Source organism: Nelumbo lutea, chromosome 3 (genome assembly GCF_056320005.1).
Source record: "Nelumbo lutea isolate HS-2025 chromosome 3, American lotus-T2T, whole genome shotgun sequence".
In the NCBI taxonomy this organism is placed as follows: Eukaryota; Viridiplantae; Streptophyta; class Magnoliopsida; order Proteales; family Nelumbonaceae; genus Nelumbo; species Nelumbo lutea.
The window spans coordinates 83,518,883-83,590,971 of NC_142686.1; the positions used below are offsets into that span (position 1 = coordinate 83,518,883).

Here is a 72,089-nt window from a genome sequence, read left to right on the forward strand (position 1 = left end):
AGAAATTAATTTATTTCATTTTATGTGCAACCAAATGCAGCCCAAATTTAAATTGTATTTGCCAATTGTTTATTCCTAAATAAGATCTATATAAGAAATGCTCTCATCTGTCATCAACCACTATCAAACACTATTTTAATACATTCAGTTTGACTACATATCATATTATCATACAATTCAATGGGCCAAGTAAGAATTGCTAGGTAGACCTCTAGGCAACAGAGAACTCAAACAAGAGGTCTTCTCTTTCAAGCAAACAAGTGGTAAGGCCTCATCTCAGAAATAGGAACCATTGAAGTGTGTTGGTCGCCATATAGTGTGTTGATTGTTGAATGAAGTTAGCCTATGGCTTTTCATAAAAAATGTAGACAAAAAGGCTTTAAAGACTTATCATATGGATAGTAGGTCCACTAATTTAGTTTCCAAGTCAAATTAAAAAAAAAAAAATCCTAGACATTAAGGGAGCCGTTGATAAATGATAATGGTTGAAGTGGCTGAACAAAATATCTTATCACTTTGTTTTTTTAGTGAAAGATTTTATTAAATAATAAAATATTTAAGGATATAATACTCAACCCAACTTCAATTTCGGCCATTAAGGAACATACAACTTCCTGAATAACTTAGGTTGTGTTTGGTACTACTGCTGTTTCTTCTTGACACATTTTGGGCTGAACAATATAAAGTAGTGAGTTTTGTCATATTACATATGAGACTCATTTTAATTGAAAAAAAAATACATGTGTAACTGCCATTATAGTGGTATAATGTCAAATTTGAGGCATCGACTCTAAACGACAATGAATAATCCCCAAATGCATTTTTTGGTAGAAATGGCTCTTATGTGATGGTATATTTTTCTCACCAATTTGTATTATCAACATTAGATGTTTCAAGAATAAACGGCAATGGCACCAAACATAATCTTATTCACCAAAAGACATAATAAGGCATTTAGCTACTTCAGCTATTAATAAACGATTCATAATTTAGTATGTGTTTGGAACTGTAGATGTTATTGACTGAACATTTTGTACATGATTTGTTTGGAAAATCGGGAAAAGCAATGATTAATCTGCTTATTGACACTTAGACCTCATTAGATGTCACATCAGAAAAATAGTGAATAAAATGCCTACCCATTGGGGAAAGTGCTAAAATGAAGCTTCCCCCAACAATAAGTGCACACATAAACTGAAATCTACTTTTACAAGTCCATATACATATGGATTCACGTAATGAGAAAAATGCTAAAGTGGCATTTATGTGGCAATGTTTATTCAAGTTCCAAACACACGTTAGTTTTCCAAATCAACTGAAAAACTCAGCCCTGCCTCTAAGGCTTCTGAGGTCCTGGCCGGATCATTAGTTATTTCAGATTTGAATAAAAGTACGGATCAATGGGCTTGTTAATGTAGGGGCCAGCCCATCTAGAGAAATTGGCCCAACAGCAAATAGATTATCCTTCAAAGAAAGAAAATAGATTATCCTTCATAATTATATTATGCACTACTCTACAAGCAAGATTGAAATGGTAAAAGGTGAAGAGAAGGCACAATATTCTGCACTACTCTACAAGCAAATAGATTATCCATCTTGTTTGGTCTGACTCTGATAAAACTATCTGCATTTAGTTTAAGATCACGTGTGCATATCCAAGTAAGTATTGCTCATATATGACATGGCATTTGGGTTTAAATCTGTAGGGAATCCAAAGCAGATATTAATTTACAAATAAATATTAATTATATATGATAATATGGTATATAGATTTAAGCTTGAAAAAAACCTGCAGTTATTTCCCTTTTTATATTTTTGGATGGAAAACGTTTTCAAAAGTAACCATTTTACCTTTACATCTATCTATTTAGATGGAAATTTACTAAAATACCCTCAAAAGATTTAACTCTTAATATAGAATTTCCCTAAGTTAGATTGAAAAGAGTAGTAAAATAATTTTACCCTACAAAAACGTTAGGCAAAATGAAATTTAGAAGAGAAAATCTAGAATTTTGGATGATATTGAAAGATGCCCTAATACGCTATAACGGCAATTTCATAACTTCATACTGAGACAAAGATGGAAGGGAGGTAACTGTAGTTTTTTTTTTTTTTTTTTGAAACTACAGAGGAGGTTCTAATAAAAGTAAAGCTTCAGAGGAGGTTTTTATGATTATCAAAAATTTCAAGGGAGGATTTTATATTTTACCCTTAAATTTTCATGACCTACATGAAACAAGGAAAGCATCCATTATATAGTTGTAGTGTAAGAGCACATGTTAAAGCATGTGTGCAAATAAATATTAAGTATATATAATATAAGTATCTTCTCTATAAGGATAATCATAATTTGCTTCCAAGCCTTAATTTATCCAGATTCAAGATATGAATCAAGGGTTTGCTTGTTAGGTCATTTTTTAACTTACCTAAACACAACTGGATCATCCACATGGCAACTTTTGTCTTGATATCAAATAATCAAAAGGAGTTTCTTTATTCCTCTCCCCACCTATTTGTTCATGGAAATTTGTGTTGAACCAGCTCTCATTTCAACGCTTGTCAGGAAAGCGTCCACTAGATTACCCAGTTACAGCACCAGTTCATTAGTCTGAAGGCTCATAAGTCATTATCCGACGACCATGGAGTTGGGCTTACCAACCAAAAGAAACAAAGGGGGAAGGATTGAATTGTCAATAGATCCCCATCAATTTAGGCAACGACCAGAGAAGGTAGATAATTCTGAACTCTGAAGGCCCATTATCCGAAGACTATGAAGTTGGGCTTACCAACCAGTGATCCCCATTAGTGATTAGACTCACACAACACTGTCATCCCCCATCCATTGCAATTCATTGATACAGAAGGTAGGTAAAATTGCACTGAAGCTCAAACCACTTGCTTAAGGAATCAAAGGCTGAATTTTCTTAGCATGAGAAACTCAAATATGTTGTTCGTCACTTCATTTACTGAATTACTGGACCATGGGGGCGTTAGGTTATTGTTTGATATTTACCACTCATTGGTTCAAAAGGGAGTAGAAACTGTTTCAATCTATACTATTTCAGTTACATATTTGTCTCTTCTACAAATTCAGTTGCACATCATGAGATCTGAATCTGATTACCACTTTTGATCAAATAAGCAAGCCCTTTTTATTGGCCATCTGTATGGCATGTACTGTCAAAATTTCAATTCAAAAATGAAGGAAATAGTTTCTTTCCTGATATCCAGTGGAGCGCTCTTGGCTCTTGGGATAAAACTTGCTAAACAGAGAAAGATAATGTAGTGCACAGGTAGTGGAAGGATATGGGCGCTGCCAGTGTTTCTGGGTCGTGTCAACTCTCAAGTCAAGTGATATATAGGAAACCTTTGTATAGCCAAATTGTTTGATAATTTTAATGATAAGTCACACTTTTGACAAACTTTGATGATTCAATTCACATGGAAGATGGAAGAAACTACACAATGTAGAAAGATAAACATTACGTCACAAGTCACAAACCACTTATTCATGATTCAAAGAAGAAAACATATTCAAAGGGTACAGTGATAGTTGGGCCATCTCTGATCAGGCAGGACTAGGTAGTGGCTTTGTTGGAGTGGACATCCCTTACAAGGATGAGAAAACCAAAAGAAAAGAGAACAACATGATGCAAATAGCACTTTGTTTGACTAGGGAAGGAAGTGGGTCCCAAGCACTCACGCCTAGAAAGGGAGATAGGTACTTTTCACCACATTACATGAAACCAGACTGGCTTACAGCTTCACTTTTCTTTTGTGGTTATTTCATGGCTTGTCTGGATACGTAGTTGAGTGGAAGAGATAGTTGAGTAAAGGAAGACTACTTTAGTGGATGTTGTAGGAATGGGAATAAGCTATTGGTAGGAAGGAGGGCTTGTGCTTTTTATGAAAGTCTAGGAAGCACATGGCCTTTGTTGGCTTTGGCCAGAGAGGGGAAAGGGAATGAGAGTGTGTAGGTGCATGCATCATCAGCAGTGATCACGACGAAAATAATGATGGTGTTGGCAGCAGGAGTCCATCCAAAGTGGGGGCATAATTGCTGAATTGGCTGAGCTGAATTTCTTGTTGGTCGTTTAGTTGAGGTGGTCATACAGTATATTATTTTAGGGGTAGCGAGGTAGGTTAAAGTAATCACTACAACATGATTCAGCAATTAAGGAGCTCATCCAATTCAACCACTACCAATGTGTTCCTTTTAACGCTAAAGCTAAACTTGTGTTCAGAAAGTCTGTATAAAGGGAAAGGAAATAATCAAAAGATAGAAACATAGTATAAATCTTTCTATATACAAGACAAACTACACTCTTTGCCATAGTCACATAAGCAAATGACCTAGTACAGATTTCCCACAAGTCTACATAGTTCCAAGTATGAATCTTCTAATGTGCTGCAAATTCTTTTGCAGTAGACCACTACCAATTTAGATCTGATAACACTTTAGTTTAGAGTATGGTCAGGGTTCATGAATGGATAAAAATGTGATAGGAAACAATGAAGATCATGATAACATTATAATTGGACACAATGTGTATCACATTCCAATGCAGTAAATTTAGGATAAAGCAGATCAGGTTCATGTTCTGATTGAAGACAATCATTATATTTGACTACAAAAAATTCGTGATGTTCTAAGATAGCAGAAGGGGACAAGGATTTGTGACAAAGTGCATTTCAGCTATGTACAGGAACCAGATAAGCCAATTACAGTTGACTTTCAATGCCTAAATGAAGAAAAAAAGGAGAAACCAATCTAATTCAGGTCCAAACATGTCAAACTTGTACTACTGATATCACGTGTTTTGGGAATGAAAAAACCAGCTCTCCTCTCCTCGAAGGAGTATTCAACTTCTTCATGCATCTCTTCAATTTTATCAGCACCAAAGAGAAATGCGGCAATTGCAGGAGCTGGGGTTGTAGCTGTTTGCATGGGTACGGAAATGGTTGAAGGAGTAGTGGGCACTGGAATTGGCATCTTCTCCTTGGGGGTCCTGTTATCTTCAATTTTATTAGCACCAAAAAGAACAGTGGCAATTGCAGGGTCTGGGGTGGTAGCTGTTTGCATGGATACAGAAATGGTTGAAGGAGTAGTGGGCATTGGAATTGGCATCTTCTCCTTGGGGGTCCTGTTATCTTCAATTTTATTAGCACCAAAAAGAACAGTGGCAATTGCAGGGGCTGGGGTGGTAGCTGTTTGCATGGATACAGAAATGGTTGAAGGAGTAGTGGGCATTGGAATTGGCATCTTCTCCTTGGGGGTCCTGTTATCTTCATCAGTAACGCAAGCCAACTTGGAAGGTGTAGCCAATGGTGTGTTGCTATTGGGGAGTGTTTTCTGCATAGTCCGACCCTGCACTTTGTTTAGATCTTCCAGAAAATTTGGGTTGAGCTTGGGTAACATTGCTGCAGAGAGAGGGGAAAATGGCTTTCTTGTCATGGGTGATTCAATTTCATGAGAATTTGTAGCATTGAATGAGTGCTTCTTTACTGGGAGACCAGCAATATCCAAGCCTCTCCTACCTGCATAAAGAGTCAAAGCAAACTCAGAATGAAAGAAAATTCAAATGACAAGAACAACCCTTCAGAGAAAAAAATAAGAAAAAATAACAACCTGCAGACAAAGCTACACAACTATCATCCTGGTGGTGGCTTAGTAAACCACCCTTCTTGCTTGGGCGTAAATGTGGAGTAAGTTTTGCAGGGTGAGGCAGATCAGGTTTAGGAGTTTGCAACATTGCTCCACCAAGTGAGAGTCTTCTACCATTTGCACCTCCAATTGACATTCTAGGACCTTTTTTTCCATTCTGGGGCTTTAGTGGGCTTGGCTTTGATCCAAACAGTGCCTCCTGCTCTGCAATTAATTGTCCCTGGAGTTTCTTTTGATCCTGCAAGGGTCAATGTTTGGGCAAAGATGACATTGTAGTACCATTACAATACTGTGATTGACTAAAAGCAACTTCAGAACCGGAGTGGTCATACCCTCTGTCTTTTTCTTTCTTGCTCTTTCTCTTGCCTTAAAATATTGTATTCTTCGAGCATAGAAAGAAGCCTGACCTGTAACATGGAGAACAAGAATGGATCATTATAAATATGTATTGGCTAACTTGACAATTGAAGTAATTTAATTAAGTCAGGTCCCAGTTCCAGAAAAAAAAAATAGACAAGGGGAAGGCCAAAAAGAGCCTGATTCAATTCCAAAAAAATAATATCCAATAGCTTAATCTTGTAAAGAATATATGTCAGAGTGGAATGGAAGATAAAGGTGAATAAAGCAGACAAAGTGATGACTGAGAATTTAACAGGTAGTACTTACACCATCATATAAAAATTCAATGCCTCTTTCTCTCTCCCATGTTCTGACTTTTGTCCCCAATGCATCTATCATTGCTGCTCCAAAACCAATAAATTTTAGAAATTAAATGATTCTATGGCTGCCTAGAAAAGTTAGACTTGTATAAGGTAGACAACAATATTTCAACCTAATAGGAACTAGGAAGAGTTAACAGTACATGTGATGCAAGAAGTGTACCAGGAAGTTTGTTAACCACAGCACGAGCTTTCTCAGCTCGCTTTAGTGTAAGATGTGCACCTCTTCCAGCATTATAACGGTTTTCATCCTGAAATACTACCTCATATGTGAGAGTACTGATAGGATATAGAAATATCTTCTAAGAAAACCAAGGCAAAGCACCTGACCCTGTTATATTCCTCAAGCCAGCTCTCCTCTTCACATGCAGCCAACCACTTCTCAACCTTTTCCAGTATCTCTTTCCTGCTAAATGCTTCCTCTTTGAACTTTGCAATTTGAAGTTCAATCTGCTCCAGAATGCAGGCAGGGTCCACAGCTCCTGAATAAAAAAAAAATTATGATAATTGCATACTGGAAATCATATTGAAACTGAATACTGGAAATCAAAGAACAATACATTCCATCAGATTCTCTTACCAGATTCAATAGCTTCAATTGCATATTCCATTCCATTATCTATTTCTGCCACCATGTGTGTCCGCCTGCAAATCTCTTCCATCTCTGATCTCTTCTTCAGAACAAGTTCTTTCATTTTACTAGCTTTCAAATCCTCAAGTCTAGACACTTCCTCCTCAACCTGCATCTCATGTCTACTTAGTTCTTATTTATGGCCATGAAGCCTATATACTCAATGGGAGTAAATAAAACAACAGTAAAGATTTTTCTCAAAAAGTTTCTCTTCCTTTTCAGTGTACTGTTAAACTCACATAATTAATAAACTCCACAGAGAGCATGTTCGGTTCAGTTATTTCTTGTTCTGAAGCGGCTACTTTACAGGTCACATTCTGAAATATTTGTTGCTCCCCAATTGGTGTATCCATCAAATTCCACAACTCCAGCATGGTAGTTGCAAGATCTTGCAACTGCCACAATTTGATACATCAGTAAACTTAATGAAAAAAGGCATAAAATGAAACAGAAAATCATAAAATTAAGTTTCTAGATCAATAAATTACCCTTCGCATTCTCTTTATCTTAACCTCCAACAGGTTTTGTATTGCAGAGTCCAACCTCTCAATTGTATCATCACTTATGTTCTTTGTTCCTTCAGAATCATTCAAACTGGGGTGAACCTCATTAATTGTTTGCTTGAAATCCATGCCAAGAACCAAACAGAGTGAGTTCAAAGTACTCAAGTGATCCAGGACCTGTTTCAGGCGATCACTCTGTACAAAGAAGGAAATTAGATCATTTGCTGGCATTCAAAAATGATTGATAGCATTTACTTTTTTTTTTTCTTTTCTATGTGTGTGTTGGGGAGGAGGGGGGTTCACCTTTTCCTTTTGAAGTGCCTGCAGTTGCCTGTGCAACTCTTCAAACTTTCTCATGGACAAGTCAGTTTCGTCCACAACTATCTTAGAAGAATTATAATCTGTTGATTTGCAAATCTCATTTGAGATTCTCTGTATTTGCTCAAGAACTTCAAGAAACTGATTCCTTCTGTCACATTTTCTCTTCCGCATCTCCTCTAATTGTGGAATAATAGCTGCAAGCTCTTCCTTCAATCTTCCAGAGTTCTGATCAGACTGGATACAAGAGCCCACTTGTTATCACTTTGATATGAAGGATATTTTAAGCAACTGAAGAACAGTTCAAGAAATGATGGTGTGGTTACCAAAATATCAAGCTTCTTCTAAGACAAAACTGATTCTTTTTTTTTTTTTCATCCTGGAAGCTATGATGCATGGATAAAGTTGGATCTAGAGACCCACCTGGCGGATATGCACTGGTCGCTCACCCATTGCTGAGCAGATTGTTGCAAGTTCTGCCTCATTTTCTGCAATTGCTTGTCGTAGCTGTGCTCTGCACCGGTTTGCCTGATCTACCTTTCTTCTATATACTTCTAGGCATTCTCGTTCTAGTTCAAGTAGCATTTTATCCCTTTCAGCTTCGGATTCTCCAACTTCATCCCATATCATCTGAATTCAGCAATATCATGGACAATTGAAACATTAGAAATATAGCAATTGGTGTGTAATCACCTTCAGATTGCTATTGCAACAAAATCGAATAAACAACAAGAATAAATAGGGGAAGAGATAGAGATGTAAGAAAGATAATCATTCTTTTATATTAAAACTTCAATAAAATAAATAAATGACAACCTGAAGTTCATATAGAAGGGACCCACAAGTTGTTTCCATTTGCAAAAGTTGATCGCTTTGGAGATTCGACATGTTGAAACTTGAAATCAATACTTCTCTGCAGAGGGCAATAATTAATCGAATGATACATCCCAAGAATTGAAAATAAACTGATTTAACAATAGGTTCATTCCTAATCCCAGAATGATTAATAATACATCAATGCTGTGAAACAGAAAAACATGGAAAAAAAAAGGAAATTCTCCTTTAAAATATATTGACTAATAACAAGGGAAAATAGGTAATCAATAGGTTGAAGCCTCTCTTGTTCAGAACCAAATACACAAGGCATGAAATCAACACCATCAAATATAACATAAAGGGCAACTCTATTGTTCGATGGATCACTATTAACAGATCAACATTTAAAATGTAGAATTTTTTTAAAGTTTAAAAATGTTAACTAGATATATCTTATGTTATCTGGATATGGTTGGATGCAGTACCAGATATGAAGTTTATACCAAAGATTGAAGCATCCCACACAATACAGCACCCTTGTACAGGTATATGGGTATCATAGGACATATCCATCTGACTGAAACACTATTTGTGAACGAGGGTGTTGGGAGAGTGGACACTCTCAAACTCAAACCCGTATTCTCACGCTTGTCAGCCCAAGACCAATGCACCAAGCAATGGCCTCTTATGACAATATAAAGACCATTGTCCAATACTAATCTCATCCATCTAGGGTGTTGGGAGAGGTGGAGACCGGATAGGATCCCCTAATGACAGTATAAGTTAAGATATTAAATTTCATGTCACCTAGAAATTCTAAGGCGGCATTTGGTTCTCCACAGAAAGTAACTTTTTTGTTGACGAAGTGGCAAGCCAAAAGCCAAATAAGTAAATAAGAAACCACCTTCCTCAAAAAAATAAAAATAAAAAAAGTATCCACCTACTGAATCTGCTAGGCCATGCATGGGAATACAGAAACAAGATTGTGAATCATCTAAAGGTTGTGACCTTTCGATTATACCTAATCAAGGTCCAATTTCTTGGGCATACCTCGTATCTTTTCCCACATGCAATTCTTATAAGTTTTTCTTCATAGTTTTTATAGTTTATATATCTTTTCCCACATGCAATTCTTATAAGCTTTTATTCATAGTTTATAGTTTATAGTTTATTCTAGATTGGTGCTTTATAGCTTTTTGAGATTCTCAGTGTTATGTTCAATTCATTACTGAAACACATCTTGAGTATATTCCGAGAATTGCTAATGTAGCAGCTCATCCAATTTCTCAGCATATGAAAAACTATTCTAGGGAGAAATTTTGGTACTCTCCTCCTCCTTGGTTGTCTTCTGTTGTAAACATTTCATCTTCTAAGTTTAATTAAAGTTATCTTATCCACCAAAAGAAGAAAAAAAAAATCATCCAACAGAGCCAACCAATACCCAGAAACCTTAAAAACGTTTCTGAGACTGTTTCAAGGAACTTGGAGTTTTTTGAAGCTTCAAAGGGAAAATACTCTGCGCATGAGGATTTAGGGTTTCCGAAATCAATCAAACAAAGAGGATCTGAACGAGTTACTGTCCAAATGTCGGAGGAATTTTGAGAAAAAAAAAAAAGGTCTTGAAGCAACGAAAGGTAGAATCTTCCTGAAATTTAGTGAGTGCAAGTGACATGATAATGATGATGATGCAAATGCTTCTCACTGACTAGAAAGAAAATTTCCTCAAGACCTCGAGGCAGGTACCAAAAGGGTTGCATCATTTGATAAACCCCAACTCCATGAGTTTCAACAACTAGTAAAAATCTAGAAGCTTAAAATTTTCTTACCGACTTTCAGATTAAGGACCTAGGATTGATTCGGATCGAGCCTTGATCTCGATTTGGTCTTTAGAGATGGAGTTCGCTGCAGATCTTCGAATAATCAAATCCTGGTTTTCACTTAACTTGCTTGCTCAGTTGCTCCCTTCGTTCAAATTTCAAAAAGGCTCGCGTCGCTTTTGGTTCTAACTTCTAAATGAAAGGCAAGGAAAGGAAAGGCAAATGCTAGTTAGACGGGCATCCTAGTCACAGATCCCTTAACACCCATAATCGCCCTCATTTCAAAAATAAATTAATAGAGCTCTTTCTACCTTTTGCCATTTTGTGATTAAAGGGTTCCGTGTCGAACACTGCCGGTGGCGCTAGGCTTGCTCGAAATTTTGAATTCTTTGATTTATTTCTCGAACGTTATGGGACCCACACATATGACATATCTTAAAAAGTCATAATATTCTGGAAATTTAAACAATTTAACCGTTTCAAGGTTGGCCCGGTCACTTTCTTCCACTTTCTTAACTTTTAATTTTTTAAATAGAGTAGAACCGGCTTTGAATTAGGATAAATTACAAACTACTCCATGTATTTAGCAAATGCTGATACTTAGCCCCCAATTTTATGTTCCGACAAGAAACTCTACTGAACTTTTGATTTCAGCACTTTACCCCCTAATTCCGTTAATGAGGTTAGTGGTGAAGGTAAAATTAAAGCTGTCAATGGATTCTGAAAATCCAATATAAGATCTGATTATTTCGGATTTCAATAATGTATTTATCTAATGAGATTGGATGTGAATTTTACTCTATTTGATCCGATAAAATTCAAATTTGATTATATTATAATATTTGTTGATTTTAATATTTAAAATTTATATAATTATATATAAAATTATGTATAATAAATTTAGTATGTTATGTTTATATTAATTTATTATATAAAAATGAAAAGTAATTAACTTTTTATTTTTTATATTTAAAAAAAATTAAGCAAAATTGGATTAAATTTAGGGTCTGTTTGGTTCGTAGTCGGAATCGAAAACGAAATCCTCTGGAATCGGAATCGGAATGGTTTATTCCCATAGTATGTTTGATTTAGACAAGAATGGGAATGGAAATTAAAATCAGCAGGAACTGGATTTCATTCCCAAGGGAGAGGTAAGGAATAGTCATTCCCTCAAATGGGGGAATGCTATTCCAGTAGGAATGGGAATGGAATTCCGATTCTGTCCAACCAAACAGTTGGACTATTCCGATTCCAATTCCAGACCCTTATTCCTACAAACCAAACTGGCCCTCAAATTCAATTCGAATTAATTAGGATTGAATTAGAATCCAAAATCTCTAAATCCGATTGAAGTCATGTCATTTTCAATAATCGGATTGGAATTGGGAATCGAGATTTTGCTAAATCTGATCTATAATCCGGTTAGGCCCTAGGTAAAATTACCAAATTGTTCATTTAAATTTTAAAATCGGTTGGATTAAGAATAAAAGGTATCAAAATGACAAAAGTGACACACTAAAACATAGTCTCTCTCGTCCCCAACCTCCAAATCGGTTACCATGCTTCCAAACCCTAACTGAAGAAAAATAGAATAAAAAGGCAAATTAGTCATAAAAATAACAGCAGTTTGAAATTTTAAAGATATTTAAGGGCTCATTTTATGCATTTTTTCGCACGGTTTTTTTGGCTGTTTATAAGTCGGGAAGACCGATTTTCGGTTTATTTTTGTTTGGCGCATGGAAGATCTACCCGTCAAAAGACAGAACACCGAAAAAACACAAAAAGCCCATTTTGAGCTGGTTTCGAAAAGCTCTAAATGAAGCTTTTCGTGTTTTATTCTCACACGAAAAGACGTATAGAAAAAGACACGTCTACCAAATGTACTTCGGGTTGCTTAAATCTTCATATAAAAGCTCAATACGTATTTTGACTGTCAAAACTACCAGAAAATCTTCCGAAAAAGACACGTCAAACAAACCCTAAATACACACATGCTGACTAATTTGCTGATAATTGATGAAGTCTTTTAAGCAAGTTGTAATGGATATTGGGTTCGAATCTTACCCACGTGCTATAGGGTGCCCCACGCTCTGGGGCACAAATGTCATCTCACATTCTCACCCTAATTGTGCAAAGGCTGTGGCCACATCACATGAGAGTCATAAACCGTGACTTTCTTTAAGAAGTGGAAAACCAAAAACAACTACTCAAATGTGGATAAAAAAAACTCTTCTGTAAAATGAATTACATATGATACTGAAATCCATTGGCACAGAGGATCTATATTGCGCGTAAATTGTTCAATCGGCTGTGGAATTAATATTAATGTTTCATGTAAATAATAAATTGATCCGTCCCATCACTCTACTATCATTGAACATTGTAATCATGAGCATTAAGGAATTTGGTTATGAGGCACTCCGCCTTATAACCTATTGACCAAATGATAATATAGCAAGTCAATGATAAATTTATTGATCTCACCGTAAAAAGTGTGGGTCCCATTTATTTTATTACTTGTGTAAAATATTATCATTGTTTCCCCATTCCATAAAAAATGATGGCTGCTCAGCCGGTTGTAAAGCAAAATTTAGGGCTAAAGTTTCATTTAGTATTTCTTATTTTAAGGATTTATCTCTTTTTTGCAATTAAAAAATCAAGTATTTATAGAGATATTATAGCTAAAAAAGAAGAAAAGTCCTTAAAATAAGAAATGCCAAATGCAGTGGCTAACCCTAAGTATAAGGCTAACAAGCTAAGTTTATTGTTAATGCTATTCCGTTTTATGGCCCAAGAAACTGAATAAGTCAGCCCATTTTGGACCTTGCTTGGCAGAAATTGGATTACCTGATCGCTTTAGTTGTTCAGTAGGCTATGAAACCAATGATAAGGTTCCACGCTAGTAATAAGTTCATGGGCCCCACTATAAAAGATACGGCTCCCATGTATTTTATTACTGACATGGAACCTTATGATTGGTTCTACAACCCATTGAACAGCTAAGCATTCAACTAAACCTTGCTCACTTGGCAAGGGTTAGTTGAGTATGGGCTGACCTTTGGTTGCCTTAAAAAAAAAAAGGGAAATTCACCATGAGTTTTCAGCATTTCTCTTAAATTCACCATAACTTTTCAAAATATCTAAAACTCACCATGTCACTAATTTGACATTAAACAGAATAACAGAAGTTAATATATTACCATTTAACTCTTATAGAAAAATATAAAAATATATACCTATATATTTTAATATTTTAACTACAAAAACATGAAATAAAGGAAAATGTTCAAAAAAATATTTTTAAATATAAAATACATAAAAACACAGAAATTACAAAAAATATAAAAATACTATAGAACTTGAAAAACAAAATAAAAAAATGTAGAAAAAAACCTAAAATTATAGAAAAACACAAAAATTGCAAATAAATAACAAAAAATACAGAAAAATTTTATAGATTGTAGAAAATTGAAAAATGTAAAAAATATAAATTATACAAAAACATTAGAAATTATAACAAAACACAAAATGTAAAAAAACAAGAAAATTGAAAAAGACAAAAAAAAACTCAAAAAAATATAAAGATCGAATAAAAACAAAAATTGTAAATATACATGAAATGGTAAAATTTTAAAAATTATATATTATAGAAAAAAAGTAAAAATTGTAAAAACCTACACAAAGATACATAAAATGATAAAAAAATCAACTAAAAAAGAAAAAAATAAAAAAATGATTTTTAAATTATATATTTTAGAAAAAAATAAAAAATTACAAACAAACTAATAAAATGATATTTAAAGAAAATAAACAAAAAATAGACATTGAATCTAAAGATTATTGCAATAAATTTTCGAAAAACATTTCAAACAATGAGATAAAAATTTACAAAAATATTTTTTTGCATAAATCTATAGAATCCTCGATGGGGAGGATTTACTTTCCAAATTCAAAAGAATACATTGCAAATGTTTCAAAGCATCTAAAACTTTGAAATTTTTGATTGCCTTCTTTCAAATCTTCAAATAGTAGATCTATGCGGCAACAACCTTCAGAGAGAGAGAGAGAAGTGCAGTGGTTATCTTCATGATCTGAGCGAGAGAGAAGGTGCTACGGTAGTGGCAAGATCTGAGCAAGAGAGAGGGTGGTGTAGCGGCTACTTTCAAGATCTAAGGGAGACAGAAGGTGGTGCAACGACAAGGTCTAAAGAGGGTGGTGCAATTACTTTCAAAAATGAGAGAGAAGGTGCTATAAGGGCAGCAAGATCTAAGAAAGAAAGAAGGCGATGCAGTGACTACCTTCAAGATTTGAGCGAGAAAAGGGGCTGCGGCCAGATTTGAGCAAGAAAGAGAGAGAAGAAAGAGATAATTTCGGTCTAACCCTGATCTAAATGACACCTTTTCTCCTAATTTGCCATTCAATGGATAATTTGGTCATAAAAATTGCTATTTATAATGATATGGTCAAACATTAACGGAAAGTGAGTTTCGGAAAATTCGTGTGGAGTGTAGACTGACGTGTCCGGCAGGGATGGAAGAGAGGCTGTGAAACGTGGGCAACAAAATTTTTCCATTGATTCACGGGAGACAGATGATGATATGACAGTTGGTGAAAGAAGAAGAAATTGGGTCTGTATTAGTATTACCATTGTTGCCTGCTGAAGCACGCACTCGCTGAAAGAGAGAGATTCCAGTCTCCACTAAGCTATAAGCAGTCGGCGTGGAAATGATGACCTTCGAGAACAGAAGCCAAGCAACAACCACACTTGCCCTAAGGAGGAGGCCCAGCAAACAACAATGGCGGACATTCATTCTTCAACGTCTACACGACTTGTCTCGTCTACTACGTATAAAGCAACAGAAGATTGCTCAATCATCCATCCCAAAAGCGATCTTATTTTTTTATATTTATTTCTAGGGAAAAAGTGGCGATGATGATGATGATAAGATGGAACAAGGGCTGGAGGTGGAGGTGGAGGCCTATTAGCTATAAGCAACAGCAACTACAGCGCAAAGCTGAAAGCTCTGGCTTCGGAATTAAGAGGATTGAAGAACAGAAAATAGCAGCACTGTTGAACTGCAGGCTTTGGTTGACTCGAATACCTTATCTACTCTGTCTGTATACCTTCGTTACTCAATCCTTGTTTCTTACCCCTTCAAATGTCCGACCCTCCCTGGCTCGTTCTTATCTCTTCATTTGCTACTTCATCACCTTTTTCTTTCTCCTTTAGGCCTTTTTAATTCCTAGATGTGGCGCTACTCAGTTAGGTAACTTTCTATCCCCTTTTACTCAATCTTCTCAAGGCAGAAAAAAAAGGCTCTTCCTCTTCTCTTTCTTCAACTTTTAAGCGTTTTCATTTGGTTGGGTTCGGTTTAATTTATTATTTCCTCACTCGGGTAGAGCTTGATCCTGCTTAGCTTTTACAATTCAGAATTATTCGCTATTATTGTGAGCGGTGGTCTTTTGGGTGGGTCGAATTAGTGTTGTTTCTTCTTGAACTTGCTTTGGAATTGAGTTTTCTAAGTTGTTTTCATGGAAGATTCCTCAGTCATACGGTTGCAGACTTGCAGTTCTTTGATTTGGGTATGTGATTTTGCACCTCATCCCTTCTGCTTTTCCAATGATCAATTAACTGTTTTCTGATGATTGGTTGTCTTGATCATACTTAAACTTGTCCTTGATTTACTTGTTTCTGTGGGTTATAGTCCCTCTACTCTTGGTCACTCACAACCCCTGCATTTCTTGATTCAGGACTATGACATATCCCCCAATCGAGAGAACAAAACTTTCAATCGTTGTGAAGACTGTCAACATGTTCCCACTGTGCTGTGTGTCCCTGTCTTTTGACTCTAGAACAGTAGATGCTAGGACCAAAGGCGAGAATTCGATCCCGTCTCCTCATTTCTTTCTCTACTCTCGCTTCTTTCCTCTGTCTGTCCAGGAAATGGCAACCCATAGGACCTCTGCTCGTGTTGGAAGTCATTTTCTCTTAGTTCTTGCCATTTGTTACTGCTTTATCTTCGCAAGTTCACTGAACGAAGACGGGAGTGCACTTCTGGAATTCAGAAGGAGCCTTATTGGCAATAGTAACAACAACAATTTCCTAAACTGGAATTTAGGAGATTCAACTCCTTGTAATTGGACGGGTATAGAATGTACTGGCTCTGAGGTAACATCTGTAAATCTCAGTGGCTTCAATTTGTCTGGTAAGTTGTCTTCCAGTATCTGTAAACTTCCTCAGTTAACTGCGTTAAACTTATCAGATAATCTCATCTCTGGTCCTTTAATTAAGGAACTGGGTAATTGTGGGAATCTTGAGATTTTGGACCTTGGCACAAATAGGTTACACGGAGAAATACCAATAGAGATGTTCCAATTGTTCAATCTAAGAATTCTCTCTCTAAGTGAGAACTATCTGTATGGTCAAATTCCTACTGATATTGGAAATTTGATGCATCTCGAAGAACTTGTCATTTATAGCAATAACCTCACTGACACAATTCCTTCATCGATTGGAAAGTTGAAAAACCTTAGGATCATCAGGGCAGGTCTAAACTTCCTCTCGGGCCCAATACCTGTAGAAATCCGTGAATGCCATAGCCTGGAGATTTTAGGGTTGGCACAGAATAAGCTTGAAGGTTCTATTCCCAGGGAGATCCACAAGCTTAAGAATCTAACCACATTGATTCTTTGGCAGAACCATTTATCTGGGGAGATTCCTCCTGAGCTTGGGAACTGCAGTAGCCTGGAGTTGCTTGCTTTGAATGACAATGCTTTCACTGGAAGCATTCCAAAGGAGCTTGGGAAGTTATCCCGGTTGAAAAAGTTATATTTGTACACCAACCAATTTACTGGAACAATTCCGCGAGAACTAGGAAACTGTAGAAGTACAGTTGAGATTGACCTTTCTGAGAATCGATTAACAGGTTTCATTCCCAAGGAGCTAGGTCAGATTTCAAATCTTCACCTACTTCATCTTTTTGAAAACCTTCTACAGGGAAGCATTCCTAGAGAGCTTGGATGGTTACAACAGTTGAGGAATTTAGATTTGTCCATCAATAATATGACAGGTACAATTCCTTTAGAGTTTCAGAACCTTACCTGTTTGGAGGATCTGCAACTCTTTGACAATAAGCTTGAAGGTACCATTCCTCCTCTTATTGGGGCCAACAGCAATCTCTCTGTCCTTGACATGTCTGAAAACAAACTTGTAGGTAACATACCAGCAAATCTTTGTAAATTACATAAGTTAATGTTCCTGAGCCTTGGGTCAAATATGTTGTCTGGTAACATTCCGTATGGGCTAAAAACATGCAAGTCTCTTGTACAACTAATGTTGGGAGATAACCAACTAACAGGAAGCCTTCCTATTGAATTGTCGAGACTTCAGAATCTTTCTGCACTGGAGTTGTATCAAAACCGATTTTCAGGGCCTATACCCTCAGAAATTGGTAAGCTTAAAAAACTTGAGAGACTCCTCTTGTCAAACAATTACTTCTTTGGCCATATCCCCCCTGAGATTGGAGAACTGGCACAGCTTGTGATCTTAAATATTTCTTCTAACCAACTATCTGGTAGTATCCCTCATGAGTTGGGAAACTGTACAAAGCTCCAGAGGCTTGATCTTAGCAGAAACCACTTCACAGGCTACGTACCAGTGGAACTTGGCAATCTAGTGAATCTAGAACTGCTGAAGCTATCTGATAACAGACTGAATGGAGGGATACCGACTACTTTAGGAGGTCTGCACCATCTTACAGAGTTGCAAATGGGAGGGAATTATTTGTCTGGCACTATCCCCATTGAGCTAGGTCAACTTTCTGCTCTTCAGATTGCTCTTAACATTAGCCATAATGCTCTTTCTGGGGAAATTCCAGGTGATCTAGGAAACTTGCAGATGTTGGAAGCCCTTTATTTGAACAACAACCAGCTGGTTGGTGAGATACCTGCTTCAATTGGTACACTGTTAAGTCTCATTGTCTGCAACCTTTCTAATAATAACTTGGTTGGAATAATACCCAACACTCCTGCTTTCCGTAAAATGGATTCCAGCAACTTTGTTGGAAATATTGGCTTGTGCAGAGCAGGGTCAAATATTTGTCATCCATCTTCACCCCCATCTTCTACCACACATGCAAATTGGTTACAAGAGGGTTCATCAAGGGAGAAAGTAGTGAGCATTACTTCAGCGGTTGTTGGATTAGTTTCACTGGTTCTTACTATCAGTATTTGCTGGGTTATAAAGCACCGTGAACGCATTTTTGTTTCCCATGAAGATCAAATGAGTAATGATGTGGCTGATAACTATTATTTTCCCAAAGAAGGTTTCACATATCAGGACATCTTGGAAGGCACTGGTAATTTTTCGGAGACTGCGGTTATAGGAAGAGGGGCTTGTGGCACAGTTTACAAGGCTGTGATGTCTAATGGCAAGCATATTGCTGTTAAAAAGCTGAAGTCCAGTGGAGAAGGGTCGAATGTTGACAGAAGCTTCCTTGCTGAGATATCAACATTAGGAAAGATTGGGCACCGCAATATTGTGAAGCTCTATGGCTTTTGTTACCACCAAGATGCTAACATTCTCTTGTATGAGTATATGGCGAATGGGAGCCTAGGAGAACACCTCCATGGCAATGGAAAAACATGTTTGCTTGACTGGAATACTAGATATAAGATTGCTCTTGGTGCAGCAGAGGGTTTATGCTATCTCCACTATGACTGCAAGCCTCAAATTATTCATCGAGATATAAAATCAAACAACATATTACTAGATGATTCCCTAGAGGCTCATGTTGGGGACTTTGGTTTGGCAAAGTTGATCGACTTTCCATTCTCAAAATCCATGTCTGCTGTTGCAGGTTCATATGGCTATATCGCTCCAGGTAAGAATGTCTTTGACCATGTTATGTCATGTTTCATTTGTTGCAGGTTCATTTGTCTTCTGTTTAGATTGACAATGTTATATCATGTTTCATTTGTTTTTTTGCTCATCCTAATCAAATGTTAGTCTCGTATAGATTCTAAAGAATACCTGCATGAAAGAATTCAAACATATGCAATAATAGAGAAGATTTGGTACCAATATTTAAATTTCAACTCTAGAGAATAAGATCGATCCTACGTATAATTAAGATTACAAGAGTTTCTCAAATAGACTTTAATCCTAAGCTAGCTAAAACTAGAATAAAAAGGAACAACAACTCTTAGTATTATTCTGATGACTAATCAAGAGATAATTATGTAAATGAGGCTATCTTAAACTTGTGTGGGTCCTCACTCTTATCAATAGGCATTTATATTGCTTATCTTAATCACTTTGAGATAAGGGAAGGGTATCTGTAGAAGTGTTCTTGTCCCATCATTGTCCTAGTTGAGCAAGATGTAAGATATAGGGGATACCTGTGGATTTTAGCACTTGTGCCCGTGTAGTTAATGGATTAGCAATTTAAAACATACTTGACCCTAGATAAGATGGGACCATTTGAGAAAAATATCCTCGATTTATAAATTAAGAGAAACAAAATAGAAGGTAAAGAAGAAATAGGAGTTGGCAGTAGCAATACTCAAGAAGGAATAACACAATCCTTGAAATTTTGACGTAAAGTAGCCAAAACATTATTTGTTTCTTTGATTTTTGTCACTCCTAAAACCTGTTTTCAAGGTCTTCCTTACGATTACTTCTAGGGCTGCAAGTTGGGTACCTAATTTGAATGAGTCCGCCCAAGTTGCCCTCTAATTATTTCTATAAATACACCACTTTCCTTTTTTTGATAAATAATACACAGCTTTCCATTACAACCTCCACAAGAACTTTTAAATATAAATTGCTTCTAGAACTTTTTTAGTGATGGGTGCTACATTTCAACAAATGCCCAACAGAATAATGTTGAACTAATACCCCATGGTGATACTTAGGGGCATATGCTTAAAACTTTGATTTAATTACTTTTTTATTACATAAATAAACTCATTTTTTATCAATCAAGAAAACAGGAATAAAATGTTAGAATAATAAGACTAGTGGGCATATGCTTAAAACTTTGAATTAATTACTTTTTTATTACATAAACAAACTCATTTTTTATCAATCAAGAAAACAGGAATAAAATGTTAGAATAATAAGATTAGTTCAGGTGCTCAAGTAACCAAAAGGCAGAAAATAAAGTGATAGCCTAAAGTTGTCAATATTTTGTCCTGAATTTCTTAAACATGATAATTGGGCTCATTGTGAAGGTAATTAAATATTACTTGTGACATTAAATAAAGGCATTTGGGCATATTATGATATTTCAGGGAAGGAAAAGGGAGATTGGTATAGATATCTGTATGATACAACCAACCAATTCACATTAGGGTTGATCATTTCTTCCTGGGCCTGCATAATCTGACCCACCCTAGCCTAAACCCATACTAAGCCCACACATAATGCTGGTTGGGCCTGGGCCTGGAAAACCCTAGGCCCGCTCATCCTAGCCCAGCTTGGAAGTTATGATATATGTACATTCCATATATGTATACTGTAATACCATATATGGTACAAATTAATAAATTGATATTATTATTATTATTATTATTATTATTATTATTATTATAATTGTGTGTGTGCTCTATAATTTTTATTATAAAATTAAATTGACAATTTATATTTTAAAAAATAATTATATTAATTTATATGGGAAAACCTGGACGCCTGAGATATAATATCAAGCCCAGTGAGCGGGCTAGGCCAGGCCCAAGCAGTTCTAGAGTCTATTATTACTGTTTTCTTGGTAAAAGACTAATAGAAAGTCAAAATAGAGAGGAGAGAGAGAAGAGAAAAAAAGATTTGGAGTCAAAAACATTGGTTGGCAGTGCCCGCTTCTATATTTATATTAGGGCGACCCAAAAATAATAAAAAAGAAAGGAAAAATTACATATGTGCCCCTGTAGCACTAAATTAGAGTTTTTTAATAGTTTTAACACTCCCCCTCAAGTTGGGACATAGATGTCAATCATGCCCAACTTGTCACATAAGTCATTGTGCCGCAAGTGATGTAGGCCCTTTGTAAAAATGTCTGCAAGTTGCTCCTTGGAACTAACATTACAGAGTGCACACTTTCCCATTAACAAGTTTCTCCTTAATAAAGTGTTTGTTCACCTCAATATGTTTAGTTCTATCATGAAGGACAAGGTTGGCTGCAATATTGATGGCAGCCTTGTTGTTACAATTCAAGGACATGGGTCTATCAATTGGAAAACCTAGCTCACTCAACAAATTCTTTATCCACATAACATCAGCTATTCGATGGGACATTGCCCTATACTTGGATTTAGCATTAGACCTAGCCATTACAGTTTGTTTCTTGCTTCTTCATGTGATTAGGTTTCCTCCCACAAAGGTACAATACTCACATGTGGACTTTCTGTCATCAACTGATCCAGCCCAATCAACATCTATATATACTTCAACCTTCAAATGCCCATCCCCATTCTTCTGGAATAGTAAGCCAACTCCCGGAAACTTCTTTAGGTACCTAAGGATTCTCTTAGCCGCCTCTAAATGTGTGGTCTTAGGGGCATACATGAATTGACTAAGAATACCCATAGCATAAGCAATGTCTAGCCGGTCATGGACAAATACAGGAGACTTCCTACAAGTCCGTATAATTGTTTTACATCCTTGATAGTCTCACCACAACAATCACCCAGTCTGTGGTTTGGATCAATGGAAGAGTCATCTGGCTTGCCCCCTAGTTTTCTTGAATCCTATAACAGGTCTAGGATGTATTTCCTTTGAGAAATGAGGATCCCCTTTTTTCAGCAGGCCACTTCAATTCCAAGGAAATACTGCATGGACCTAGATCCTCCACATCAAATTGAGTGGCTAGAAACTCCTTTAGCTTCTGGATTTTAACTTTCTAATTACCTGTGATTACTATGTCATCAACATGCACAATCAAGGCTGCAATCTTTCCTTCTCTTTTCACAAATAATGTATGATCAGTTTGACACTATTTATAGCCAATCTGCTGCATTATTAGATGAAACTTGTTGAACCAAGTTCTTGGCAATTGTTTTAGTCCATACAAAGATTTATTTAGCCTACACACTTTCTGTTCTTTGCCTTGGGCACAAAAGCCAAGTGGTTGTACCATGTACACCTCTTCTTTAAGATCATCATTCAAGAAGCGTTTTTGATATCTAACTGATTAAGGTCCCAATTAAGATTAGTAGCTAGAGAGAAAAGGGATTCTGATAGAATTCATCTTAGCTATTAGAGCAAATGTCTCTGCATAATCTACTCCATACACCTAAGTAAACCCTTTTGCCACCAACCGGGCTTTGTACCTTTCCATAGTAGGGGTGTCGACAGTATTCGAAAATCTGATTTCAAATTCGAGATTTGACATAATCGAATCGAATTCAGATATGAACTTATTCAATTTGATAAATATCCGAATTCGATTGATTATTCAATTCTTATATATAATATATGAAGTATTTAAATGTTTTATATAATTTATATATAATAATTAAATTATATAAAAATTTTATATATTTATATACTTTATATAAATAAAATATTTATTTTATATATTTATTAATTACCTAAAATAATTAATTGGTTGAATTCAAATCAAATTGAATATTTGAATATTTAGTTGAATTCGAATTCAAATATTAATTTTCAATATCCGTCGGATATCGAATTTTCTAATTGGATTCGAATTCGATCCGTTTACACCCCTACTAAACTATGAACACCCACTTACATCCTACCGGTTCCCAGTGATTTAGAAGGCGCACAGGCGAGGTGCATTTCAGGGTAGGCGCCTTGCCCAAGTCCTAGGCGTAGCCGTTTCAAATGGCGCACGCCTGGTGCGCTTAGGCGTGTGCCCAGTGCGCCTTGTGCCTCAGCCTAGGCGTGCGCCTTTTGAAACTTCAATGCTTTTATGCTTTTTTTGTGTCTAGCGGCTGGGCTGGGGTCTCCACCCTCGGACCCCCATACCACGCCCCTCAAGGCAAGCCCAAACAAGTCCACATTAGGTCTTAAATTCTTAGTTCTCATACAAAAAATAATGATTTTATAGTTTTTATTACTTTTTAAGAAGACATTTTATTAGAATGAATGAATGATCAACATTACCAAATGGGGGGCTCTCGAATTTTTTGTGTGAGAACTAAGAATTTAAGACCTAACGTGGACTTGTTTGGGCTTGCCTCGAGGGGCGTGGTACAAAGGCAGCTTGTAGAATCAGGAATGTAATATGCTTTACATCACATTAGCTACTTGAAGTAATGCAATTGAGAAAAAAAAGAGATTGTGGGTTTTATATGCTTGAAAATGTTTTATATATTTGATTTTATTTTTAAATTCTCATTTGAATATGCTTTACATGTTATATTTATGTATTTTAATATTAGATAATAGGTTTTTTAAAACATTTATTTTAAAATTGAAGTTTATATTTTTATTAATATTATGTTTAATAATTTTTTGATCTTTTGCACTTCTTAGTTTTTTTTTTTAATTTTTTAATCCTTTTTTTGCGCCTTGCTTAAAAAGGCACGCACCTCACTTTGCACCTTAGGCACAAATTGACCCCTACGCCTTTTTTGCACCTTGCGCTTTTAAAACACTATCAATTCCTTACCCTTAAGAAGATCCACTAACTCCCATGTACCATTTTTATATAAGGCATTGGTCTCCTCTTTCATTGAATTTGTCCATTCAGGTACTAAGAGAGCCTCTGCCACATTTTTAGGGGCAGGGGCACTATCTATGGAAGAAAGGAAAGCACAAAAAGAGGGTGAGATGTTCTCATAGGAAACAAAGTGGGAGATAGGATGCTCAATAATGGAATCAATAGCAATAGGGTCAGAAACATCAATGGGAATAAGAGTACCTAGATGATAGGATCTATCCCCAGTGAATCTAATGATGTTGGTAGTACAACTTCAAGTTGCTCCACAACTCATGAATTCAGTAGGGCATTGCGACGACGGAGGAAAATACTGAATGGAGGAGGATCAAGTAAGGAAGGAAGAACATGGATCTATTTCTCCACCCTACTCTCCCCCTTAGGAAAGAAATGATCACTCTCAAAGAAAGACACATCCATAGAAACATAGTATTTTCTAGAAATGGGATCAAAACATCGATAGCCCTTTTGAGAAGAAGGGTAGCCCAATCAGAAGCATTTTGGAATATTCATATGTATGAGTAGTCTACGAGCAACTTTCAGGAGATAACAATTTTTTTCTTTCTGCAACACCATCCTGTTGTGGTGTTTTGGCACAATAACTACGATAAATGGACCCACACGAAGCAAGAAACTCCATGAGATCATGATGAAAATACTCTTTGTCAGAATGGAAAGTTTGGATCTCCATCTAAAATTGAGCGAATATCATGCGTTGGAAATTTTGTATAGTTTTTGGCACCTCATCTCTAGGCCACATGGGATACACCCATGTATATCTGGAGTAGTCATCAATAAGTATAATAAAGTATCGATAGCTAGTCTCAAATGGTAAAGTAATAGGGCCCCAAATATCATAATAAACAATATGGAAAGGAAAATCAGATCAATTATTTCATGAAGCAAAATGATTTCTGCAACGTTTGCTCAACTGACAAGTTCGACATGTGAGTTTAGACATTAACATTGACTTGAGCAACTCTGGAAACAAAAACTTTAGCAACTCAAATGATAAACGACCCAACTAATATGCCATAAATAAACTTGACTCTTAGACTTAGTAACCGCAAGATTAGCTTTATTCTCCAACATGTAGAGACCATCCACCATACAACTTCTACCAATCGTCTTCCTCGAAGCCAAATCTTGTACCACACAAGAAGGAAAGAAGGTTACTGAACAGTTTAACAAATTTGTAATACTACTAACAGAAAACAAGTTTATAGGCGTTTTTAGAATGTGTAACACATTAGGAAAGGTAAGTCTAAAAGGAAGGGTGATGGTTTCTGTTATCTAGAGAAGGAAGAAAGGAAGAGAAAAGAAAGAAGAGAGAGAGATTTGGAGTCACAAAAAAAGGTGCTGGCGGCACCGGTTTTTATTATTTATACTAGGGCGACACAACTTAAAATAAAAAGTGCTGAAAGTACAAATGTACCCCTGTGGTACTAAACATACAGAATAACAACCTTTCAACACTCCCCCTCAAGTTGGGACATAGATATCAATCATGCCCAACTTGTCACATAAATCATAATGCCGCAAGTGATGTAACCCTCTTGTGAAGATGTCTGCAAGTTAGTCAACTGGCAGGGAGTACACACTTCCCCTGTGACAACCTTTTCTCTGATGAAATGTTTGTCAACTTCGATATGCTTAGTTCTGTCATGCAACACAGGATTAGCAGCAATGTGTATGGCTGCTTTGTTATCACAGTAAAGAGTCATAGGTCCATCAACTGGAAAGCCCAACTTATTCAACAAATTCTTTAGCCATATAATTTCTGTCATTCCATGAGACATTGCTTGATATTCAACTTCAGCACTAGACACAACTATCATATTCTGCTTTTTGCTTCTTCAGGTAACTAGGTTCCCTCCTATAAAGGTAAAATAGCCACTTGTTGACTTCCGGTCATTCAAGGATATTTCCCAATCAGCACCGGTATACACTTCAACTTTCAAAATTCTGTGCTTTTGAAACAACAAGCCTGCACCTGGGAACTTCTTAAGATATCTGAGAACTCTTTCTGTTGCTTCAAGGTGGGTAATCTTAGGGGCATGCATGAACTGGCTAAGAACACCCACTGCATTAGCAATGTCTGGTCGAGTCATAGAAAGATATAGCAGTCTTCCTACAAGTCTCTGAAACTGTTTCACATCCTCGACGGATTCACCTTGATAGTTTCCTAATTTGTGGTTAGGATCAATAGGGGAATCGACAGGTTTCACTCCCAATTTTCTTGTATCCTGGAGTAGATCTAGGACATACTTTCTTTGGGAAATGAAGATACCCTTTTGTGAGCGGGCCACTTCAATCCCAAGGAAGTACCTTAGAGGACATAGATCCGTCACTTTAAGCTGGGTAGCAAGGAAACTCTCCAACTTTTGAATTTCATCATTCCAATCACAAGTGATAACTATATCATCAACATATACTATTAGTGTTGCAATCCATCATTCCCCTCTTTTCACAAATAGTGTTGATTAGATTGACATTGCTTGTATCCTCTTTACTAAACTACTACATGAAACCTACCAAACCAGGCTCTCAGTGATTGTTTCAGGCCATATAATGATTTTTTAACCTACACACTTTCTATTCATTACCCTGAGCCCGGAAACTAGGGGGTTGCACCATGTATACTTCCTCTTCAAGGTCACTATTTAAGAATGCATTCTTGATGTCAAGTTGATGAAGTTCCCAGTCAAGATTAGTAGCTAAGGAGAAAAGAACTCTAATGGAGTTCATCTTAGCAACGGGTGCAAATGTTTCTGCATAATCCACTCCATACACTTGTGTAAACCCCTTTGCTATTAGACAAGCTTTATACCGCTCCACTATGCCATCAGCCCTATGTTTTACTGTGAAAATCCATTTACACCCAACTGGTTCCTTCCCTTCAAGAAGATCTACAAGTTCCCATGTACCATTTTTATGTAAAGCATTAATCTCTTCCTTCATAGCATCTGTCCATTCAGGTATCAAAAGAGCTTCTGCTACATTCTTAGGAATAGGAACACTATCAATGGAAGAGAGAAAGGCCCGAAAGGAAGGTGAAACGTTCTCATAGGAAACAAAGTGGGACATGGGGTATGTAGTGGTGCAAGACGTAACATCTTTCTGGTGAGCAATAGGAAGGTTAAGGTCATCAACAATAGAGGTATCAATGGCAATAGGGTCAGGAACATCAATGGAAACCAAGGTACCTAGTTGAGAAGGATCCACCCCTGGAGAGTGATGGTATTGGTGGTACAGCTTCTAGATGCTCCACAACTCTTGAACTTGGCTAGCCTTTGTGACGTCGAAAGAAAACATGAAAGGGAGGAGGGTCAGGAATAGGAGGCAGCTGACCAAGGTACCTAGTTGAGAAGGATCCACCCCCGGAGAGTTTGATGGTATTGGTGGTACAGCTTCTAGATGCTCCACAACTCTTGAACTTGGCTAGCCTTTGTGACATCGAAGGAAAACACGAAAGGGAGGAGGGTTAGGAATAGGAGGCAACTGAATTAGTTTCTCCTCATTTCCACACTCCCCCTGAGGAGAAACAGAGAAGAAAGACTCACTCTCAAAGAAAGAGACATCCATAGAAACATAATATCTCCGGGAGACGGGATCAAAGCATCGGTACCCCTTTTGAGTGAGGGAGTACCCCAAGAAGATGGAAGGAATAGCACGAGGATCCAATTTTCCACGGGTGGGAGCCAGATTTTGAACAAAGCAACGACAACCAAACACACAAGGAGGAATAGAAAGAAGAGGAGCCTTGGGAAAAAGAAGCTGATGTGGGGCTTTGCACTCTAACCAGCGAGAGGGCATACGGTTAATGAGATAGGTAGCACAAAGGACCGCCTCAAGCCAAAAACCTTTTGGGACATTCATATGGATGAGTAAACCCTTGGCCACTTCAAGGTGTCGGTTCTTTCTTTCAGCAACACCATTTTGTTGTGGTGTTTGGGCACAAGAGTTACAGTGAAGTGATTAATGCGAAGCAAAGAATTCCGTGAGATCATTATGAAAATATTTTTTTGCATTATCGGATTGGAAAATTTGGATCTCAGTTTGAAATTGGGTGAAGATCATTCGGTGGAAATCTTGGATAATTTTTGGTACTTCATCCCTGGTTCGCATGGGATATATCCATGTGTATCTGGAATAATCATCAATAAAGGTAATAAAATATTTGTAGCCACTCTCAGACGGTAAAGTAACATGGCCCCAAACATCAGAATGAATAATATGGAAAGGAAATTCAGATTTATTATTTTTTGAAGAAAAATGAGTTCTACAATGCTTACTCAATTAACAAGTTTGACATGTAAACTGTGACACTGGCACTGACTTAAACAACTCTGGAAACATCAATTTTAAAGACTCAAAAAACGATACATGGAAAGCTGTGGCAGAGTTACCTGATGTAAACGCAAATGAAGTTGAAGGAGAAGAATCCATCTGACGAATTGCTCTACCATAGAGTTCCAAATGGTCACAGAAGGATTTGATAATATCCTCCCTCGGGTCAGAACCATAAGTGTGTGTCTGAGTCATAGCAGTAGTAGGGGGCTGATTCTCCTGAGAAGCCATATTTTTGTAGTGAACTTTCTTGGACCTTGCTGTCTTGACTTCTTATTCAGGTCTGAACCTTGCTTCTTGCTTAAATCATGGGTCCATTTGGGCTTCCCGTGAAGATCCTAGCATGTTTCTCGGGTGTGTCAGGGTTTCTGGCAGTGGGTGCACCATAGTTTGTCTTTGTTTTCCACCCTTTTTTGAGGGTCCCCCTTCTTAAAAAAATTTCCCCCACCTGTAGTAACATTCTCTTTTGCTGTCAACACAATTGCATCCCCTCCGGAGATGTTCATTAAATTTCTTCTACTTTCTTCCGACTGTACTAATGCATAAACCTCCTAGACAAAGGGAAGATCCTTGCTGCCTAGGATCTGGACTCTGATGGATTCATATACTGGATTCAAACCATGGAGAAATGTAAATATTCTCTGTTTGGAAACAAGCTTTGATAAAACTCAGATTAGATGTTCGTATATGTTCAGATCAGAAGAAAGAGAAGTAAAAGAGAGAGAAGGAGAAGGAGAAAGAGAAGAAAAAGAAGGAGAAAAGTCACAACCGAACTAGAAGAAAAATCACTAAACCTCTAGTCGGCCCTTCTTTTATTTATACTCTTCTAAGATATACAAGGATTACCATTGTGCCCTCACTTAAGTGAAGGCCACATCAGCAGAGCAATACATATATAACTAAACATAAAAGGACTGTACTACCCTTGTACAACCGACATTAACTATGCCCCTCAAGCTGGTGATATATGTCATATAGTCCCAGCTTGTTACATATGTAGTCCACTCTTCCCCAATTCAACCCTTTGGTAAACAGATCTGCCCATTGATTTCATGTGTTCACATATTCTATACTTATCACTCCACTAAGCACCTTCTCACATACAAAGTGGCAATCCACTTCTATGTGCTTCATCCTTTCGTGAAACACTGGATTAGAGGAGATATGAACTACAACTTGGTTAGCACAGTATAGCTTCATAGGAGTGTCAATCGAGTATCCCATCTCCTCTAGTAGATGCTTCAACCACACTAGTTTGCATGTTGTGTGAGCCATAGCCCTATATTCAGCCTTTGCATTGGTTGTTGCTACCATTGTCTACTTCTTACTCTTCCATGTCACTAAGTTCCCACCAAGAAAAGTGCAATACCCTGTAGTGGACCTTCTGTCAGATATGGACCCGGCCCAATCAGCATCCGTGTATCCCTCTATCTCAAGACTTCCTCCACTCTTATACAACAAACCACGACCTGGAGCACCCTTCAAATACCTCACAATCCTTAGGACTGCCTCCCAGTGTGGGATTCTCGGATTCTGTGTGAATTGACTCACTACACTGACCGCAAATGAGATATCAGGTCGAGTGATGGTTAGGTAATTAAGCTTACCCACCAGCCTTCTGTACCTTCCAAGATACTCAAACTCCTCACCTATATCAGTACTCAATCTAGCATTCAGTTTCATAGGTGTTTCAGTTGATCTGGCACCCAACAATCCTGTTTCCTCTAGCAAATCAAGGACATATTTCCTCTGGCACCGATTAATACCATTCTTGGACCTTGCAAACTTTATCCCTAGGAAGTATCTTAATTCGCCAAGATCCTTTGTCTGGAAGTGATCATGCAAGTAAGTCTTCAACCTGTCAATTCCTATTCTGTCACTGCCTATGATAACAATGTCATGTACATATACCACCAAGAGAATCTTCCCAGCATTTGATTCATAGCTGAATACGGAATGATCAACCTAACACTATTTCATTCCAAACTTCTTCACCGCTTCACTAAATCTCCCAAACCATGCACGGGGAGATGATATGTCAAGACTGCTAGAACAGACCAACAGAAAGCAGTTAATCAGTTTTACAAGAGGAGGCCACGTTAGCACAACTAACCATCCACTTGCAACAACTGTAACAAAAAGACAATCAAGATTGTAAAACTATAAGTAGTAGAGCAGAAAAGGAATAAGACATTGATTCTTTCAGCATTAAACTCTCTCTCTCTCTCTCTCTCTCTTTTTCCAAGAATTCAGGAGGTTGGCCCCTCGAAAGAGCCCTGAGTTAGGCAGGTTCCTAACAATTTGGTATCAGAGCCAGCATGACCAACACAAGAAACACGTTATTAGACACCCGAGTGGATCAGATGGAGGTAGAGATCCCTCGAATGTCTTCAGATCTCAAAGAAATGAAGGAAGGTTTCACTGCTCTCCTCCTTCGACTAGAGCAGGGGGCAACGAACATTGACAGAGGAAGCCAAGAAGAGCGTAGCAATGAAAACAACCGCAAAACAGGAGGGGCAACGAGAATAGCCAAAATCGACTTCCCTATCTTCTTAGGCGGCGACCCAACTCCCTGGATTCTCAAAGCCGAAAGGTATTTCGATTACCATGAAACACTGGGGCAAGATAGGGTAGCTCTGGCTTCTGCGCATCTTGAAGGGGAAGCTATCCTCTGGTTTGAATGGTACCGAAGGGGCCACCCTCGGCAAACCTGGGAAGACTTCACAGACGCCATAACTGTTCATTTTGGATCGTCTAGGTTCGAAGATCTTGATGAAAATTTGGCAAAGCTGTGGCAGGTAGGATCAGTAAACGAATACTAGATGGAGTTCGAAAGGCTGGCCGTGAGAGTCCAAGGGTGGACAGAGAAGGCGTTGGTGGGAAGCTTCGTCGGCAGCCTAAAAGAAGAACTACGACTGGAAGTGAAAGCGATGCAGCCCACTTCGGTCATCAATGCAGCAGCACTAGCAAGATTGTACGAGGACAAGTTCAGTCGAGCAAGAAAGGTGCAACGACCATGGGGTCCAAGAGCAAGAAGGGAGCAAGAAAGGACGACAGCACCAGACAAGGAGGAAGGAGTACTGGGCCCAGGCCCACTGGTTCCTTTCAAACGGTTGACCTGGGCAGAGATGCAAGCCCGCAGAGACAAAGGTCTCTGCTACAACTGCGAAGAGAAATTTGGGCCTGGCCATCACTGCAAGAAACAAGCGTTTCTCCTCCAAACAGATACCGAAGAGGAAGACAACATCACAAGTTGCGGAGAATCTAACCCAAGGTGGGAAATACAATCCAATGGCACGCCTGAAATATCCCTACAAGCCCTTACGGGACTGGCGTCCCCTCAAACAATGAGAGTTGCAGGGCTGATCCTAGGACGCCAAGTGTCAATCCTCATAGACAGTGGCAACTCCCTTAACTTCATAACTCAAGTCTTGGTGGATAAAATGGGACTTCCTGTTCAACCAACAACAACCTTTACGGTTCATGTGGCCAACGGTAATAGCCTATCTTGCAATAGCATTTGCATGGACCTACCACTAAAGATTTAGGGTCATCAGTTTGCAGTGGACCTATATCCTCTCCATCTCAATGGAGCGGACGTGGTGCTAGGCATTCAATGGTTAAGACAGATAGGACCCGTCGTCTATGACTGGGCCCGTCTCACCATGGACTTCACATCAGGGAACACTACAGTCCATCTACAAGGGAAAACATGCAAGGGCCCAAGGCCCATCAGTCTTGCAACACTAACAAAGCAAAGAGGAGATCCAGATCAGCCCATATTCATGCACATGGTTTCAAATTGGACCAGGCCATCCTTAGCTAACAGCAGCCCAGATGGGCCTAGAGACTTCCAAAGCCGCCTACAACAACTCCTTTAGCACTATGGCAGCGTGTTCAAAGAACCCCAAGGACTGCCACCACGCCGGGAGCATGACCACCGCATCCCCCTCATGCCGGGATCAGCCCCGACCACTGTAAGACCCTACTGATACCTTTACTTTCAAAAATCTGAAATCAAGAAGCAAGTTCAAGATATGCTTAAGCAAGGGATAATACAGCCCAGTCACAGCGTTGGGGCTGTGATGCCTCCAGTCAAGGCGTTGGGGCTGTTCTCAGGGCGACCACTAGCCTTTTTCAGCAAGGGCTTAACATCACAAAAGTGTTTATGACCGAGAATTAATAGCAATAGTCTTAGCAGTCCAACGTTGGTGATCATACTTGATCGGTAGACGGTTCACAATTCGGACCGACCATCAAAGTCTGAAGTTCTTATTGGATCAATTAGCTCTATCCCCAGAACAACAACGCTGGATATCCAAGCTACTGGGGTATGACTACAGAATTGAATACAAAGTAGGGGCTGCTAACCGAGTGGCGGACGCCCTCTCACGGCACCCACAGTCATTTCAGTTACTAGTATCTTCCCCAACTTCTCCACTCCTGGATCTACTGCAAAAAGAAGCCCAATCCCATAAGGAGTTACAGCAGTTGAAGGCCCAAGTATTGGCAAATCCCTCACTGCACCCCGGGTACACAATTAAGAATGATCTACTCTTCTTCAAGGGACGCCTGGAAATCCCGACAGCCTCTGCTCATCTCAGAAAGCTCCTGGAATTATTCCATGCCTCACCCACAGGTAGCCACTCTGGCATCGTACGAGCACAAAAGCGCATCGCCACACAATTCCATTGGAAAGGCATGCATACATCTATCCAGAACTTCATATCCGGGTGTGCAGTATGCTGACAAAACAAGCCAACCACTACAACACCAGCAGGCCTCTTGCAACCACTCCCAATACCAACCCAAGTCTGGGATGATATATCAATGGATTTCATCACAGGATTGCCCGTTTCTGCCGGCAAAACAGTTATCCTTGTGGTAGTAGATAGACTGACGAAATACAATTATTTCCTACCTCTATCACACCCATTTACAGCAGCCACAGTTGCTGAATTATTCCTCTGGGAAATTGTGTGCCTACATGGGCTCCCCAGCTCAATTGTATCAGACAGGGACCCTATCTTTATGAGCCATTTCTGGGCTGAGCTTTTCCGCCTACACGGGGTTAAACTGTTCAAGTCAACTAGCTACCACCCCCAATCCGATGGACAGACAGAGGCGGTTAACAAGAGTCTCGAAACATATCTGAGATGCTTCGCAGGAGATCGACCAAGACAATGGGTGAAGTGGATCCACTGGGCCGAATGGTGGTACAACACCACTTTCTATAGCGCCGCGGGGATGACACCCTTCAGAGCTTTATATGGTCGGGACCCTCCCCCTCTACTTCCTTATGAAAAAGGAACCACCACAGTAGCAGCCGTTGAAGAACAGCTAACGCAACGAGATGAGGTACTAAGGGAACTGAGACATCATCTCTTACAGGCACAGCAATGGATGAAGCACACCTATGATAAACACCACAAGAATGTCCAATATGAAGTAGGTGATTGGGTGTTTCTCAAATTACAACCTTTTGGACAGATTTCAGTTGCAAGCCGACAGTGGAACAAACTCAGCCTGCGCTATTTTGGCCCATTTAAAATCCTGGAGAGAGTAGGATCAGTGGCCTACAAACTGGACCTGCCGGCAACATCCAAACTGCACCCTGTATTCCATATCTCCTTACTGAAGAAGGGGCCGAAGTCAGGAGTCATTACAAGTGCGACCCTTCTCATATTTTCAGAAGAAGGACAAGTGCAGACTGAGCCAGCCCACATCACTGATTTCAGATGGGTGCACCGGGGTAGCAGAGTCATACCAGAGGCATTAGTTGTATGGTCTAACCTTCCGGAAGAGGATGCAAGCTGGGAATCCTACTTAGATCTGCAATCAAATTTTCCTACATTAGACCTTGAGGGAAAGGTTGCTCTAAAGGAAGGGGGGATTGTCAAGACTGCTGGAACAGACCAACAGAAAGCAGTTAATTAGTTTTACAAGTGGAGGCCACGTCAGCACAACTAGCCATCCACTTGCAACAACTGTAACAGAAAGACAATCTACTATAAGTAGTAGAGCAGAAAAGGAATAAGACATTGATTCTTTCAGCATTAAACTCTCTCTCTCTCTCTCTCTCCCCCTCTCTCTCTCTCTCTCTCTTTTTCCAAGAATTCAGGAGGTTGGCCCCTCGAAGAGCCCTGAGTTAGGCAGGTTCCTAACATGATATTATAGAATAAGTATAATATGCAAATCATATCAACAAAAGGAATCATATATTAATTTTTAAACCCTTAAATTTATTCAAAGTGCATGAAGAATGATCTTGAAATGGTACAATAATTTTAAAAACATCATTTTATCAATTTATAATGTTATAATTATTTAAAAAGTCTTAAATATCTTAACAGATTAATATTTATAATAAACCTAAATGAAATTTCCAATATTTTACTTGGTATTATGGTAAAATCTCGGGCTGGCAAGCGTGAGAACATGGGTTTAAGTCTGAGGGCAGCCACTATATACAAAAAATGCTAAAGTTTAGGACCATACTCAGTCTACCACTCCCAAGACCCCAGATATCTGGGACGAACGTTGGGTAATGACCTTTTGTTTTCTTATGTTTAAGTAGTTGACATTTTTAGCAAAGTTGAAATATAAAACCTTGATTACATGGATAATTATGATACAGACAACAGTCCACTGTACATGATTGTTTGATTGACATTCCTGAATGATGGCCTTATCTTTCTGGGAAAATAAGCTCCTTAATCATCATCGTTATTGTTTATTCTCCTTTAACAGAAAGTGTTTTATAATAGGTTCATTAACCATATTTCTTTCAGATATACTCTATGAGATATCTGTCATCTGATAATAACTTGCTTTTTCTTTTGTTTGTTTTGTCTCCAGAGTATGCTTACACAATGAAAGTCACAGAGAAATGTGATATCTATAGTTTTGGGGTTGTTCTACTGGAATTAATTACTGGTAGATCTCCTGTTCAACCCCTCAATCAAGGAGGAGACCTGGTCACATGGGTGAGAAGATCAATACAAAATAAAGTGCCAACATCTGATATATTTGATGAACGGCTGGATCTTAGCAGAAGGAAAACAGTAGAGGAGATGTCTCTTGTTCTCAAGATTGCTTTGTTTTGCACTAACACATCCCCAGTCAATAGACCAACCATGAAAGAGGTCATTGCTATGTTGCTAGATGCTAGGGAGGCCTCATGCAACTCTCCATCATCTCCAACGTCTGAAACCCCTTTCGATGAAGAGGCTGCTTCCAGAGGTTAGCCCTGTGGTTCCTATAAAATTTCAGGCTGGCTGTAAATGAAATATCAATACATGTGTATGGTACACTTACAGGTCTTGGCTTTTCACTTTTGATGGATCTAGATAGAAATTCCTAACATGAAAGATAGTTTCTACACTAGATTTTGATAGTCTGATAAGAAAATATTCACATAGAAGGTTTACCAGGTTAGGTGAAATACTGAAATCCATTGAATGGGGTCTGACAATTTACTTGCATGTCCCATGTAACTTGTTTTTCAGTTTGTAGATAGATAAGTATCACCAAGCATAGGATGATTCTGTGATAACTATATTAAACTAAATATTCACTTTTCTATAATTTCTTGTGTTAATTTAAATCCAATAAAAGATGATGCAAATTATGTTTTCTCTTTGGGAAAAAATATTCTCAAATGTGAACCTAAACCAGAAACAAGCTATTTCCAACAAACATCCACAATGAAAGAGAGGCACCTTAAGGTCTCATTTTGAAACTTGTAATAGAAAGGCTCAATTCTTTTTATTAAAACAAGTACATGGAAACCTCAGTAGTGACTCCATCCTTTCTCTGTGGCATGGAATTTTGGTATGCTGACAAGGAACATGGAGACCTCAGTTACTTGAACCACAATCATGAATCGTATGAAATCTTCTTCATTCTTTCTAATCATATACAAACTAGTATAACCAATGGATATGGCACCAGACACCACTTGATAATACCTCTGGATGAATGTTTTAGGAAGTAATTAAGATTCTAATTCAAATTAACGTTTTGGGTTATGAACTAACAGGTTAGAGTTGTATGGAACAATATTTAGAATGATTAGGAAGAAAAAGAAGTAGAAAGAAAAAAGAGTTTTATATGGACAGACTTGATTTGTATTAAACTATTATCTTGTTGATGGAGAAATGGGTAAAACCTAAAATGAGAAGGGGAGAAGTTCAAGGAATTTATGGAATAATGTGCATCCAACAAAAGGAAACAAATGCATGTTGCACTAGCTTGAAATGAAAGGGTCCATTTTCATGGGAGTTTCTCTCAACTCTGCAGGTTTTTAGAGTGTCTATTGACTGGGCGATTTTAGATGGCGATTTCTCTTCCCTGGATGTTAAAGTAGGATAAAAATAATGTTTTGAAAATTTGGAGGTATATATATTTTCGAATCAATTTGGCCCTAAGAATCAACAAAAGAATGAAAAAAAGCAGTAGAAGAAAGAGAAGGAAATACCTATGATTCGTTTGAAGTTTACTTTTTTTTTAGATCAATAACCAGAGCTTGAAGTTTACTGTTTCTATGAGTTTATCCTTTGTAAGTTCACTCTTAAGTTTTTTGAAGATATATATATATATATATATATATACACTTTCACTTTTTTCCAATGGAAAAAATATTAGGTTGTCTATACAGCTAGAATTAGGAATAACTCTCAAGGTTTTGGGTGTATCACACAACCAAAGGGTATCTGTAGCAGAAAAACACCAATAACCATGGAAACTTAAAAAATTTAAAAAAAAAAAACATGTGAAAGGTGACTCAACAAGACAAATCCTATGGCCAGACCACATTGGGAAAATGAAAATCACAAGAGTGACCCTGTTGTCAATTAAATACAAAAAATAAAATAATTTAAAGAAAAAAAACCCTATTACCTTCATGATCACTGCTGATCAAGGTCAATCATCATGAGTCTAACGAAGGAAGAAACTAAAGATTATGCTTTGATACCAAGTTGTAAACTCAGAAAAGCAATAAATCTTGTATATTGTAGTAGAAAATAAAATAAAAGAAGAAAACTGGTCTGAAAAAAATGAATAGAAGGGGGAGAAGAGAAACTAGGTTGGTAGAAAGCAATCATAGGTTTCTTACGCTCCCATCACTTTTATTATTCTTTGTAATTTACAATGAAAAAATGACTAATTTGCCCCTTAACTGTGGCAACAATAAAAACGTATAAGATGTAAATAAGAATGTGGCCCAACAAACCCACTACAGAGTCATTCCATAAACTAAATAAAGATAACAAAAAATATAAAGCTTTAAGCCCATTTTTCAACAGTGGTGTCCAAATATGGGAATAATCAAAGATGGCTCAACACAAAAAGAAAAAATGGCCAAAATGAGAAAACCTTGTGTTCGATGAAAATTAAGGAAAAACTAACCTAGATCAATTTCAGTCCTTTGGAAATTCAATTTCAGTCTTTCGGAATGAGTGCCATGTGTGTTGGGGTTGTCTTATTTTTTAACCACTGGATTAGTTTTTAATCTAACGGTCAGTGTGGTCTGTCCTTATTTTAAGGCAGGTTTTACATATAAAAGGTTTCTTTTGCATGTAGGTTTAGTAAGTAGAAAGAAAGAAATTTGTTCTTTTTCTTGTTGGAGAAGAAAAAAGAGAGGTCGAGAGAAAGAAAATGCTCTTGGTGTAAGAATGGGTTTTCATTTCTCATTTTTTATAGCGAAGAGTTAAGGGTTGGCTTAAATTGCAAGCCACGAGGTATCTATACTATTTGTCATTTTCCCATTTTTTATAGCGAAGAATGGTTTTCATTTCTCCTGTGGACAGAGACGGTAAGGCGAACCACATAAGTCCTTTGTGTTCTTGGTTATGCTTGTTTTTATTTGTCTTTGCTTGGATTTCATTATTTTTGTTGCTGTTGGATTTTCTTGGTTGCTATTTTATTTTAAATATTATGGTTTTATCCTATGGTGATTATTGTGAACCCCAACATTTTGATAAAGAATGTATGGTTGTAATAGCTTCTTGAAAGATTAAATAGAAAACAACGAACGAGAGAGAGAGAGAGAAGAGAAGAGAAAAATCCAGAAACACTTACAAGTCATTCTAATGCATAGGGATCACCCATCACAAGAATAATATGAAGAAAAAACATTCATATATCATTCTAATATCGATCTCAATGTTTTTTAGTTGTTACACATTCATAGATACTATGGGGGTGGCCAATCTTAACAGTAGTGGGAAAAAAATACAAAATTTCTACTATCATATGAGAACATAATAACTTTTAAATCACTTAAAAAATATTTATGAAACTTTAGACACAAAAAAAAAAAAATCCCTTTCCAATGTGAGTTGCATCCATTCACATGTGCATCCCAACATCCATAATGCTCAAGAAAAATATATTAACATAGAAATCCAAAGCACTACAAAATCAATGCTGAATGTAGGTATCAAGAGAGAGAGAGAGAGAGAGAGAATAAGAGGAAGAATCTTGATGGATCCAATGACACCCTCACCCTTATTTTAATAGGTTGACATAATAAAAGGAGGAAAGATAATAATGCCTTTGCATTACGAACAAGGCACAATATATAATGCATTACAACACTCCCCTCAAGTTGGGGTATAAATATCAATCATCCCCAACTTGGTACATAATCTGTTATGGTGCAAGGCACTTACTCCTTTGTAAAGACATCAATCAGACTAGGTCGAATGGGCTCTAACCCATTATTTTCTTATTATTGTTCTTCCTAGTTGCTTTGTTTGTTAATGAGCTTTTCCTATATGTTTTTTAAGTAGATTGATAAGTTGGCCGCTCACTTAAGGGAAAAGTTGTAATTTGATTAGTTTTAGTAAGATTTATAAAAGTTAAGAGAGGTAGAAGGGGAGACTATCCAACTCTTCTTCTTTTCTCCCTTTTTCTCCTTTCTTGTTGTCTTCCCCTTTACTTTCTTTCCTTGCTTAAATCTAAAATTATTTTGCAGAATTTTATTGTATTAAATCACATCTTGTATTATAGCAAGCCTTCCTTCTTTTTATTTTTCTTTCTTTTTCCCATACACTCTTTGATGGAGAGATAAGTTGTCGATTGTTCAAAGAACTTTTATGCCTAGTTGGTAGAGGGTTTGGAGAGTTAAAATCAGGTTGTAGATTGCCAAGAAAGTGAGGTTGGTGATTTTTTGCCCAAAACCCTAACCAACTAGAGAATTTCCAATTACAGGTTAAAGAGAGAGTTTGGCATGGAACTCAAGGATTTTGGGGTTCCTTTGATCTCTAGAAGAGGGTGGTTGTAGTTGGAAGAAGTTAAAGATGCTCTGGTAGGAGTGGTTGCTTATCTCTTTCTCCCAGAAGTCGAGTGCAATGAAACCCTAGATTTGGGACTTTCAGGTACTAGACTAACCTCAATTTAGTCCATAAAGACTTAAAAACCTTGTTTTTGGATATTCATTTGGTCAATGGAGCAATTTGGAAGTGCGACAAAGCAGATTCCGGTGTCCGGGGTTGGTCTTGTAGATTCCGTTTTGACTGAAGTGACTACAATCAAAATAGATGGAACAAATTATTTGGCCTAGGCACAATGTTTGTAGTAGAGGTTAACAGGGGTATCTTATAGTCACTAAGGACAAATTGGTAGAGACCGATCCTATATATGAAAAATCAATGCAAAATAATTACACAGTGATTGAGTGGTCAGTCAACTCTATACAACCCTACATAAGTCAATATTACCTCTGGATGACGTCGGCCAAGGGGATTTGGGATAGTGTCACAGAAACATATTCTCAGAAATTGAATGTTGTAAGAACATATAAGTTGAAGAATGATGTGAACAATTTGAGACGGTGCGAGAATAGTGTAGATGTCTACTATTTTATGTTGAAGTCAATGTGGAAGGAGATTGATGTTATGAAAGCACTTGTATGGGAAAGTACCAAAGATGGAGAGACATACTTGAAACTGGGCAAAGATGAAATAACCCTTGCTCAAGCATATTCTATGGTGAGAAGTAAAGGGAATAGGGGACAAGTATAGTTACAAGGACCACCTTTAGAACACTTTGCACATGTGGAATAAAGTCAAAGGGACCAATTGAGAAGAAAGAGGTAATATGTGTATATAGCAAGAAATTGAATCACATTAAGGACACTTATTGGAAACTTCACCATAATCTTCTCCTAGAAAGGTTTCAGAATAATAATTTTAAGAAGAATAGTCAGCCTGGAAAGCCTAAGAATGCGAATGTTGCCATAACACATGAAAGAGGAAATAGAGAAAGTGAAGAAAAATCTACTATGGAGAAACTCGCAACAGTAAAGGCAAAATTCCTAAAAAAAAAATAGTTCTATAATGCTTATTTGATGTAGATGACAAGAGACTTACATATGGGTGAGAGATTATTAAGATCCATGTGTGAGTAGATGTATCCCACATTAGAAAGGGATAAGATAGGCAAGGGACTTGTATACAAGGAATTGACCCCACAACCTAATAGCTTAAGCTTTTTTGGTTAAAGGTGGTGTCCAAATCTTGTATACAAATCTTATGCATGTGCACAAGATTTTTGGTTTTGATGACTCCCTTGTTTCCCCCCAAAATGTAGAATGAGAGTTAATGGTTAGCTTAGCACAAGTTTCAATAAATGCACGTGGTGACTTTGATGCTGGCAAATAAGTGTGGACTCCTATGGTTATAGGCAAAGGGCTCTTGGTTGGTGCATGTATTACTTTGTGTGAGACTATTGAATGCATGTATGGTAGATGTGTTCCACATTGGAAAGGCAAAGGGATTGTATTTAAAGGATTGGCTCATAACTTAATAGCTTAAACGTTGGGTTGAATGTGATGTCCACCTCTTGTAAATCCTTTATCTTTCTTATCCCTTGTCAATGTGGGGCACATTTACTCGCACTTGCATTCCAACCATCTCCCCTCCATTTTTGAGTCTCTTGTCATCTACATTAGGTACCCCTTCCCCAAAAATGGAAGTTCTCATCAAATCATCAAGTTTAACACACACCAACCAAGAGCCCTTTATCACGACGATAGGGAGATCATGCTCAACCATAAGTGGAGTCATGTGAGTCACCAACCGTTCTTTCCAATAACTCACATGTGACTCACATGTGAGTCATGTGAGTCGTTGTATGCACTCATCGAAACCTACATCTAGTTAAACCATTAGCTCTAATACCATGAAATAAGTGTTGAATGCAGGTATGAAGGGAGAAAAGAGACATAATGACCCAGCACTACTAATGAGGCACGATATAAGAGGAAGAATCTTGATGGGTTTGGTGCCCCCACCCTTATTTTATTAGGGTGACATAATAAATGAAGAAAAAGCAAAATGCCCCTATATTACTAATGAAGCACAATATAATACAATACACCACACTAATCCTTCAAAGTTCATAAACTCTTAAAAACATGATCCATAATTGAAATAAAAGGAAACATGTGGAAAGAACAAAACTTCCAAAGGAATAATCAATGTTTAATGTTCATGATGAGAAAAAGAGTTCTCAGCCTTTGATCAATTTGAAAGAATCATAAAAGGGGGATATAGATTAAGAAAAATAGAGAATCAACACCTTTATACACTTAAGTTATTGACAAGGTTAGAAAGGGAATTAATTTAAACTGATATGGAAAAGAGAGAAGGGTATTGTAGGAGAGTTTGCATCAAAATTAGAGGAGCAAAACTCAAACTTATCAAGTCTAAGGAAATTTCACTCTTTTGGCAACCAAAAGTATAGAAAAGGTAATATCTTAAAGTTCTTTTGTTTAAACACTCAAATACCAAGCAATGCCCACAAGACAAAAAAAAAAAAGAAAAAAAAAAAAGAACCTCTCTTGGGAGAGGGGGGAAACATTGATAATCTCTATAACCTCAAGCCAAAGTAAAAAAAAATTGTCAAACTCATAGTGGTTCTAAACTAAAATCAATTGCAAAAATAAAAACAACAAACAAACATGATCAAAAAGGAGAAACTCAAAGAAATGTTGGGAAAAAGAAGCATAAAAAAGTAAGCGACAATCTTGACAAATCAACAACCACGAAAGTGAAAAAAAAAATGCCATTCATTTATTTCCATCAAAACTGCACTGCCTCTAGCATTTCTAGATGGACCTGTAATATTTATTCGATGAACTTCCACAATTTACAAAATTAAATTCCTCATGACAAACATGTCATCAAGTAAAGTTACCTAAAGGGTTGTATTTAGTTTTAGAATTTTGATTTGTATTTTTGCATCCAAAAGAAAGGCTTTATTGTCGAACTTTCTTATGGCATGCTAGTAATAAGAAAAAAACTAAATAAGTTTCTAGTAGTTCTGGAAAGTTATTAGGTAATAGCAAATCACTAACAAGTTCACAAGTATATTCTTTTTGGTTTATGATTATAGTAAGTTTAAGGATAAAGCTTCATGACTTCTACTTTTTAAGACAAAATACTTAAAATCCTCATTAAAATATTGGGAAGTAGGACATGAGACACATGGCTTATAAATGAGATAATATTCAAAGTTTACATGGCTTTGTAAAAATGTTGAAGGTTTATGATCAACTTTTCTTAGGAGTGCCTACTTTGGTCATTTATTTATATTAAATTGTGAAAGACAAGCTCATTGTTAGAAAAAGAATGAACAACCTATTAGTATGTTTTATATTCATGTAGTACAATAAACCATGAAATTAGTAAATAAAACTCTTGCTATCTTAAGCAAGAATATAAGAATTGTGGTGGCACAATAATTACAAACTAGAACTCAAACTGAACAAAAGATTTTGTTATAGTCTCTAGTTTGACATAATGATGATATATTGTTTGGATGCTTATACCTTGCATTTTTAATGGATGCAAATGTTAGATAGTGTATGCCCTAAACTTCAATCGGATTGGTGTACAAATGCATTTATTTTAAATGAATAAAAGTATATTATTGTTTCATGTTGATATTCATATGTTTCTATGTAATTACCCCTTAAACTGGACACATATGAGACGTGTTAATTTAGAATATTCTCAGTTAGATAGATTTAAGGGGTTTTTCTTGCCAAAGTTGACACTAATGTGTTGCTAAAGAAGCTGGGGCAGCATTTCTTAGCTTATAGGGTTAGACCCAAAGCAGATATAATGTGTATTTGGATGAAACGTTGAATTCAGACCATTTTTCAATTATGTCATAAACCTTGGAGATTGATGGGCAAAACCAAAAAGTTACACATAGTCCATAGACTTGATTATGGTATTGCACTAGGTGTTAGATTGAGTTATCTTTGATATACCAATCAGTGATATTCATAAAGGGTCAAAACTTGGGTATTTTTTAGGAAGTTTGTAAATTCACTTGAGTGGATGATCAAAGTGATAAGATCAGCCCCTTTATGGACAAAGTGAATGATATGGATTATACTCTCTGATGGAAACCTAAACTACCGACAGTGAATTTTAACTATTTAATATTTTATAAAAAATGTTTGCAAATGATTTTAATCATGGGATCTGTTCGAGTAGAGAGTGTAACACTATACCTTGCTACCAGGGCAGCTGTCCTTCTCTGTCGGGTAGTGTTGTGATCGTTATGGGCCGAGAGGTTAAGTGTAAGAAACCATTAAGGGTTGCTTACCTAATGGACTTTATCTTACTTAAGTCCACTATCTTTGAGTTTTCATAAGATAACCGAATTCAATGATCATTTAAGTGTAAATATTGGGCCCATATTGAGTTCATAGTGATGTAATTAGGGGTTCATTGCGTTTAAAAGTGAATTTATTTAAGCATTTTCATAGAGGCTCGGTCAAACCCATGTGGACATATATGAGGTCATTATAAGGTCTCATGGCATAAAAATTAGGCCTAAGTGGGCCAAGCAACATTATGGAATCGTGAGCCTTATAGCTGATGGGCCTAAGATCCATAATTAATATGATTAATTAAGCTCGTTTAAAAGTGAATTCATTTAAGCATTTTCATAGAGGCTCGGTCAAACCCATGTGGACATATATGAGGTCATTATAAGGTCTCATGGCATAAAAATTAGGCCTAAGTGGGCCAAGCAACATTATGGAATCGTGAGCCTTATAGCTGATGGGCCTAAGATCCATAATTAATATGATTAATTAAGCTTGTCATGTGTCATGGGGTGAATCTGGGTATGGAGCACCTAATCTTATAAGAAAATGTATATTTTTTAATTAGAGTCTAAATCTAATTTAGATCTAGATTGCCTCCTAATTAAGAGATAAATTTATAAGAGATTATAGAAGAGGAAGGGGCAGACCAGTCCAAGACAACATATTTTTGCAGTTTCTAGTTCTCTCAGCACCCTTTTGTCTCCCAGTTTTTTCCCAGTTCAACATCAACTATTTGGGACTGATTTAGTTCAGTTTTTATTTGACTTTTGCAAGAAAAATTTAAGAAATATTAGACTCATCATCCTCAATTTGATCCAAACAGTTGGATTTTAGTTTTGTTAAAATTTGTGTTATTGAATCAGCTTCACTTATACATTGCGTCATCTTTAGTGGAGGCTGCTTTTATGATTGATTTGGGCGTAAACTTTCAACTTGGAATTTGCATTTGTGGTATTCATATCAAGTACAAATCTCCCTCTTTATTTGGTTTCAAATTTGGCCCAATTTAGTACAAGAGTGATCTAGAAAAATATAGTTTTTTAAAACATAGGGAATTTGATTCCCAAAAGGATTAAAAAAAATTGAAAATTTGCCCAACCATCTAGCATGGTTCAGCATCCCTATGATGGATCATAATCCTTCCAACAGCAAAAAATTTGCTCATATTGATAAGTCTGACCCTTGCATCTTCTGTTGATAAGACTTTAGATATAAGCAAAATCATTTCAATGATTATTTGAATTAAGTATAAATCAAAAATAAGACATTGGGTGTTTCTCCATATGATAACATCAAATTAGACATGAATCCATATATTACCTATTTGAAATTGGATTGGCATCTTGATTTATCTAAGAGCCTTCTATAGTTAGTCATGAATCCATTTTCTCTCTTTGATTATGTATCATTTACAAAAAGCAATTAATTGGGTGTCTTTATTGTGTATGAGTTCTATAGTTCTTTTATATATAGAATTATGTACCTAACGTTGTTAGAAAGAGATTGTTTTTCAAGGCTTTAACCGTTAATAGTCATTGTATGGTTTTTGTTTTTCTTGCAGATTGTAGAGAGTCATAAACTATACTTTCTTCAAGTGGAGGAATACATAATTCAATACTAATATTTATTCTTCTACACATTGATGTAGCTATGCCATTCATAGAGAAAAGCATATTGATCTTACTTTTTTGTGGTATGGATTAAAAGATAACATCAGTCATTTCCTCTCCTCTTTTCAATTCTAATGACTACTTCTGTCATTCTCCCAACCTAAGAAGTCTACAACCATGGTAGCTACTATATAATCTTTCAAAATCTTAATTGTCATGAAGCAAGCATTTAATAATCATGGTCATTATGTCTTTAATGATTGTCCAAAGTTTTGTAGGAATTTTCTTTCTCAAAAATTGTATTCTCTTGCTAATGTATCTTGGAAAAACATGCATTTGATAAGAAGGGACAAGCTCTAATTTTTTTTACCATTATGATTAGTGTGGGTGGATGGGTTGGGGGGGGGGTTATTTTAGGTCCTTTTTAGTAGATATGATGCAAATATTTTGAAACCAATTATTGTAACCACAAGAATATCAATCAATGCTATGAAAGTCTCAATGTATGATCAAATTCTAAACAGTTGCAAGTCCCTATATGATAGAATGGCTAAGTTTGTAACATTGAAAAAGTTATTTCAACATTATGCAATTTCTCCCAAGGGACATCAATGTAAATTATTTGACAATGGTGCAGTTACAATCATTATAGAGGATTATTCACATTTCACAAATGAATATAACTAAAAACCTCAAAGACACAAATCACTATCTAGGAAATGAGTAAGCTTATCCAAACAAGTTGGAGCTAGGGCTGCAACCTAGGTCGGCCCATACTACCCAATTGAGTCTTTACACGTTTTTGGTTAGGCACAAACCCGAAAAACTTAGACTTGACCTTAATTTGGTTTGGTTTGAGGCTATGGTATTAGGTAATTTAAACATGGATTAAGCTCAACTCAACTTTCCATAATATAGGGGGTCTATGATACAATGGCGTTGTGTTGCCATTGTGTTTTGGATTGATCAATATAAATTTGTGAGAAATGTGTTGTCACACCTTATATGAATATCATTTCAATTAGAAAGATACTTGTATATGAGTAACATCAAATTTGAGATTTTAGGTAGAAATAGCAATTTGTATTTATTAACTCAAAACATTTCAGGTGGAAAAATATATTTTACACAAATTTATATTAATCTATCCAAAACACAACAACACAACACCATTTCACCAAACATCACCATATTTATCTAATATATATATGTACTTTTTTTATTACATATTCACATATTATTTACACTAGGAAATATGCATGTGAGAATTTTGAAAATAAATGGGTTATTAAATAATATATTATTAATAATATTAATTAAAAAGTCGATAAAATGAATAAAAAACATACATAATTTTAATATACATATATTATTAATAAATATATGTTATATTTTTGTTGACACATGAATTTACACACAAACTAATATTAAATATTGAAATCTTAATTGTATTAGATATCATTCTAGTTTTAAGTCTATCTATTCTTGAGAATGAAAATTGGTTTAATTGAAAATAAAAATATATTAGTGACATTGAAAAGTGGCACAACGTTACATATAAGAAAATTGATCAACACTTTCATCACTATGCGATTAATAATCTTGACTCACTTCAAAACTACTACATTAATAGAATCTAGACAATTTCACTACAAGAGCTTTGTGTATCACTTCCACTAGTATCAATGTGGTTAACAATCTTGACTCATTTAAAGAGTACTACATTAATAGAATCTGGAACACCTATTATAGAATTCATCAAAATATAATTTTTTTGGTAAACTACCATTTCATTCATTAATACAACAAATTTGAAATTCAAATTGGCATGATGTGAAATCATCCCCCCATAGGATTGGACATAAAACTAAAGAATTAGCCATAATGTTTTAAGATTAACTAATATAGATCTAAGCAACACACTAAAAAATAGTAGTTTATTTTTAATATCTTGTAGTAGAAACCAAATATTACTACAAGTAGCAATAGAAACCCCTTATAGAACTTGAATAAAAGGTAGGCAATTCTTGATTTAATGGGCAGAGCCATCCCTCATCTTGTTTAATTTTCCTATTTATCAAAAACAAAGTAAGAGGTAAATAGTCACAATTAATGCAAATGGAATTTAGACTCAAAACACAAGTAGTTTGAAGACTTTGAAACATAGCATACACTTTAGAGAATAAGGCCTAGTATGTGTGATCAAACAAAGCTTTTGTTGCTCATAAAAGATCATTAGAACTAAGAATCAAAATGCCATAGCCAACATAAACATTAGCTATATAGCTACCATCAGTTCACACTTAGGCAAAACAAACACAGGGAGCTCAGGGATCAATCAACAACCTATTTGTAAATTTAATAGTTAGCTTTTGATTATACAACTTATTTTTAACCTATTTGCAAACTTACTTGGAATTCGATCAAAATTTAATTTGCATACAGAATCATTATCATAAAAAGAAAAAACAAGAAAATTATAGTATAGTTATTGTAAAGAACTATTCCAACACCTGAAATTGATTTGTTGTGGCTCCAAGACCCTATAGTAAATGGATGCACCTATTGTTTTTAGGGAAGACTACCAAAGTGTAGATAACACAATGGTTAATTTGGGACCATGTACTCATTTGGATAGTTATATTTTCGTTACTCCCTTAATGGCATTGCATACCCTAATAGTAATATTGATAAAGTTTTACCATGATGAATCATGATTGTTGTCTTAATTCTATAGCACAAACATGACAAACATCATGCAGATAGCATAATCCATAGAAATGATTGTGTGAAAAAAAACTTAAAATGATCTATTACGATCTCATCACATTCTCTTTAATGGCGATTTAGCAATATGGTACCATATAAGCCATCTTGGTAAACGTTTACAATGATGTGAATGAAGTGCTAATTTATAGTTTAGGGGCATAAGGTAACCATCTCAGATGTATGATATCGTTTGAAAATGTGTTAAAGATATACTCGACATGGCAGTGGTGGTTACATTTTGGTCACCCTGCCTTTAGTAGTCGTGCATGCCCTGATTGCTAACTTGGCAAAATTTGATCAAGATGGGTCAATAGTGTTTTCCTTGTTGTTTGGCATGGACATGACAAATCTCATAAGGATAGCATGATTCATGGAGACAATTTTATGAAAACTTAATCAAAGGGATCTATTATAATGTCAACCGCCATCTTAAAATATGGCCATAAAGTACAAATAGGCCCGATTTAGATTTCTAAATCCCAATCCAGTTTGTAGCAAATTTCAAAAGTCTAAATAACGTCAACAAAAACATTTGATGGATAGATTCCCACACCATATAAGGTAACTTGTCTATGCTCATGACCTAGAAGTCAAATTGCCATTATGGAGAGCATGATGGCATAATAATAGACTCTTTTGATTAAGTTTTCATAAGATTAATCGGCGATGAATCATGCCATCCAAATGATGTTGATCATGTCCTCTCTAATGACATTAACCAACACCTTATATCCATCTTAGTAACATTTTAGCAAATTATCACTTAGGTCATGCGATGTCTATGTAATAGTAGCTGAAATAACTAATACCCTATACTTAATATACATTTCATTCATTATCAAACAATATTACACATTTGTGATTGTTGTCATGTGCCCTCAATTTTAAAACTAACACGTTAACCTTATCTTGGTAAATTTTTACCTAGTTTGATAATATGATTTTGAATTGTCAAATTACCTTTAAGGAGAACAACTGATAGTATTATGTCATTATATTTAAGTTAATTGATATAGAACATGTTATCCAAATGATGATAGGCATATCCTCTCCATTGAACTTCACTAACACCTTAGACCCATCTTGGTATAATTTTATCTAGGTAGTAAATTTTTACCACTTAGTCTCATTGTGGTGAAATTTGTCAAATGGCCATTAAGGAGGTGGTATACACATTAACCAATACTATTATATTTATGCCATTTAGTTAATTGTAAGGAAGCATATTATCAAAATGATGATGATCATATTCTCCCTAATGAATTTAGCCAACACCCCAAACCCACCTCGATAATATTTTATTAAGATAGTAGTTAGGGCATATAATGCCATTAAGGAAATGGTGTACACACATTAACCAACACTATTTTGTTTCTACCCTTTAATTAATTATGAGGAAACATATTATCGAAATGGGGATGATCATGTTCTTCCCAATGAATTTAACCAATACCCCAAACCCACCTTCATAATATTTTATCAAAGTAATAGTAAGGACACGCAATGCCACTATAGGAGGATAATTAAAATATAACCGCACCATAGCTAACATATATTTCTTTTATTAGTAAACAACATTACATATTTGTAATGGTTTTTGTGTGTCTTCAAATTTAAAGTTAACCTATTAATTCCGTCTTCATAAATTTTTACCAAGTTGATTGATATGGCCTCACGTTGCCAAATGGTCATTAAGGAGAGGTGAGCATATAATAATCAATATAGTTATGTCATTGTCTTTGAGTTAATTTCCATAGAACATACTATCCAATTGATGATGATGTCCTCCTCAATGAATTTAGCCAACATATTAAACTCATTTTAGTAAATTTTTACCATGATGTCACTTAAGTCATATACAACCATTATGGAAGGGAAATCAAAGTATAACTAACACAATTATGTCTAATATATCTAATTCATTATTAAATAAACTTAAACATTTGTTATGACTTCTACATGTCCTCGCACTTCCACATATCTATTACTAAGCCAATAATTTAGGTATGCAATTCCACTATAGGAGGATAACCAAAATATAATCCTACCATATCTAGTATATCTTTCTTTCATTGGATAACAATATTACGTATTTGTAATGGTTTTTGCATGAGGTCAAATTTAAGAATGACCTTATAATTCCATCTTGGTAAACTTTTATCAAGTTGGCTAATATAACTCTTGTAGCCAAATGGAAAATAAGAAGGTGAGCACAAAATAATTGACATTATTCTAACATTTTTAATGAGGATAATACTATTCTACATGATATCTAAATGAGAAGTCCATGTCCTAGCAAGTGAACTTAATTATAAATTCATCCATGTAATTTTTTATCAAGTTAAAGTTAAAGTTATAAAAGGTTAATATGAAAAAGCATATAATATCTAATACTGTTATGTCATGTACATCAAATTTGAATGCTACAATAATAAAACCAAAATGAGGATTCCCATGTCACAGAATGAAAAACAAATAAGGATCTATTAATTAGCAAAAACATGCATGTCCCATTAAGGAACTACCAATTGGCACATATGATCCCATATTTGCTAAATTGTCATTAAGGAGATGGTGTACATACATTAATCAACACCATTTTACTACTTCTTTTGAGTTAATTGTGATGAAGAATATTATCAAAATGGTATATTGATAAAATTTTATCAGTCTAGGTTTAAGGTGTTGGCTAAATAAAGCTCTTATAGAGTTGTTGCATATTTGGTCCATGGATTCTCAAGTATTGTACTATTGAGTATCTAGATAAAAAAATGATCTTACCCATATTCAATCAGTGGAATGTTTGAAAAAGAAGATTTTGTTTCAAAGGTGGGATGCCTGGTGCCCAACATTGGCTAAGAGTGAATTTTCTCTTTTCTTATTCTAGCATGATCTAAGGTGTATCTATTCAAGTTTATCCCTATCACATTTTTTGTAATGGTAGGAAAATTGTTTGTTGAAAATAAATGAACTAGCAACCACTGCTATTCTAACCGTGGAAGACATGGAGGTGGACTGGTCTATGGAGAATTTTAAAGATTCCACCCTGAACCTAATAAAATATTTGGAGTATGTACATATTAGTCATATATCTAGACTGTCAAACTCGGCTATCCATCTACTAGCTTATAATGCTTATAAGTTTAACAATGCATGTACTTATGTAGGTAGTTCTCACGTCTCATATAGTATTCACTTATCTAATACAAAGTTCACTATGGAATTAATTTAAAGAATGAAGAGTGGAGACACATTTAAACCATGCATAAACTACCATTAGAGTGCTAATTATTCTTTGATCACCATCTTAAATTTGGACTTTAATATCTTAATTGCCAATTTAGTATAAAATTACTAAGATAAGTTAGAAGTGTTAATTAAATACATTGGTGAGATCATGATAACCCTCATTTGACTTTCATATTTCACAATGATGATCTAGTTGCCAATGACATAATAATGTCAATTGTTTTGTTCATGCTCTTCTATATTGGCGTTATATGCACAAATTCCAACTTTGTAACAATTTATCAAGATGGATTTGAGATATACAATTTTCCAACTGAAACCAAAACTATGCTCAACCATAGCATATTTTGATATGATGATTCAAAATATCGTTACCAACAACCAAAACTAAACTTAATCGTCTCATTCCTTGCCTTGTAATAAAAAAGAGCTGTACCATTTCAATGTGAAAAGGCTAAAGCACCGATTCAAAATATCATTATCAATAGCGCAGTCGTCCATCTTTGAAGAAAGGAATTTGCATTTCCATGCAGATACAACTGCATCAACCACTGCTCTTGCTGCTTCCTTTTCACTCTCTGAAGCCATACAATAATTGCCACTTCCTTTATGGCACATTCCGTACCTATATCAATGATACATGCCACTAGTCAAACACCAAGAACAAAAAGGGTTTCGATTTGTCTAACTCATCCCTCAATAGTACCTCATGCCTTGATAGCAATATTGCTAAGATTTATCCAAGATGAGTATTGGCTTAGTTTTTTGGCATAGGCTGAAGTTTCATCTCCATTACTGTTGAGACATCACAAATACTACAAGTAACACATACAGTTATAAAGAAATAATATTGCAAAAGTTCCAAACCATATTGTTTTAACTCATATACTACAAGTAATACATCACAAATAATTAATACACTATTCCATTGTAACACATACAACTATAAAGAAATAATATTGCTACCCTTACTTAGAAGAATCTAGATATATTGGATGCTATATGGACATCTTCAAGGATATATTTTCAGTGTAAAATATGCTATGGGTCACGCACAACAACCCATCTCTTCTGTGATGTTCATTGCAAGGGTTCAAATTGTGTATTTGTCCAACTAAGCAAGTCCATGCAATAAATAAAAAAAGGAACCGACAAATTCAACATAATGAATAGAAATAATAACGATTAAAAAAACTAGTATTGGTGAAAACTCATAAGAGAGACTAACAAAGGGGAAAGATGGGGTGGATAAATAAAATTATGGTTCTTGATGGGATCAAACAGTTGGTCACAAGGTCAGTTGGCAGCGATGAAGAATGGGGTGAGTGGTATTTACATGAGCATAAATAAGTGGCTTTTAGTGAATGGTCATTCCACAAGCAGGCGAAGATGTGAGTTACCTGTTCCATGAGAATAATATTCAGATAAATGATATTCAAAAGGGTAAATCTCTTAAACTACCCCAACTATTTACGAAATTGACAAATTGTACCCTTACTGTTTACATATTGTCTTAATCTACTCTTAAGTTTTCTGACAATTGTCTAAAACCTCTCTTGTCATTAATTTTTTGTCACACTCTGTCCACATGTGACATCACGCGAGTGGTAATTATTTTAAAATTCCTAAAATACCCTTATTATTCATTGCCATTGTTGGAAGTTGCAACGGTGGCAGTAATTTTGGTATCGTTAAGAACAAATAATGTTGGTGGGATCGCTAAAAGCCCCAGAGACCCCTGCAACACAACTCACAGATACCCATTTCAGGATTCAAAGAGAATAGAGAGATTGGATCAAACGACTAAACATATACTTTGCAAGAAATTAAAACTCTCACTATGTGCCCAATTGATGAACAAACATGCCATTAGTAGAGTAACCAATCAAGGCCCCCATTGAAGTGCAGAACCCACAAAGGCTCTATAAATCCGATGCCAACAACAACATCTCAATGTTGTTCCTCGCAATGCACGCATCAATAGTCATGTTGGCAATTGCCACACCCACAACGATCCCAATTAGGCAAACCAACGCCCCCAAAGCTGGAAATTTTCCATGAAAAGAAATTGTTAAAGTTAAAACAAGCCCCACAACTTCACCCAATATGAAGTATGGCCAACGTTGGTAACCTCTGGCTAGGAAGACATCGATGAGAAGACCCTAGATGAGTTTCATCACCCAAGGGATGTAGTAGATCCCAATGTATAATTGGACTGTAGAATGTTGGACCTTTTGAACATCCTTCCAAACTTCCAGTAATAATTTGACACAACTCTGAAGAATAACCAGGAGAAGCCTTGGCTGAAGCCATAAACCAGAAAAATAGTGAAGACGAAGCTTGTGTTTAGTTTACAGATCCGTATGGGTAGCCCCTATGTGAAGATCCATACAAGTAGCCACTTGTAGATCCGAATGCTTAGGTTGCACAATAACCAAAGAGGGAGATTTTGCAATACTAGCGACCTATAGAGGCTCTGCCATCTCCTCAGCTATTTCCGTCATCAAGATAATCTCCGCCAATGGTGGCAACTGTTGCAACGATGGTGACAATAGCTTACTTGACATCCCATTGTGTGCAATGGAGGTGGTAGAGAGGAGAGAGAATTGATTTCAAAGAGATTTAACGGAAGGGTTGTGTGTTTCTCCCTGTAAAACCCTTGTTTGCATTTGAAAAATAAATGGAAACCAAGGGTTTTTTATTAGTTAGGTTTTATTTTGAAATTTGATGAATAGTGAAGAGCAAATTCGATATTTCATTTTTTTCGTTAGTGTTTACCGACGTGTCAATTGTTAGAAAACTTAAGGGTAGTTTAAGACAATATGTAAACAGTAAGGGTATAATTTGTCAATTTTGTGAATAGTAGGGGTAGTTTAGGAGATTTACTATTCAAAATTAACCTAGAAACAAGTCTCAACATAAATAACATAATGAAGTAATTTAAATTATAATGGAGGTGTATGCACTTGTATGTTAGGGAAGAGTGGGATAGACACAAAAGGTTTTGTGTTGGTTAAGATTGGGTTGTTTAGACCCCCTACATGTGTAACCTAGGTTGGCAATGCCATCCACAAATTATATTTAAATTTGGAAATGTTAAATTATGAGATTTATTAATCATTCACATGTCAGAGGGCTGTTAAGATACAATTCAGATATAAGTACAATTGGCTTACTCTTTACCCAAGTTACATACTTATAAATGGATCACATCCAAGGAGGGACTAATGTCGGCTAGAATCTTTCATTACACCTAAGCTTCCTTTTAAATGGTATTTTCTTTCTCACTCCACATGACAAATCAATACAAATGGAATTGTACTATAAAATCTGGCATATTGAAATCTATTTTATCAGAGTTATTGCTCCTAGAAAAATGAGGGAATTTTGGGAAAGGAAAAAATATGTTATATGACGTGGATTGTTTCTAGATATAGCCAACCAATATCACTTAATGACCAAATTATTTTAAAAAAAAATGCATGCTAACAAATTTGAAAAATATAGTTCCAGATGCTCTTCAAATTAAAATGATTAAATCATTGGTTTCACATACTTGAATACAAGAACCTGAATGAGCTTGTGGACATGTGTGTTTACTCTATCTGGGATTAAAATATCGATGCACTAATCTTCTACTGTAAAATTTGTATATCATTGAAGTCAAAATCCCATGGGGTACTTCAACATAAACAATCAATGTACTTCATTACAAAAACCCCACATTCGATACTACACAACATGTATGGCAAAGTTACTATGCAATGCTTAATATATGTAACAATGTAATAAAGATCAATGGTAAACAACTAAATAATCGTATCCATTGGCATATTGGGATGGAGCATCCTTGCATACTTTAAATCCCCATTTTCCCATAAACCCCACACCCAAGAGTTTACTTCTATAGTAATTTGACTAAGACAAATATTGATTACAAAGTCAATGATGATTATGAATTAATGTAAAAACACTTACACATTAAAATAGTGTAGTGCATAGACGCTTATCATTGTTCTAGCAAATTGCTTGTATATAGCAGATTGGGTTGAACTATACCATTCAATGCAATCACTATCCTCGTTTATTACCAAAAGCTGCCAATGCCCATTACTTTGCAAGGGTATAAATACTTTGCTATACTATTGCCTTAAAAGAGGGCCAATATAAGGTTCTATTACAGTATCATCACACGTTTTAATAATTTCCTGGTATATGTAATTGAAAAGGGAAAAAATAGATTATTAAATATATGAGTACACAATAAATGAAACAAAAAGTGTTAAAAACCCATTACTTACGCAAATGTGCTAATATACAAGAACTACTCACATTCAGCATTGCTCAATTTCTAACGCCCCCTTTCGAGTAAAAGACACCCATATGCATTTATAGCCTATCAAAAAATGAAGGTAAAGCAATAGTTATATACAAATTATAACAAATATATAATTATCATAGGTGAAAAAAAATCCGTTGCAAGATTTGCACACATCATCCCATATCAGGCCACTATCGAATAGTAAGTATAAGTTTATCCCAACAAAGGTATTAGTCCCATTGGTCCAAATAATTTCACTGCATATTTGGAAACTGTATTAATAAACCACTAAATCAAGGGTATACTATTTATCAATTTCTAATGTATGTGTAATCAAACCTAGTAACTGGAGTTGATAAAAACTATCTAATAACTGATTGTTAGCTCTTAGGTAACTGGCCTTTGACGTTGCATCTGCTCCATAATCTCTTTCCATGAATGACCTAAAATATAAAATGTTAAAATCTTGTCTAAATTTGTTTTTCCAACCCATTGTAGTTAATATAAATGGTATGGATTACCTCCTTATTTGATGGTGGTGTTGTACTATTCACATCAATCATGTGCATTTGCTCAATCATTCATGCTCCTTCGTTAACAAATGGTAGATACAAAATATGAGCTTTCTTTCTTTCTCGCATGAAGTGAACATTTCTAATGGTATTGATGTTATCCCTCACACCTTCAGGTTGATCTTTTTTCTCACCTTAATTTTCGTCCCCTACTTGTGATGGAAATAAGGACCTAAGATAAATGTTCTCTTCTGTTAATTGTGCCACCTTTGACTTAAGATATTTAATTTCCAAAACCAAATCCTAATTTGAGGAGGCTCATTCCTCCTCATCTTCTCCATCATCCAATATATCCACTTCTTTATCAGAGGTAAGAATTAAAATTTGAATAACCTTGAAAAAATGAAGTGTTATCTTCTCAGAACAATAATCTATGTTGGAATACTAACATTATAGATAAATTCCCATTATATTACTTCAACATTCGTAAGCATGGCAATAGCATCACTATATGTTTTCCTCTGACGATAAGTGGTGCTAGACCATTTTGTGTTTCCTAGAAATACATCCCTCACCAAAGGAATCCATACAGTTGAATATTAAAACAACCAAATATGCATGTGAAAAGATAAGAAAAACTCACTCAATGTGTGCATACAAGATTTATTAAATGAAAGTACTTTTTATACAAAATGTAAACTTACAATGAGTACAGTAGCACAACCACATAACCACCCTAATTTGGGTGGTGGCTCCTTCATCATTGACATAGATACGTCATTCAAACTCTTTAGTAGCTCCCTATGAAAAACACCACCCCAATCACATCTCTCAATTCTTTGAGCTTATCGGCGTACTCAAACCATTTATAGTTAATGATATAGCATGTCTTTGTAAAAAGGAATTGGCCCAATATATAGACAATAAGCAACTTTGGGACATATTTCCTTCCTGCCTTATTGTTTCATAACAACTCCCTAATTTTTTCTTCTAAATCACCCCATCGTATCACATTTTGTCAAAGATTTTACTTTATAGATGTAATGTGTGTAGGACCATGTACAAATCTACAAATTTGCCTCTCACTAGCAAACCCAAAATCAAAGATACATCAGCTGTCATAAATGTTTCAAGCTTCCTCCCTAGTCTAAATGATGATGATTGTATGTCTTAACAATGACTGTATGTCCCAATAGTTCAAACAAATAGGCACACCATTCACAAAAAAAAAATGAATAACAATTACTATGCAACCAAACAACCTCATGTCGATTTTGGTGATACACACCAATAAGCACATCTTAGATGGAGGAAAGTAATGTAATTCATTAAAGGGTAAATTTCTTAAACAACCCTTATGGTTTAGCTAATTGACTAAGTGTACCCTTACTGTTTGTAAATTAACCAATATTACACCTACAGTTTCTCACAATTGGACTAACTCTACCCTTATCTTTAACATCTGTTAATATTCCATTAAAATCCATATGCGTGTGACATCATGTGACGTTTAAAATGTTTAAAACCCAAAACTACCCTTGTCTCCTTCCTCTTTACCCAGCACACCCTTCATCCTCCAACCTCACTCTTTTCCCTTTATCTTCCTCCCACAGTCTCCGTCAACACCAGATCACTAGAGAAAAATACATTGTATTTGCACCGTATGCACTAGAGAAAGCCACAATCTTAGACATTAAACATTGGCTTTGTCCGTTGGGTGTGGTTTTCCCACTTTTCCATGCTAAAACAAACCAGAAGGAAGGGTGAAGGTTGCACCTACACTTCTCAAGTCCTCTCATTCCACCCTTGTTTCCATCTGCTCGTAAGTAAGCTAATCCTTCACCACGGAAGGGCTTCGATATCTACGATTTGCTTGTTCTAGAGCTTAATAAGAAACTACCCTAGATGTATTTGTTCGTTCATTTATTTCTTAAATATGGATCCCTATTTTAGGATATAGCTCCATCGATTGATTTGTTAAGGCCTTTGTTGCCGCTGAACCCTTACTTCGCAGCCTCAAAGTTGATTGTAGCCAACTCAATTATTCCTCTATCGAGCATCTGGTCTAGCTTTATCTGAATGGACATTGCCTTCATAATTGCTAGGATTTTAGTGGAAAGCTGCTCTTGGAGGTTGGAGGTCCATGTAATTTCACCCAACAATGGAAGTTATAGGGTTGTCTTAGGCTTAGAGCTCTGAATTTTTTAAGCTGTAGGGTAGTTTAGGCATTTTGCTTGGGTTTTGATGGAAGTTAACGGTGAGAATAGAGTTAGTCAATTGTGAGAAACAGTAGGGGTAGCCTCAATCAATTTTCAAACAATACGGGTATAGTTAGTCAATTAGGTAAACCATAAGGGTAGTTTAAGAAATTTACCCTTCATTAAAAACATGCTTAGCTATGATGAAACATGATAATTGAAACACTATTACATCATTGGTAAGATAGACAATAGGAAGGAATTGAAATAAATGTTGGTCACCCATAGAAAAAAATTATTTAACCTAGAAGAGCCTAAGACTCTACATTTAGCTATGTCCTTACCAATAAATTTAGCCAATGCATCATTTCCATCATAATAAAAGTTTATCAAATTGGCATTTATGGCATTCAAGGATAAGGTGAGAGCATGACTATCATATAATTGGCATCATAATATTAGTATGTATATATCCCAAACCTATCTTGATAATTTTTTACAAGGCTAGCAATCATGACAGATAATGCTAGAATGTAAAGACTGAGCCGGTAATAACTGGCACTATCATGTTCTTGCTTATGACAAAATCACAATGCAACATGAAGGGAGATGGAGGGTATTATGTCCTTGCCAAGCAATTTCACCAATAAATCAGAAACATTGGTAAACATTTATTAAGATAAGTTCAAACATAGAATTCTAATGCAAGATTAGGTGTACATGCGATATTTGAAACTATTATGTGATACAAATCAAACCTTGATGCGGCAACATCAAATTCAAGTGAAAATGATTATATCTTCACCAATGAACTTAGTTAGTGACTCACATCCACCTTGGTAAAAGATTAGTAGGTTGGTGCTTAAGCCATCTAAGGAAATGGGTGAATAACACAAAGTATGACACGAGTAGTCAATGACTCACACCCATCTTGGTAAAAGATTTATGTGATATAAATCAAATCATGTTATTGTCTATAGGCATCACTGTGCAACATAAAGAGTGTCATGTCCATGCTAATCAATTTAGCCAATAAATCAAACTCATCTTGGTAAACTTTTACCAAGATAGTAGTTAAGACATATCACAATAATGGAATAATGGGTGAGAATATAATAACTGACATTATTAGGTGACATAAATCAAATATTTATATTGCAACATTAATTCCAATTGAGGATGGTTATATCCTCATCAATAAACTTAATCAATGCCTTATACTCATTTTCATAAATGTTTATCAATTTGGCATTTAAGGAAATTGTGAGAACATGGTAGAAGTGTAATTGACACCATTGTGTGTAGTCCACATTTGATTCATTATATAACAATATTAAACATTAATGATGGTTGTCATATGTCATCACTCTTGAAATTAATCCCCCAGTCCTAACTTCGTAAATTGTTACCAAATTAGCAATTACGACATTTTGAATGAGGAGAATATGCATGAGAGAACTGTTGGTAATAGATTGTACCTTACATTCTAAATGAAAAAAGTATGACTAAAATGAGTCTTGTCAAATGTTTTGTATGAAAATTCAATCTATATATCTTAGTTAATGAAACATTTGAGGTTGAAGTTATTTTAATAGTGAAGTCATATTCCAACCTATTTTAGTACGTATTTACAAATATAGGTATGAGTGAGGACACATGGTACATATCAATAAATGATTTGTTAACTTGACAAACCATTATAAAGATTAGACCAAACTGAAAAGGAATCAAAATTACATGAAATTAGTTCTAAAGTGCCCAAAAAATCCTCAACCAAATCAAATTTAAGCACTTGGTCAAACTTTGGAAGATTGAGAATCCAAGTTAAGATCAGGTTACCCACTCCTTACTATCAAAACATTGATTTAACTGACAATCTTCCATCTCTGCATTCTTTCCACCATACTCCTGCTATGCCTTTAGATATCTCTATCTCTTATAACTTTTCTAATAATAGAATGCATTCTTCCACTTCTTAGTTAATAATGGTTTGGACTCCAGATCACTTGCTGCCCTCCACTCATAACACTGATCAATGGTTACATGTTGATATGTTAGCTTATAAAGCTTGGGGAACACCTCAAACAACTTTCCAAACCAATGACCTCATCTTCCCAAAAGCATTATCCTAATTCCTTACCCTACTTTTAATTTAACTAAATTTCAAGATACCCTTTTATACACTTATCTCATACCCTTCCTAATCACTACCCTCCTATGTAATGCCTCCCTCTTGTCCAAATCTCCACAGCCATTTACTTAAAAGGACCTTGTTGAAAAATTTTACTTTTCTCATCCCCAAACCTCCCTCCTTTTTTAACCTACACGCTTCCTCCCATTTGACCAAGTGAAACTTTTTTGATCCTCCACCCCCTCCCATTTACCTAACTTCTCTTTATATTCCATCTGGCAATAAAAGACTATATTTGCCAACCTAATAAAACTTTACCAAGTTGGACCTATCGGACTAATTGCAAATGCAAGGACATGTGGCAATCATAAATAATAAATCAAGGATATATTAGAGATAATTGTACTAGTTGCACTTTGATTGCGATAATAGGTCATGTGAGTACTTAAGGAATCACATGACTGGGACGAATCAATTCGTTTATCATCATCTACCTCTATACAAGGGTTAAGTTTGAAGCTAGCGTCTCAACCTATTGTAATCGTCAACGAAGATAAGGAATGCAATGGTGAAACAGTAAAGGGAAGGAAAAAGAATCAGAGGAAGGTCACAGATTTCAAAAAGAAGGTGCTAGATATTCAAAGACCAAAGTTTAAGATAAGAGAACCGATGGTGAGAAGTGCTCCGAACGTAAGTAGAAAAAGAAAGGGAGAGACATGGATCTAGGTGATTGCCAAGTATGACAAATCCAACAAGAAAAGTATCATTGGTAAAATAAGCATGAATCATGAGAGCAACTCAACAATGTTAGCAAAGAAAACGCTCCATGACAGTACCCTAGATGGTAGAAGCCCTAAGGTTTTTGGCAACTCCATCATGCCTAAAGTTTTAGATGGGAGCAAGAACTCTAGTGAGCCAACTGTGTTGAAGTTGGGAGTGGATATCCACGTGGGATTATAGGGGTTGGAAGGGGGGGAGGAGGAGACGGGGGAAGGACATGTCTCTAATGGTGATGCACTTGAGAGAGATTGTGAGAATAAAGGAAAGGGGAAGGAGGTGATGAAAAAGGCACAATGAATTTGGAGGGGAGTCGTGATAAGGATGGATCTAAATCTGAGGAGGTGATGGAAGGAAGATTTGAGGCGAATGTGGGTTATAGGAGCAAGTTTAACAAAAAGGAAAAGTACCAGATACATGAGGTAATCAACAAAAAACCTTGTAGTTCGAAAAATCCTAATGCAATGCATGTGACAAAGATATTCTCTAGGCTAAAACTTGGCCTAGCAGGGACAAGTCCCATGAAAAACTTCTAATGGATTTCTAAGAGGAGAAGATCTATAAGCAGTAGGACATCTGGCACTGATAGTAGGGAGACAATGATGCATTGCCAACCTAGGTCCTCTTAGTTAGAAAAGGAGCAACAGAAAGAAAAAGTGTTTGCTGATGACTCTGTTGTTGGTAAGAGACAACAAGACTGGGAATGAAACTCTTTAGAACTAGGTGAGTGGAGAGGTCACGATTGGAAAGAGCCTGAGTTTACTTTTCTGGGGTGGGGAGGAGTTTGCCAAAAGGGCCTTTGAGGAGTTTGAAAGAAGGAAAAGGGAAGAGAAGATGAACAAAAAACAACTAATTGGGACAGTGACAAGCACTGGGACGAAGATGTTTCAAGTCGAGGGGATAAATTTGTGGTGGGCGATTGAGGTTTAGGTTGTGAAGCAAGGAGGCTTTAGGTTTCTCGCTTAGGGGTGGGTTTGGACATTTTTGCTCCATTTGGATCTCTTGGTATGTTTTATTGGACTATGATCGAGATTGTTTAGAGAAAAATTGTAAGTTTTTGTCATTTGGTTCTAAGGGTATTAGTATGGGATATGTGACATCATTGTTGAGCCCTTGAGTTCATTTCCTCTTTGAGTGATGCCTTATCACCTTCCTAATATATTCTTTTTTCTTTTCTAATGAATTTTATCTTATTCTTCAAAAAATATATATCTTAATGGCCATTTGGCATATATCTTCAAAATATATATCTTGGTAAAAATTTACCAAGAAGGAATTAAAATGATAATTTTAAATATAAAGACATGCAAAAACCATTATAAATAAGTAATATCATTTGACAATCAAAGAAAGATATAGTAGGTATGGTGGTTTTATAATTTCGTTATCCTCCTATAATGGCATTATATGCCCTCATTGCTATCATGGTAAGACCTTATCAAGATGGGTCAAGGATGTTGGCGAAGTTCATTGGGGAGAAGATGATCATCCTCATTTAGGGTATGAAGAACCACAAGTAAAGGCAAGCAAGGTGCAAATGACTTTCATATATTCATTCATTAATCCTTGGCATCAAATGACTTTCATATGATCACATGTCTCATGCATCCTTAACTAAGCCCATCAAACCCATTTAGGTATATTTTTTAGTAAGTTGGTGGCTTCATGTAAACTCAATCCTGAAATCAGCCACACACCAAGAAAAAAATTTCAAGTTCACAGATTGGGTATTTGAGGCCAATGTGAGCATACAAGTCTAATGTTACAAAAAAGAAATTAAAATGAGAGTGAAAATTACTTGTACCAATGGGCTTGGCCAATTTTTCTTGTCCATCATTGTAAATGTTTACTTGGTTGGAAATTTGGGCATTCAATCATTCAAGTCCAATGTTAGGAGGTGATTAATATGTAGCTAACAATATTATGTCTAGTCCACCTTTGATTTGTGGTGGAACACCATTGGTATTTCTCACACTTTCTTAGAAACTAAGTAAATCTCTTTAAGCTCTCCCATGCATATTCTCTTTAGGCTCTTTCTTCTTCTAAAACTTGTGTTCAATGGAGATGTTTGTTGCCTATGTTGGGGCTACCTTCAATCTAGTGAGAGGACCAGAGGAAACTCTAATCCATTGAAAAGGATGACCAAAAGGGAGTAAAGGTTATGAGAGTTGAGATGTTGGTTGAAAGAAGGCCTGAAACTTGTCCACACATTATAAGCGAGCCCAAGTCTATTCTTTTCCCAACTATTATTTCATTATTAAATAGATCATCACTATGCAACATCAATACAATTGAGGGTATCTTGTCCTTGCCAATCAATTTACCTAACAACTTAAATCCATATGTACATGAGAAATAAGATGGCAACTAAAGTATATAAGCCTAATACAAGGAGTGTAAGGACACAATAGCTACAACTTTTATGCCATGTCCATCTTTTATGGTTACATGGCTTTCAGATCTGTTAGGATACCAACCAATTTTTCTTCGTTGGGATTTATTGCTCAAAAGTATTGGCATGCATTGAGAGATAAATAATGGAATATCTCAAGGTTTAATCATGTAAGCTTTTCAACTTATATGCACTTATTAGGTGTGGTGCAAGGCTAGATCAAATGTGCGATGAATGCACGCATCTGTACAACAATCTCAAGAATCCAAATACCAAAAGCAAATGGGTAATAGTTCAAAAATAGAACCAGTGAAGCAATTTCCTAATTGAATTGACTATCTTCAACAAGTTCTAGGATATTCTTTATTTACTTTGTGAAAAATTTAGCTCCAATAAATTATTGAACTTGAAAGTCGGTGCTTAGTCCAAGCCATTAAATTGGTTGGATGAGGGGGCCATTGGTGGTGCAATGGTAAAGTCTTGGAATGCCAAGCAAGAGAATGTTGGCTTTAGTCTTGTGCAAAACTGGTAAAGATCTGGACTTAATTCTAGAACACCAAGACTTGTGATCATTGTAAGGTAAAGGCCCTTTGTTGGATGGTTAGAAAATAACTTATGTCTAGAATACAAAATCCATGATTCAATGTAATACACTATAGCACACTCCCATATATAGTTCTTTGTATCCCACATGGGAGAAATATTTCTAACTCTTTAGATTAACATTTGAAGAGATGACCTATTTTCCCACACAAGTAACGGGTTCAAGGTAGATCTTCGTACTGATACGTAACTCAGTTATGAATACTCACAAAACACCCAGTTTTTAGAGGTTGGTTGACTGAAATTGTTACCCTTTTATGAATATAATTTTGAACTACATAAATGAAACAGGTAGGACCCAATCGCTCGAACAGGGTACGCCCAATGTCTACTGATAAATTTTCAAAAGGAATATCATGAATTTGAACACATGGTTCAACCTCCTAAAGGTTCCAAGCATATTGGGGTCATCCAGGAACCAATGGTTGCATGAGAACCCATTGACCATTTAATGTCCAAGGGTCATTGTTTCGAACTCTTATGTAATCCTCTTCATATCTAAAATTTAGACGAAAATGTCCACGAAGAGAAGGAGCTAACAACAGTTGATTAAGGCCTAAGTTCCAAAGCTCATAGAGCCCTTGAACTACCTCATCAAACTAAATGGGGAAAAAGACGACAGATAATAGAGAGCTACCAAGTTTCCTCTGTATTAGGAGGGATGTGAGGTTGAGTGTTAACTATGTCTATATTACCCTGAGCATTACTGTGAAGCATTGTGAACGTTGAGAAAATGACCCCAGAAGTTCACTTCATGGCTGAAGTTATGGAATCGCTACCCATCAAAAATCAATAATGGGGAGTGATGGGTCTCCTAAAATTAAAATAGGCAAAACGTTTTGGAATTTATAGTGATTCCACACTACCTGTTCGAGACAAGGCTATTCCGGGTAAGTTAAGAGAGAGAGAGAGGGAGGGAGGGAAGGGGTTAAGCACCCCTCTCTCTTGTTAATGTGAACACCAGATTTCCCCTCTCCGACTTTGTTTTTAATTTAATTTTGTTTAAAAAATATGGAAGCACTACATCTTAGCGGATTGGTAATCTATATTTTCTAGCAAATTGGAAAGGTGTTATTGAAATTGCATCTTCCCCCTCCTTTAGACCAATTCCTTTTGGATGCAGGGACTTGAGCAAAAGGGTGAGAATCCCTACCCCTTTTCTATTAGAATACTTACCTTCATACTCGGCTGGTAAGTCTGAGGAGTGGAGAAAGCGTGATAACTTCCTTCTCCAAATGCTAGTTAATACCCAATTCCCACTCGAAATCTAGCTACAAAGAACTGATTAAGTCGATGGCAAAAAACTGAGATAAAGAAAACAAAGGTAGATTATTAGATTTAATTATTCAACTATTAAAAAAGACTCTCAAAAAATAAATAAAATAAAAAGGGGGAGGTAGAAGATTTACCTCCTGTAACCTTTACAAGAACCAATGATGTTGGTATTCGCAGAACTAGTGAAGCCTGGGTTTGGAGAGCTCGATGAATGATATGTAACTCCTAACTCGGCAGTTCGAGAGTGGTAGTGGGAGCAGGACGATGGCAGAACAATGGTAAGTTAAGGTTTTAAAGGCAAGCTGTGGTGGGTCAATGGTAGAGCAGGTCGAAGCACGCTGAACAAAGGATGATAGCACCGATAGGGAGATGAGGATCGTGGGTTCTGCCTTGAATCACCACTCCTCTCTCCCTCTCAAACTTTTTTCCTTCTCTTTCTCACTTTCCTTTGAGTTTTCTTAGTTTTTGCGTCTCTTACTCTTGGAACACTCTCTTGCCTCCTTTTTTTTCTTGCACCCCTCCCTGCTGAAACTCTCTCTCTCTCTCTAACTCTTATGTTGGCGGCTCGAAGGAAAAATCCTAAGAGAGTTTCCCCTTCTGTATTCGAAGAGACCCTCCTCCTCAAGCTTTGCCTTCTCGACCTCCCTCTTTGGGAATAGTGACCCTTATTTATAATGGGAAGGAAGGGTGGTTTCTAAACGAAAATTGAGAAAAAAGGGGTGTTATAATAGGTAAGGTAGGGTTTGGGGGTATCGACTTGGTATTTTCTAGAAACTTGGGGTAATATGGGAATTAGGTCAAGGGTAATTCGGGTAACTTGGTCAAGGGTATTTTGGCAATTCTAGTATTTTTAAAAGGAGGGTCATTTTGGTAATTTTAGTTAAAGGTAATTTTGGGTAGGGAAAATTCCCAATAGGTACCCTATACTTTAGGTCAAGTGCCAATTTAGTACCCGAATTCGTTAATCAACTGTTAAATGGCACGTGAAAAGACAAAAATACCATTAAAATATAATCTAATTGTCTTTATCAACCTATTCGCTAAAATCAAAACCAAAGGCGCTTGCGATTGCAAGCAATGCGAATGCAAACAAGAAGTCTATTAAGCTTTGCCCGACTGATTGTCGTCGTTGTTATACCAAAACCAACAACCCGAGCTTCTTTATTGGAGCTGGATGGAAGTTATCACGTGGGTGTGTTCTCCTGCAACCAAACGATCGATAACTTGATCAAATGTGGCCGTCTTGATTCAACCATTGAGATGTTTGAAGCAATGCATGTCCGTGATGTCGTCTTCTATAACTTGGTAATAGCTGATCATGCTCGCCATGGGTTTCCAGAGCTGGCCCTTGATCTCTTAAAAGAAATGGTTTCTCGAGGCCTTAGATAAAGCCCATCCACATGTTCTTTAATTTTGGGTATTTGCAATAATGTTGGGTTCTACCAAGAAGGCCTTCAATTTCATTGCATAGTGGTTTTGCTTGGGTTCAACGCAAACTTGTTTGTTGGGTCCGCATTGATTGATCTATACCCGCAAGCTTCATATCTTAACCCTCCTATGCAGTTGTTCAATGAATTGCCTAGTAGAAGTTTAGCAACATGGAATTTGGTTCTTTGTGGGTTCTGTCAACTGGATCCATCATATGAGGTGCAAGGATTCTACTTGAAGATGAAATCAGATGTTGGGGTTGATCCAAATGGTGTTACTTTCTACTATTTGATATATGCTTATGCTCGACATAGAATGAGTAGAGAGGGCCTCAAGATGCTTGAGACCATGATCCAGGAGAGTCTGAAGCCAGATGTTGCAACATTCTTGTTTGTGTTAATGGGTTGTGGGTTGTAGTCACTCAGGTTTGGTGAGAGAAGAGCAATTAATATTTGAATCAATGGAAACCATCCATGACGTCTACCCAGACAAGAGGCACTATTCATGCATGGTTGATCTTCTAGGGGGAGCAGGCTTGTTAGAGGAAGCAAAAGTGTTGCTAAAATGCTCACCAGTTAAGGGTGATTTAGTAATGTGGAGCTCCCTGATGCATAGTTGTATAGTACATCGAAATGAGAAGGTAGGAAGAAGAGTTGCAATAGCTTTGCTGGAGCTCAACCCAGACAATCCTACAGTGTTGTTGCAGGCATCAAGCTTCTATTCTGGAATTGGTGATACAGAGATGTCCATGAAAATTAGAGAATACAAGGAAATCAATGAAATGAGAAAGGGGGCAGGTTACAAATTTATTAAATCAATCAATCATGGTTACTCTTGACATCATGTACAACCACTTACTCCTAGTAGGCTGACATTATTTTGTTGCAGGTATACTTATCAATTTGTATAGTCAATCACAACCCAGAAATCATAGTGAAGACGTATGGTATCATCATACAATATGTGTTTTAGCTCATTCAACCTCAATATGTGATGATAATGGAGTCGATGCCAACAAATAAGATATCCATCCAAAATCTATAACAAGGAAGGGAATTGTGTTGCGATACAAAGGTGGGAGTTTGATAGACAATGGCCACCGCACCAAAGGTCACCTTTTGTTCTTCAAACCTTCATCATCTGTGCAAAAAGGCACCACCTTCTCTCGCACCGAGATCTCTATCGACCAATTCCTTGACCTGCTTCCAGTTCAGAAACTTAACGTCTATCTCTGATGGCCATCGCTTCTTCATTCCATGCCGGCGGTTTACAGTTCGGGCGAAGGATAGTGAGCGACAAGCACAAGCAAACTCTTCAATTTTCGTCTGGACTGTTGAGAGCTTGAGATCTATTTTTATTTTCGTGAGAAAGAAGATAATGAACATTGTATTTTATTAATAGGGTAATTTTGACTTTTTAAAAATATTAAATGGCACATGAGGTCATGTGATATAGAAAACTAATAGCCCATTAATAGTAGGTACTAAATTGACAGCATTTCAAAAGTTCGGGTACTAGATGAAGGGATGAGATATCCATCGTATGGACACCCGAATCTTGTAGAATAGAATGGGCGAATTTCAAAAATTTCTCTCCATCCTACTGCGAATCATATTCCCTATTTTAGAAAAATCATATTTTTCAAAGATCAATCTTGAACCAAGAGTCGAACCAGATCTGAACAAAAGTAGTAGGAGAGAGATATACCTAATACGGAGAAATAATATCTCCCAACGAAGGTATTCACGCCCAAAGAAGGATCCAAAGACTACTCCCACTGAGTATGGCGCAGTGCAGGATGGAGCAGAATCAGTAGGGTTCTTCCTAAGAACCTAATCCTTCGCAAGAATAAGCAGAATGGCATGTGAGCATAGCTTCCTATCAGTCCCTTCACAAGGAACTAATATCAAGATCCAATCTTGATTTCTCCCACTAAACTGGAGATCGAACTGGTTGGTAAGGCGGCAGCAAGAAGGAGGCGGCAAGAGAGAATTTTCGTAGATGTACCGAATTCTCTCTTCTATGATTTCAGCTCTGAAGACAGGTGATATCTTGTGTGTCTAAAGGTTGTCGCCCCCTCCTCCTTTTATAATCTTAAAGGGATCAGCTCCTAATCCCATTAGGAGTTGTTGATCCAAATCATATTTGGATCAGAATTCCCCTTAAGTGATAAGGGTAGACCCTTATCTTATCTGCAGATTAGACCAGCCTTCTCCTAATCTCATTAGGAGGTTTTCAAATATTAATCACATTTAGATCTGGACTCTCTGAGTGGATAGGGTTAAGATCCTATCCTATCTGCTAATCCAATCCTAGAATTCACCCCTTATTTAACTGATCAAATCAGCCCTATTCAAAATGGGCTTTAGGCCCATTAAGGTTATGTGCTCACTTAGCCTTCTAAACTGCTACCTAGTTGGCTTTCATTGTATGGTGTGGGACCCACACATTGATCTACACATTAGCCACATGGGATCAACCCAGCCTTTGTTACAAGGCCTGGCCGAATACACTATTATGGATAATGCACCCCCTGAATCCCATCGCATGGAATCTATAGGCCCAACACTTACCCTAAGTGGTCACTGCGCCAAACACCTTGTAACACCCAGGGACCGTGGGCAACGGCAAGATTAGCACATCAAATATTACTCTCAATGGTATTACACTTAACCTCTCAGCCCATAATGATCAAACACTACCCGACAAGAGAGGACCTCTCCCTCGGTTGCAAGGAACAGTAATGCACTCTCTATTCACATGGATCCCGGGAATTAAAACCTTTTGCAAACGTTTGGAAACCATAATATATATACTTTTATATCTCATATAAAATATATTTTACAAAATAAATCTTAACGATTGAAATCGGCTAACGGCAGACTTGGTTTCCATCAGAGAGAGTGCATCCCCAATCATTACCTTTGCCCGACAAAGGGGCTGATCCTGTCACTATGATCACCCACTCAGATGAATTCTCAGACTGTCCCAATATACCCAGGTTTTGATCCCCGCTAAGGATCTCACTAATTGGCATACCAAAGACAGCCCAATCCAACACCTAGTGTAGTATCATAATCGAGTCTAGGGGTCAGGTGTAACTTTTCAGTTTTGCCCATCAATCTCCAAAGTCTAGGCCAATATTAGAAATCTGGTCTGATTCAAAAATTCAATTAATCCTACACTGCATGTGCCTTGGGTCTCACCCTAGCGACTGAGACAGGCCACCCCAACAATTGGCAGCACACCAATGTCAACCTTGGTAGGATAAATCTCCCTAGACTTATCCAACGACTGTGAACATTCTAAACTAACACGAGTCTCATAAGTGTCCAGTTTAAGGGTATTAAACAGAAACACACTACAGGAACATGAATCAAATATATACTTTATTCATTAACAATAAATTCATAATGTACATCATTCTGATTGGAGCTAAGGGCATACAACTGTCTAATAGCTCCCACTTGCACTTAGGTCCAATCTGATACAAGCTGGAGTCCCATGCTTTCCACGTGTTTCTTAAACACTTTCTGTGTTAGTGGCTTAGTTAATGGGTCTTCTACATTCTCTGTTGACACTACCTTCTGAATCAGGACGTCCCCTCTACCAAAAATTTCCCGCAGTATGTGGTACTTTCTCTCGATGTACTTCGACTTCAAGTGGGCTCATGGCTCCTTAGCCTGACCAATCTTTCCATTGTTGTCACAGAACAAGGGAATGGGTGATGTGTTGGATGGAACTACTCCCAATTCGTGAATGAACTTCTTCATCCACATGGCTTCCTTGGCAACTTCACTTGCAGCAATGTATTCGGCTTCGGTTGTGGAGTCTGTCGTGGACCCCTATTTGCTGATTTCCAGTAAACAACACACGATCCTATCGTGAAAACATACCTAGATGTAGACTTTCTATCATATGGATCGAATTGGAAATCGGCATCAGTATACCCCTGGATCTATAGTGAACTACCATCAAATACCAGACAAAAATCTTTTGTCTTTCGAAGGTACTTGAGTATGTTTTTCACAGCAGTCCAGTGCTCCTACCCTGGGTTAGCCTAAAATCTGCTTACTACACTCACTACCTAAGCTGTGTCAGGATGAGTACACAGCATGGCATACATGATGCTCCCTATGGCTGAGGCATAGGGAATGTCCTTCATGCCCTCAATCTCCTCAGAGTTCTTGGGAGACATCTTCTTGGAGAGAGTGACTCCATGCCTAAAAGGAATTATTCCTTTCTTGGAGTTCTCCATGCTGTATCTCTTGACAATTCTGTCACTGTAAGTAGATTGGGATAATCCTATTATCCAATTCGATCTATCTCTATAGAGTCAAAGAACCAATATATAGGAGGCTTCTCCAAGATCTTTCATGGAGAATTGCTGTGAAAGCCACACTTTCACCGTAGTCAACATTCCTACATCATTCCCAATGAGTAGAATGTCGTTTACATACAGAACCAATAACATAACCTTGTCCCCACTGGTCTTCCTGTAAATACAAGGCTCATCTGGATTTTGCTCAAAGTCAAACGTTTTGACAGTAGAGTCAAATCGGATGTTCCAACTCCTACAAACTTTCTTAAGTCCATATATGAATCTATTTAGTTTACATACCATATGTTCTTGACCCGTAGCTATGAAGCCTTGCGGCTGCTGCATATAGATATCTTCAATAAGATCTC

General features: G+C 36.5%; 2 protein-coding genes and 1 pseudogene across 3 annotated transcripts; 2 read left to right on the plus strand and 1 right to left on the minus strand.

Annotated features, from left to right (window-relative positions):
• Positions 1 to 4,536: 4,536 nt before the first annotated feature.
• Positions 4,537 to 10,773, minus strand: LOC148866131 (65-kDa microtubule-associated protein 3-like). The gene is made up of 13 exons (XM_088980391.1): positions 10,479 to 10,773; positions 8,653 to 8,749; positions 8,260 to 8,466; positions 7,822 to 8,073; positions 7,504 to 7,713; positions 7,255 to 7,410; positions 6,965 to 7,124; positions 6,715 to 6,866; positions 6,548 to 6,635; positions 6,332 to 6,405; positions 5,998 to 6,072; positions 5,630 to 5,903; positions 4,537 to 5,538 (listed from the first exon to the last, which is right to left on the minus strand). The coding sequence occupies exons 2-13, from the start codon at positions 8,722 to 8,724 to the stop codon at positions 4,772 to 4,774; spliced, it is 2,487 nt and encodes an 828-aa protein (XP_088836517.1). The 5' UTR covers positions 8,725 to 8,749; positions 10,479 to 10,773; the 3' UTR covers positions 4,537 to 4,771.
• Positions 10,774 to 15,130: 4,357 nt separating this feature from the next.
• LOC148866132 (Leucine-rich receptor-like protein kinase family protein) lies at positions 15,131 to 46,002 on the plus strand. 2 transcript variants are annotated; one of them, XM_088980568.1, is made up of 4 exons: positions 15,213 to 16,052; positions 16,221 to 19,351; positions 35,360 to 35,743; positions 45,697 to 46,002. In XM_088980568.1, exons 2-4 carry the CDS (start codon positions 16,225 to 16,227, stop codon positions 45,711 to 45,713), a joined length of 3,528 nt encoding a protein of 1,175 aa, XP_088836694.1. In that variant the 5' UTR covers positions 15,213 to 16,052; positions 16,221 to 16,224; the 3' UTR covers positions 45,714 to 46,002. The 2 variants fall into 2 exon arrangements, with proteins under 2 accessions (XP_088836693.1, XP_088836694.1); XM_088980567.1 differs by having other exon boundaries at positions 15,131 to 19,351.
• Positions 46,003 to 67,049: 21,047 nt separating this feature from the next.
• LOC148866133 (pentatricopeptide repeat-containing protein At2g22070-like) lies at positions 67,050 to 68,238 on the plus strand (annotated as a pseudogene).
• Positions 68,239 to 72,089: the final 3,851 nt, after the last annotated feature.

What these genes read in the sequence shown, in the direction of transcription:
- LOC148866131 (XM_088980391.1), bottom strand. Translation starts at nt 8,724, where the DNA reads ATGTCGAATCTCCAAAGCGATCAACTTTTGCAAATGGAAACAACTTGT. An exon ending in AGGCACTTCAAAAGGAAAAG is followed by an intron (nt 7,714 to 7,821) that starts GTGAACCCCCCT and finishes TTCTTTGTACAG; the next exon opens with AGTGATCGCCTGAAACAGGT. An exon ending in CTGTGGAGTTTATTAATTAT is followed by an intron (nt 7,125 to 7,254) that starts GTGAGTTTAACA and finishes CATGAGATGCAG; the next exon opens with GTTGAGGAGGAAGTGTCTAG.
- LOC148866132 (XM_088980567.1), top strand. Translation starts at nt 16,225, where the DNA reads ATGACATATCCCCCAATCGAGAGAACAAAACTTTCAATCGTTGTGAAG. An exon ending in ATATGGCTATATCGCTCCAG is followed by an intron (nt 19,352 to 35,359) that starts GTAAGAATGTCT and finishes TTTTGTCTCCAG; the next exon opens with AGTATGCTTACACAATGAAA.